General features: G+C 40.2%; 2 protein-coding genes and 1 pseudogene across 3 annotated transcripts in view; 1 reads left to right on the top strand and 2 right to left on the bottom strand.

Annotated features, from left to right (window-relative positions):
* Window positions 1-11,092: 11,092 nt before the first annotated feature.
* PSMA6 (proteasome 20S subunit alpha 6) lies at window positions 11,093-43,276 on the bottom strand. Of its 2 annotated transcripts, none has more exons than XM_032871276.1 (7): window positions 43,194-43,276; window positions 19,226-19,320; window positions 18,637-18,718; window positions 17,705-17,860; window positions 14,454-14,632; window positions 13,172-13,266; window positions 11,093-11,318 (listed from the first exon to the last, which is right to left on the bottom strand). In XM_032871276.1, the coding sequence occupies exons 1-7, from the start codon at window positions 43,210-43,212 to the stop codon at window positions 11,261-11,263; spliced, it is 684 nt and encodes a 227-aa protein (XP_032727167.1). In that variant the 5' UTR covers window positions 43,213-43,276; the 3' UTR covers window positions 11,093-11,260. The 2 variants fall into 2 exon arrangements, with proteins under 2 accessions (XP_032727167.1, XP_032727166.1); XM_032871275.1 differs by lacking the exon at window positions 43,194-43,276 and adding an exon at window positions 30,990-31,157.
* A 5,256-nt stretch (window positions 43,277-48,532) lies between these two features.
* PRORP (protein only RNase P catalytic subunit) overlaps window positions 48,533-72,089 on the bottom strand; it is a 143,968-nt gene continuing 120,411 nt past the window's right edge. The window contains exons 6-8 of the mRNA XM_032871277.1: window positions 53,626-53,774; window positions 50,195-50,390; window positions 48,533-48,858 (exon numbers count right to left, since the gene is read on the bottom strand). Of these exons, the coding sequence (XP_032727168.1) occupies window positions 48,727-48,858; window positions 50,195-50,390; window positions 53,626-53,774 (477 nt within the window). The 3' untranslated portion in view covers window positions 48,533-48,726. The remainder of the gene's footprint in view (window positions 48,859-50,194; window positions 50,391-53,625; window positions 53,775-72,089) is intronic.
* Window positions 71,041-72,089, top strand: part of LOC116875640 — a 2,422-nt pseudogene continuing 1,373 nt past the window's right edge.

Genomic DNA, 72,089 nt, shown 5'->3' on the forward strand with positions numbered 1-72,089 from the left:
CAAGAATTCAGTGAGGATCTCTGTTGGAGAGTTGAGATCCCCAGCACTTCAATCTAACAGAGAGAAGTCCCCTTCCCCCACCCCATTAGTTGGCCCCGGTCACTGCAGGTGTCTCCTTGGGGCCCCGGCCTGAAATGGAGGAAATGCAGTTTGCTCTGTTGCCTGGTGTCGTGTTCCTGTGACCCCCTCCATGGAGAGCACGCCCCCTCTAAGACCATCAGCTCCCCCCAATTTGTGTAAGGGGGGCCTTGTCCTGGGGTTTTTCAGAAATGTGAAATCAGCCGTGAGCACCTGCAGCTCTTCCTGCTTCAGAAGAAAGTGCACAACGCTCTGTTTTACAATGACGTTTGGTTTTTTTAAGAACACAGAGAAAAAGAAAAGAAAAAACCCCAGAAGGGATCTCCACGTAGTTTGTGGTAGGAAAGGAGCGCACTAAGCTTATGACAAATGAGAGTTTTTAGACGCATCTTCTCACCGATCGCAGGCAGGTTGCTGCTGGTCCTGGGGTGGGGGTGGGTGTCTCAACAAAGCCCATCTGGAATGGGGCCCAGAGACTGGCTTGGCACAAATGCCTTCGTGCCCGACCTGCTTCTATGAAGGGGCAAACCCCTACCTACCCTGCTGGATGGAGACAGGATGCAAAGCTGTCACAAATGTCTCAGTGACAGCTGGCTGGAGGAAGCAGCTCTGCAAGAGGGAAGCGAGGGCCCAAAGCCTGAGCCCCTGGAGAGAGTGAGCCCATGTTGCCTTGTTCCTCGCTGTGTCCCCGGGCCAGAAACCTGGGTCTGGCTTGTAGAAAGGTTCAAAAATAGTTGCTGAGAAGTAAGAAGAACCAAGAGAACTTTCCCTACGTTGACAGGAGATGGTGCAATGTCGTGACCCCGGGGCCTCACTGAAGGCCCGGTTCTCAGGGGGCTGCTGGGCACAGAGGCACAGAGAAGCCGGCAGGCCACTCCAAGGCCCTCCACAAGGCTCTACAACCCTTCTAGTAGGATCAATGAGCTAGTTTTTTGGAGGGGGTGATTTTGTTCCATTGCGTCCATCCAAGACTTAAAGCTTGACCACGGTCACTTAAATGCCAGCAGAGCCATCCTTGCAGAAGCTTTCCTGCCTTCCCTCTTGGGGAGAACTTCTATGAGCCCCCAAAACACCGGCCCACCAGGCCCCTGGAGTCAGCCCCAACAGGAAGGCCCCAGGTATGCTTGACCCCCGTCAAACCTAGCTCAGAAGGTGGTTATCAGCTAGAGAGCTGGGACCCACTAATAACCCAGGTTCCGCCTCCATCCCTGGAAAACCCCAGCTTGGCCAGGCACTCTGCGGCTGTTAGCTGGGGCTCCCCCCGATTCATCCCTACTCTGCCCAGGGAAACCAGGTCTTTCCTGTTCTTCTTCTGCTTCTCCTTTTCATCTTAATTCCAGCCCCAAGTGGAGGCTTAATCCCTGTAGCTCTGGGTAAAACTGACACGAGCGGGTTCACGCTGAGGTTTACAGGTCGCCTGGTTGCAGCATGGCCAGATGTGGATTTCTGTGCGACAGCTGCCTGACGCCCAGAATCTTCTTGTGGTGAGTTTTCCCAAGGGGCATCAAGAGCATCGCCAGGGCTCTGGCAGAACCACTGACCTTCCGGGATCAGGCCACATTCCCTTCTCCCACCTGCGGTCTTCCCGTATTCCCTTCCTATCTCTGCGGAACTTGAGCCCTTGCCAGGGGAGCCCCAGGCTATGGAGGCTGCAAGCTGGGCAGAGAGGGCTTCATTATTGTCAGGCATTTGCATTTTTGTCCCCTTGACTGGCCTCAGGGGTCAGAGGTCAGAAGAGGCACACCTGACAGGAACCTAAGGCATAGGGGTCACTTCCTGGACACCCTCTTGACTCCCCAGCACTCTTGTAAGCTGCCCACTGGCCAAACCAGGAGTCGAGGGGAGATGAGCCCCAAATACACTGGCCCGTGATCATGTCGCCTGCAATATATATTCTTGTGCCCCATGAATGTGACAGCCTACAGCTGCTTGCTGACCCGGGGCAGACACCGGGCCTGCTGGGGAGCACCTCCAAATACACGTGTCCAGTGCAGCATCCTGGGGACAGTCATCAGTGGAGTCATCAGGCTTGGCAGCCAGGCTTGCGCTCTTCAAGAAAGTTCCCCCAGTGCTTCTGATGTGAAACCTTGGCTAAGAATAGATATATAGACATTTCAGTTTAACAATGTTCACCGCACCCCCTCAGGAGATGTGGGCATAGAAAAGTGGTAATACAGAGAATTTGAAACCACACTGAGCTCTTGGTAGAGAGGTCAGTGGGCAAATGGTGCTTTTTGTTACCCAGGCAGCTCTTCTGGAGTCAGAAGCAGGTGCCAGCCCCCGGTGCTTCATCTAGGGCTAAGGCGAGGCAAGTTCCCAGGGCCAGAGGTGAGGTCTGATGGGTAACAGGCGAGCCGGGGGAGACTGGGCACCAGGGAGTTTGGCAGGTTCCTTTTCCCCATGTGTGCTGTGTGTAGCAGAGATGACTGCCCAGGAAGTGTGACACTTCATGCATACTCAGAATTTGGGCCACCCGGGGTAGGGCTTGTCTGTGGCCCCAAACTGAGGAAAGCAAGGGCCCCACATAGATTTTGAACAAGGGGTCTTGACCAGCACGTGACTAGCTGAGCAAGGCCCCTCTCTGGGTCATGCTCTATAGGCGATGCAAACACTTCAAAAAGGGGTAAGTCTATCCATGCCTTCACTTTGGATATTTTATTGGGGGAATTTGAGCCAATTTGCTCATTAAAAAAAACTGAAAATTTTGGTTAGGTTTTAAAAATCCATGCTTTCCAGGATAAGTGTTCAGAATCCAGCACTTAATTTTGCCTGGTTCTAGAAGTAATATATAATCCATTAAAAAAATTTTGGAAAATACATTGAAATATAAGAAAGGAGAAAAATTATTCATAACCATTTTGGATTATCTGTTGAAATTATCCCCATGCATTTAAGTAATTAATAACTTTATTTTTTAGAATAGTTTCAGATTTACAGAAAGATTCAGTGATTGTACCAAGAGTTCCCATAAAATCCCCTGTCCAACCACACGCATACTGGTTTTCCCTATTACGAATATCTTGTATTAGCGTGGTACATTTATTACAATTAATGAACCAATAGCGATCATTATTATGAACTTAAGTCCATGGTTTATATAGAGATTCACCCTTTGTGTTGTACCTTTCTACGGGTTTTGACAAATGCATGTCATGCATCTGCCATTACTGTATCAAACAGTAGTCGGACCCACCCTAAACCTGTCACTGATTTACCCTCCTCCACTCTCCCTCACCCCCGCCCCCCGTTCCAAATTCCCAGTAACCACTGATCTTTTTGCTGTCTCAATAGTTTTGTCTTTTCCAGAATGTTTGATAGTTGGAATCACATAGTTATGTAGTTTTTCCGAATTGGCTTCTTTCACTTAAAATATGCATTTAAGTTTCCTGCATGTCTTTTCATCACTTGATAGCTCATTTCTTTTCAGAGCTGAATCATAGTCCATTGTCTGGATGTACCACAGTTTGTTTTTCTATCCACTTATTGAAGGATATCTTGCTTCCTCTTTTGGGCAATTATGAATAAAGCTGCTAAAAACATTTGTGTGTCGGTTTTTGTGTGGGCATAAGCTGGATCTTATAATAAGACGGTGTTTACTTTTATAAGAAACTGCCGAACTGTCTTCCAAAGTCATTCTCACCAGTTCCTGCCGCTCTTTGGTTTAAAAAACCAAATTTTTAAACCATTCTAACAGATGTGTAGTGGTATCACACTGTTGTTTTAATTTGCAACTCCTGATGATATACGGTGTTGGACTTTTCATATGCTTATTTGCCATATGTGTATCTTCCCCTTTCGGTGAGCTGTCTGTTGAGATCTTTTGCCAATTTTTAAACTGGGTGTTTTCTTATTGTGGAGATGTTGTGGGGTTTTTTTAGGGGGGGTAGAGGGGTACACAGCCCAATGCGGGGCTCAATCTCACAACTCTGAGATCATGACCTGAGCTGAAACCGAGTCAGAGGCTAAGCCAACTGAATCACCCAGGCACCCTTCTTACTGTTGAGTTTTAAGAATTCTTTATATATTTTGGATCCTAGTTTTTTTTGTTTGTTTGTTTTGTTTTTTTTTACCATATATAAGCATACAAATATTTTCTCCCAGCCTGTGGCTTTTCATTCTCTTAAGTGTCTTCACAGAGCAGACATTTTCAATTGCAATGAAGTTTAGTTTACCAATTTTTTCTTTCATGGTTTTGGTGTTGTATCCAAAAGCTCACTGCCAAACCCAAGGTCATCTAGATTTTCTCTTATGTTGTTGTCTAAGTTTTATAGTTTGATGTTTTACATCAAGTCTATAATCCATCTGGAATTACTTTTTGTGACAGGTGAAGATCTGTGTCTAGATTCATGTTTTACATGTGAATGTCCAGTTGTACAGCACCGTTTATCAAAGACTATTTCTTTCTACACTGAATTGCTGTTACTCCTTTTTTCAAAGACCAGTTGATTATATGTATGGGGTTCTATTTCTGGGATTTCCGTTCTGTTCTATTAATTGATTTATCTATTCTTTCACCAATACCGTACTGACTACTGTAGGTAGTAAGTCTTAAAGTCAGACAGTATCAGTCCTTTTACTCTGTTCTTCTTCGGTACTGTTGGCTAGTTTGGGTCTTTTGCCTCTCCATATAAGCTTTAGAATCAGTTTGTCAATAACCACAAAATTAACTTGGCTGGAATTCTGGGATTGTGTGGAATTTATAAGTCGGGAAAAACTGATATTTTGACAATACCGACTCTTGCTTTCCATTTATTTAAATCTTTCATCAGAATTTTATGTTATGGATCTAGTACATGTTTTATTAGATTCATGTCTAAGTATCTCATTTTGGGGGGTATTAGTTTAAGTGGTAGTGTTGTGGTATTGTTTTTGTTTTTGTTTTTGTTTTTTAAGGAGGCTCCATGCCCAGTGTGGAGCCCAATCCGGGGCTTGAACTCAAATCCTGAGATTGAGACCTGAGCTGAAATCAAGAGTCAGACACTTCACCAGCTGAGCCACCCAGTCACCCCTTGCGTTGTGGGTTTTTTTTTTAATTTTTTTAAAAAAATTTTATTTATTTGACAGAGAGAGAGAGATCACAAGTAGGCAGAGAGGCAGGCAGAGAGAGAGAGGAGGAAGCAGGCTCCCCGTGGAGCAGAGAGCCCAACTCAGGGCTCGATCCCAGGACCCTGGGATCATGACCTGAGCCGAAGGCAGAGGCTTTAACCCACTGAGCCACCCAGGCGCCCCTTGCGTTGTGTTTTTAGTTTCAAATTCCAGTTGTTCATTGCTGGCGTATAGGAGAGCGGCTGACTTTTGTATACTAACCCAAATCTTCAACCTTCCTATAAACACTTTAGCAGTCCCAGGAGTTTTTTTCTCCACTCATTGTTTATGCTGTCGAGGTCATAGACTTTGTAAACAATCTTATATCCTATTTTTTTTTCTCTCAATTATGTCACGAATGTTTTCCAATGCCATTTAAAATTTTTAAACACTTTTAATGGCACCAAAATATTTTATGAGCTATGATTAGTTAACACGTTAGTTAACAGATCCATCTTTAACTTCTTCATGGATATTCCTTATTAAAAATAGAGATGAGCATAAAGAAAAAAAATGAAATGTGCTCATAACTCTACCATAAATAACCAAATTAATTTCCACCAGAAAAACTACAGTTCACATTCTATTGTTTTCCTTCTACTTTTTTGTTGTTGTTGTTGTTTTGTTTTGTTTTTCCTACCAATAGTTCTCCTTTCTTGGGAAATAGCCTTCTTTGAATATTTGATGAAAGCTCTGGGTCTCTCCCAGGAAATTAAGACATCCACTAAATTTTGCATAGTTTCTAGAGGCTTCTATGGCCCATCCCAGAAAAGCCCCACAAGAGGCTGGGACAGAGCTACGCTTATGGCTGCCCTGGGGGATGAGGTGTTGGGTGATTACATGTACCAAGTGTGCCTCCCCTTCTGGTACCCTGCCCCTACCTACTTTTCTGCCTCCGGTGATACCAGGGTGAGGGCTATCCTCAGGCTTCCTCCTACTCGTCCTTCTCCACTGGGGTGGCCTCTTCATTTCTCCTGAGCTGCTGGCATTTTGACAGCTACTGGCGGATGCAGCTCCTGGATCTCCTGTTGCAGGTGAGCTGGGCCTCATCCCCCCACTTCAGCTCTGCAGTTAACAACAACAACAACAACAAAAAGGCCGGGACCTTTATCAACCAGCATCAGTTGGCATTATTTACACCACACTTCCGTGCTGTGTTAGACTGAGCAGGCTTTCCTGACTCTGCAGAAGGCCTGAGGCTTCAGAGAAGACCCTGAGACAGAGAAATAAGCAACGAGGGGGGATATTGTTGGCAAGAATCATAACAATTTTTGGGCACAGGAAGTGTCTGCTGTAGGGATCACACTGTATATTTTGTGGCCTGTTTCTTAATATTTCATTGTAAATGTTTTCCATATCATTAAATATTCATCAAAACAGGGATATTAATGACTGCTTAATATTCCACAACATTGGATGCAGTGTCATTTATTATTGTGTATAAAATAACTGTAACATAATTCTGCATCTCTAAAAAATGCCCCAAAATAAATTCTTGCAAATAGAATGATTTTTTTTTTAAGATTTTATTTATTTGACAGAGATCACAAGTAGGCAGAGAGGCAGGCAGAGAGAGAGAGGAGGAAGCAGGCTCCCCGCTGAGCAGAGAGCCCAATGTGGGGCTTAATCCCAGGACCCCAGGATCATGACCTGGGCCGAAGGCAGAGGCTTTAACCCACTGAACCACCCAGGCGCCCCTATTTTTTTTTGCTCTTGAGGCATATTCCCAAGGTGCACTCCAGAAAGACTGAATGTTTAACCTTCCACAAGCAGAATGAGTAACTTAACTTTTAATATACTATCACCATTCCTTCATGCAACAAAAAATTTTTGCACACTTGAAATGTACCAAGCACATTATGTATTATAGTTCTAATGTAAACATTTTATTTGATAGAAAATATGGCATATAATTTGCATTTTAAAATTATTGAGATTTACTGTTTTTTCAAGTCTAATGACTAGAACATTTTAATGACCTGTGTTGTTACTACACTTTTATGTTGTTGTTTGTATTTTCTTACTATTTTAACTTTATGGTGGATATTTTGTTGTTAGTAAAACTTTAAACGTGTATGTAGCAAAATATATAGATTTTTTTCCCCCTCATGATTTTATTTATTGTTTCTGCTTAGAAAGTACTTCACCATCTAGAGATCCTTTTTAACCTAAAGTTTACCCTCCTTTTTCCTTTTTTCCCCCTCTCTTTCAAAGATTTTAAAAAATGATCTCTAGACACCTGAGTGGTTCAGTCATAGAGTATGTGACTCTTGATCTTGGGTCATGCATTCAAGCCCCATGTTGGGTGTAGTTTGCTTAAAAAATGTGTGTGTGTGTGTGTGTGTGTGTGTGGTTTGCGCATGCGCCTGTGTGTGTGTGTGATATTTATCTCCCTAAGTCACCTGGATTTTATTCTGATGTAAGATGAGGAACATTATTTTCCAATATAGTCATTCCTCATCTTCACACCCCCAGTTTCCCCATCAACTCGTGGTGCTAACTTTATCATATGTTAAATTCTCATATATGCTAAAGTCTGTTTCTGGGCAAGCTTCAAAAAATTTTCCTCTAGCATTTTGACTCAAATCACTTATTAAAACTTATGCATTACTTTGGAAAAAGAATTGACTTTACAATACTCAGTACTCCTATTCAAAAGCAGAATGTCTCTCAACCAAGTTTTTTAGTTCCATCATATAGGTTCAGTATTTCCAGTTAGAATTATTCCTAGGGACTTTCTTTTGTTGCTGATGTGACTACAACTACCTCTGAGAATGTTATAGTCACAATAGCAGCAGCAACAACAAAATATGAGAATATTCCCTCTGTTGACCTGAATATATTCTATTATATGCATTATGTAATTACTTTATAGAGAGGATATATATATTATATATATGCTTTCTTCTTTTCTCTTTTTGTAGCAGTTATTCTTGGTATAAAATAATAGTTTTTTTTTTTTTTTAGAATTTTCAGTCTAGCTACTTTACTAATGGGTGAGGGGTAAACTTGACAAAAGTGATTGCAGGTTTCGTCTAATGCCCTGACAAAAGATGTCTTGGGGTCAGAGTTGTGGGTCTACTCTACTCTGCATCACTGCTTGTGCGATCCTGGACAAATTAGTCTACTGAGCTTAGTTTTTCACTTGCAGTAGGGGACTACTGGTAGTATAGGTCTATGATCCTTTATCCAGAAGCCTTGGGGCATTCAATTTGGAATTTATTGTTTTAGATTTTATGAAGGCAATATGGTAATATATCACATAACTTCCACTGGAGTCTAGAGCACCTTAAAATTAAACATATTAACATTTCTGCAGAGATAAAATGGTATCAGCAGCGTAAAATGGGCTCACAAGAGTTCAGGCCACATTTTAAGGCTAAAGAATTTTAACAGCTTCCTAAATCCGTGGGCACATGATTAGGAACTTGAACTCAACTTATCCTTAGAACAGTTTAAAGGATATTGTATGGAAGATAGGGCCTGCCTCAACACAAGCTACTTCATTACGCGATTCTCTTGCCTTCTTTTTAGGTTAACAGCCTGAACAGCAGATTATAATTCTATCTCCTTTCTGATAACTTTTAATTCACTTCATTTATTGTTTTACCTGCATTTTCTGAAATGTAAAATAAATTGGAAAAAAGTCGTTCTGGAATCACATCTGATTTCAGTGGAAGTGCCTAACATGAATTCACCATTATATAAGCTGGTAAGACTTTCTTCTTCTATTTTGGAAATGCAGTAGAGGGTCAGAACATATTTAACTCAAGCATTTCTTTAAGGGAGATACTGAATATCCTTAATGTGGTAATTTGGTTGTGGCACAAATCTGAATCTTAAATTCGGGATCTAATGAAGGAGACAAGTACCTGGTTTGTTTCCTTATAGCCTAAATGGTTCAAAGCTGTTTCTTCATTGAAAATGGGTACCAAGAGAAGCTAGATGTCTATCCAGATAGCTTCACATTCATGAGAGTCTCAACATATCCCTTTAAATGTCAAATATTCACTTGTATTCTTTTATTTCTTACTAGGGTTTTCCCAATTGCCTTTTGAGTTTTAACAGGTCTTTTCTTAGCATTTGTGCAAGATTTCTACATTAACTCTTATGTATCCTAGACTATGTTAAACACACAAAGACAGAATTAATGATTTAATGGTCATACTTAACATTCTTTCCATTTCTTTCCCTTTTCCCAGTACTTTTATTTATTTTTTAAGATTTCACTTATTTGGGAGAGCACAAGCAGGCTCGCCAGAGTAGCCAGCCAACATGGGGCTCCAGAATGGTGGGCTCATGATTTGAGCCAAAGGCAGACACCCGACTGACTGCACCCCCCAGGCGCTCCCTTCCAGTACTTTAAAGCATAACTTAACTAATCTAATAAACTTAGAACTCTTTTATATTTTGGGTGCCTGACTGGCTCAGTAATAGCATGTGACTCTTGTTTTCAGGGTTTTGAGTTCAAGCCCAACTTTGGGTGTAGAGAGTACTTAAAAATAAAATCTTTTTTAAAAAACTAATTCATCTACATCTTAATAATGTAGAAACTTGTTTTTCTAACAAATGAAGCAATTTTCACTTTCTATCACTAGAAGGTATTTTCTTGCAGAAAAAACAAGTGATTTGCTAATCTCATTCTTGACTCCACAACGGTGAAGTCAGTCAAGGCTCCGAGGGTATAGTTGTCCATTCACGGCAGTAGGCCTGGAGTCTACACATACCTCACTTACAAAATGGCAGTACCTTTACAGAGCCTAGTGGATATGGATGGGTAATCCAACCAGCAGTCCCTGAACTGGAAGAACCTTGCTTCCCCTTTAGGACACTTTACAACTAATGACTCAGCTCTGAAGAGGATGTGGTAGGTGAAGTTTCCTGCTTTTAGCGGTCAGAAGTTCACATGGCCTTGGTGGCTACAGAAACAGGGGCAACTGACTCCAGGGATTTGTACTGGATCAGCAACCATATTCACCTGTGTGAGGCGCACCTCACACACCTGGGTGAGGTGAGCCCATCTCACCCAGGGCAAATGAGGGCATGAAATGTAAATTCCAAGATTTTTGGATCCTCTAGAACAATTAGTGGTTCAGGTCACCAGGGAATCACAATGGTGATTTGAAAAAGCCTTAACTCAGGGGCACGTGAGAGGCTCAGACGGTTAAGCATCTAACTTTCCGTTTCGGCTCAGGCCATGATCTCATGGGTCTGGAGATCAAGCCCACCTTGGGCTCTGTGCTCAGATGGGGGCCTGCTTGAAGATTCTCTCCCTCTGTACACCGCCCCCCCCATGCACACACTCTTTAAAAAATAACTAAATCTTTAAAAAATATTTAAAAACCTTAATTCTGTTCAGTAATTATTCTAAATATACCTTTTCCCTTAACATTGTTTATAGTGGCATCTCTACTATAGACTAGTTCCTTAAAGTCTGCTTTAAATAATTTTAAGGCAGCAGAGAAAATACACAGATTCTGCTTTTCAAGCCCTACTGTTTCTAAGGCAACTGTGATTTTTGCTCTTAAAGATACTGGACCTTATGGAGTACAGATTAAATGTGTATCTCAAAACCAATGAATAAAACAATGCCAATCTTTTTACTATAATTAAAACCTCCGATGGCACTTAGATCTAGGTTTAGGAATATTACATCTGAATGAACGAAGAATTGCAAAATAGAGGTCTTGCCTTACATGTCCGCTTACAGTCAGAGCCAAGTTTTGAAACCAGTTTTTAGTTTGCCATTAGTTAGGCCATATAGCTACAGTTTAAACTTCCGCCTATTAAGTTCCTGAAACCAAAGAAACCTGGATCTCCGTCAACAAAATGAGTAAAGCTCCTGTGTGGCGATGGTGAACACTCAACAGTCTGCATGCACCAGAGGCTCCACTTAAAACTAGAGGTGAAATTAAGACAGGATGCGATTATTTTCCAAAAGCACTGATTTTATTTATACAGAGTCCTAACCACTTCGGCGGCAGGGCAGGAGTGGGAGAGGTTCCTTTTTCAATCCAGGGGCCTCCATAATGTTGGCCTGTTGTTACCGAACACATAGGCAAGTGGCGTCATGGATTTGGTAAACTAACTACAATGTTTAGTCTCTCTCTGCTAGAGCGACAAGGTGAGCATCAATCTCTGCTTCTGAAAGAATCCTGGAAGGCAAGGGGGGGAAACCCACAACCATTTTACTTTTTGAAAACTTTTTATTATGTAAAATTGCAAACACACATGAAAGTAGAATGAACAGATAGTAATGAATTCCTGTGTACCTAACACCCAACTTTAACAATCAATCATCTATAGCCACTATTTAAAAAATCTGTTAGCGCCCGGCTAGCTCAGTCGGCAGAGCATAAGACTTAAAAAATCTGTTTACCCACCACTCATCCCTTCGGATTATTTTGGAAGACTTCCCAAATATTTTATCAACTTCGTCTATACACAAAAACATTTATTTCTTTGAAGTCAGATAAAAAATTTAGGTCTTCTGAAAATAAGTCCTTTTAGTTGCAGCGATGATAGAAAATAATTAAGTTAAATATATAGCTAACTATACATAATCTATTCTATTTCAGCTCCTATGTCAAGAAGCCTTTACATCTTGTATAACTCAAGTTTCTATGAGCTAAGAGACAAGAAGGCACTTCATGATGAACAGATGGTATTTCCCCAAAGAAATCAAATGCTTGGCAACCTTTAATGTGACCTATTACTGCTGGACTTCTAAAGAGTGCAATTTGTCAATGTGACATTTTTTAGTACAGACTGCAGCAATGTAAGTAGTTTATATAGTAGTTGTTGATGCTTATGTTACATATTATAGTTATTATATAAGCATACTTACTACTACTAAATTTATAAATGATACCAGAGCTTTTTGAAGATAAGGTTCTTTGGCTTCTCACCTATTTAACTAATAGATGAAAATAAAAATGTTAAAAGCTATCAGATGGTCGCAGAATAGAAAAAAGAACTTGCAGGTCCTTTAAGCAGGTCCTTTATAAATTGTTCCTGCTAGAATAGTACTGCCAAAACAAAATAAAACAACTATTTTCTACGGGGCGGGGAGGAGAGGATTCACAATTTTTTAAAAAATTTTATGTATTTTTCTTACTTCACTCATGTTTAAATCACTTACCTGCATGCAACAAAAAGAGTAAATTAGGAGGGAAAAAAAGAGCATAGTAACAAGAAACTCTTCAAGCCCCAGTTAAATTTAATGTACCACCTTTCTACTCCATCCCTAACCATGACCAAGTGTCTATATAACTGTGATCTAAGAGTAGATACAAATAATGCATCTATGCATTTATGCATCTGTGCATTTAACTGAAGTATTTTTCATAAGCATATCCAGGTTCCTGGTAAGTAAACCACTGTGCAGGGTTCTGGGAGGATTAAGTGAGATGGTATATGTTAAGCACCCAGTACAGATCTGACTCATGGAAGCTATAAGGTTGATATGCGGAAGTTAGTCTCTTAATAAGAATAGACAAGCATCCAGCATCTGCAATTCAATTAGCTGTATTCAAAATTTGGGGTTTCCAAAGATCTCCAGATAGGGTCTGATGTAGATCAGTATTTCATATTGCTCTTCAGAGCTCCCCTTAACTAACCACTAAATAATCAAAGCTCCACCTCAAAAAACCAAAAACTACTACACTGGGAGATGAATTTCTATTGGCCTTAGGCTAAAAACAGGAAAACACTTATGTTTACTTTACTCCTAACATAGAGAAGGTTATTTTATGTTACTTCTGATACAGATATAAAATCACTTAGAAATAAGAAGAAAAGCAGTTATGTCTGTCTTAAAGGGACCTCAAGTAAGTTTTAAAACAGATCTCTTAAGTACTGAAAAACTCTAAATGTAGTTCAAAAAAATGCTCCCCCCATTCCCCACCCTGAGTTGTAGGACAAATGGACCCAAACACCTCTACCTTTCTAGGCTGTAATGTATCTCTTGGCAAACGTCTTTAAGCACTTGGCCGACAATATAACTCACCTGAATTTAGGATTTTCAACTGTAACTACTCCAACTTCTATTTCTGAAGGTTTGAAATCAATTGATAGAACAGTAGATAGGCATGTAATTGCAGTCTGAAAAAAGTACCAACATTAAAATTGTATTTTTCAGAGACTCCAAGATATTCTGTTTCCAAGCTTATTCAAATCATGAGTTAACCACAAGCTATTCATTTTTTGCTTCATGTTTCAGTGATACATTTCCAAAGCCACGTGTTACTAGCATATATGAGAAGAAACGTGCTTATATGAATTTTAGTCATAAATGAAAGGGATCCATCAAACAAAACAGGATGATTTACACACAAGAGTCTGTTTGCTTGATGACTGCAACATGCTGGGGACTATGCTAAGCACCTGAGGTGAGAAGGACGACAGGATAAACATGAATAATATAGTCTTCCTTCAAGGAAAATTTACACTAATAACAATTTAGGAATGTATTTAAGGGCTTTGAATCTGATGTGATTAATTACTTATGTAATTATGAATTGTAAGTAAAAAGGACCTTTTAGAAACATTTAAAACAGGGCATAGTACCTCCCAGATGAGAACTAGCTTTATATCTCCTGTTAGTATAAATGAGATAATACTGCCAACCAAACATGAAAGTATTAGACAGCATTTTTCTTTTGTCATTTATCAGAATCATGTTGTTAGTCTTTAGAATGGCTGTATCTCAGCTCCTCCTTTCCAAAATGCACTAAAATTTCTTGGCAGTAAATAAGAGGCTTCTTTAGTCTAAGGTTACTAAATATTTGTATAAGAATTTTAGCTTGTTGTGTCTATTTAAAACGTCCCAATTGTAATGAATAATCCCCTTAAGATTTTGGAGTTAAAGGAGCTCTACTTTTGCATCCCAGATAGAACTTCTTTGCCAAGTCATCCTATGAGCATATATTCTGTCACCCAGACATTTGTTTCCCTGAGAATTTGGTATGTGGCTGTTTTCCCTTTAGGGCCATAAGGGTAACAACTACTAAATTTTTTTCATTTTTGCTACCAAGAAGCTTAAGCCTAATTTGAGTCATAACCATGCAGGTCTTAGGCCTTAGTCTTGACTCTTATTTTTAGTTCCATCTTCCCATTTTATAGGCGTTTTGTTGAAAGCACTCTCAAATACATTACGAAATGAGATAATGAGATAAGGGATTAAGTGAATAAAAGCAATCCTCACTGTTCCCATGTCAGCTGACTGACACCAATTCTACTATGAAGCTGACAAACCTGGTTCATGTGTTACTACATGTGTGCTAACTTACTTCCACTGTCTGCTCAAATGTCCAATCAAATTTCTTCTTCACTTTTTTTTCAAGGAAGCTGGTTGACTCCGTTTGTTTAACTCCTGCTGCAGTGGCTTTAAACCCACAGTAGTAACCTGCAGGATCACACTTGTACACCTGAGGGCCTTGCTCTTCATCTATACCAATTAAAATCATACCTAAAAAGAAAGACCCTCATTAAATATCTTATACCTTTGTACAACACAATTTCTTCTCTCTTAGTATTGTCATAAAGCTGTTGTTGATTAATCTGGCTATCTATTTTAGGATATGTATTTTGTTTTAAAAAACTGATGAAATATAGGTTATTACTAAAGATAAGTTAGGTAACCAAGAAATTTCCATTTCATCAAAGGTTTATCTCAGATGTTTTTAAAATCTGAACTATCACAGGTGTAATTTACAATTTTCTAATCCTTGCTACTACCCAAAACATGTTTCTTTGATCTCCTGAGATATTATCAGTCAATAAACTTGGAAAGCATATTTTTCATATACTTTCTTTTAAAAAAATAATAATAGCATGTTAAATATTCTACTGTAGGTTCACTTACTTTAAACTTCACTAGTTCTTTAATTTAGCTGGCTATGGAAGACTTTTCTTTTTTTTTAAGTTTAAGAGCTTAAGGTTCTTAAGAATTTAGGATTCCAGGGAACTAAAAGTGTATGGACTACACCTTGGGAATGCTGGCACCAAGTGAAATACAGAGGCTACTTCCTTATCTTCACACTGCCCACCTTTGATACTACTGGTGTACATTCCCCTAGTGTCAAGAGAAATCAAATTCTAAATTCTGTACATACAGTTTTGTTATTAAATATCTAATAATGTTTTTTTAAGATTTTATTTATTTATTTGTCAGAGAGAGAGGAGCGAGAGCGAGCACAGGCAGACAGAGTGGCAGGCAGAGGCAGAGGGAGAAGCAGGCTCCCTGCCAAGCAAGGAGCACGATGTGGGACTCGATCCCCGGACGCTGGGATCATGACCTGAGCTGAAGGCAGCTGCTCAACCAACTGAGCCACCCAGGCATCCCTAATCATGTTGTTATGACATAATTAAAACGAATACCACCACCAAACTTCTTTCTACTCAGCAAAGCAGGTAATAAAGTATTTAAAGAATGGCTTAACTCCTGAACCTCTTTTATATATGCCTCATTTCATAGCGTGTTGCACTTCGGGGATACTATGTTGTCTGTTTGTTTGAAAACAAAGGTTTGTAACCACCCTGTGTTGAGCAAGTCCATTTTTCCAGTAGTGTTTGCTCACTTTGTGTCTGTGTCATGTTTTGGTAATTCCTGGAATATTTCAAACTTTTTCATTATTATTATATGTGTTATGGTGATCTATGATCAGTGATTATGACTTGCTGAAAGCTTAGATATACCAACGTCTCTAACAATAAAGTATTTTAAAATTAAGGTATGTACATTACTTTTTAGATATAATGCTATTGCACACTTAATAGATTATACCATAAACTTAACTTTGATATGCACTGGGAAACCAAAAAATTCATTTGACTCACTATATTGTGATATTAGCTTTACCACAGTGGTCTGTACTGAACCTGCCATTATCTCCAAGGTATGCCTGTAGTGCCCTCTCTTTTAAGATTCAGTATTAACCAATTACTTTATTCACTTTTATAGATGCTACAATGAGGAATTTTCAACCTTGTTTAATTGATAAACATTATGACAGTGATCAGGTATCTGTGTTTTATTCAAAGGTTATGTCACTCTGTAATTTTCTTTACATGTTATACTTGCTATACACAAAGTACATGGCAACACAAAAGAAGTACCCACTTACTGCTTGCGGGGAACACACACTTCTCTACTTTGGGTCTTGCAAGATGAACAGGGTTTCACAGGTGGTAAGGACACGAAGGGCCATCAAGGCACAAGGAACAACACATACAAAGGCATCAAGACAAGAAAGGCAATGGTACACCCAGGTGATGACAAAAGACCCACATACTACTGGCACTTCAGGTGAGAAGGAAAGCAGGACATGCAAGAGGCTGCTTGGGAATAAACTCTCAGGGCCTTGTACATCATATTAAAGGAGTTTGGAATTAACACTGTATTCAACGAGGAATGGGTTTTTCTAGTGAGCAACAATAAAAATTTGAGTTAAAAAAGATAACTATGTACCAACATGGAAGACGAGGAAAGAGTGAGGAGGGAGAGAAGAGACAAATAAATTAGGTGGCAAAGGGAAGAGATGAAGAAGGACCAGATATTTGGAGGTGAGGCCAGATGACTGAGGAAGATGACCAGGGAAGGGGGGTGAGCACGGGAAAGAGACACTGAGGATGAAAGCAGGAAAACAGCAACAACTTCAAGTCTGAAGTATCTGCAGGACACAGAGGGAGGGACGGGGCTACTGCCAACGAGGAGTGACTGGCTGTATACAGGTAGTAAACGAAAGCATGAACCCAAGGGTGAGATCACCCAGACAGAGCCAAGACGGAGAGAAGGAACACAGAGAAAATCTGGTGAGCAAAAACATCGGAAGTTAAAGCAGAAGAGGATGAGAGTGAGAAAGAATATCACTGAATAAACTGAGGGAGCATTCTTATCTGAGAGTTAAAAAATAGGGTCAGATGTTAAAGAAAAGCTTTACGCGGATTGCTTTAATTCTCATAAATGACACAACACAGAAACAAATGTGTTGAATTTTTTTAGGCTAATGTATTACATTAAATCTAAAAGCAGCAAATCTCCTCTCTCTCCCAAGAGAATTTTACTTACTTTTAAGAAATGTAATGTATTCTAAAAATATGAATCAGAGGAACATGTGTGTGAGCCTGATTCTTCAGGGTGGTCAAAATAAAAAAAAAAAAGAGGTATACTGTTAAGATGCCAATTTAGGCATTTCCATTGAAAGCATAATCTGGAATTGCAGTAAAACCTCCATTACAACAGTCCAATATAACAGTGACTCAGATCTTCCAAATCACATACCCTTAAAAGAAATATTTTGGTAAAAAATCTAACAGCATCTAAAACTTAAAAGATAATACCTAAAATACTATTGTGAAACCTACCCTTCATTGCTGATTTAGTGTAAGAGTTCCTCAGCTTATATAATTTCCAAACCACATGTTCAGAACCCAAGTGTTACTGCAATAACTTAATTCATGTTCTCTAAAAAAAAAAAAAAAAAAAAAAAAACCACCACGTAATTCATCAATTCTTTGGGAGTCATCTTAGCATACTTACAACAACCAAGAGGCCTCATTTCAGCATTCTGTGTGTAGACCTGAGAAATATCAGCAATCCTTTTGCACAGCATGTCCACAGGAATCTCATAGCCATACTTGTATTTCCAATTAGCTGCCTCATAGCGTGCCCTCTGTACCTGGGATCTGCTGTCAGCTTAGAGCATAAAAAACACAAGTTTATTACTTTAGAGGAAAGAGTGAACCTCAAAATCAGATGATTTTCAATCTTCCAATATATATATGTATATGTATATATATGTATGTATATATTTATATAAATATGTAAAATCTCCACTATGACTTGAAAGAAGCAGAAGTGGTCCACTCTGGTTTTTTCTATCACTACCGAATAGTCAATGACTCAGCAACACGTACATGACAAAAAAGGAAAACATTTTTAAAAGATGGAGTTCTACATATAGCACTGTACTTTCATGCTAAGCCCTTCAACAGCTGTCAAAATAGTTCCTGCAGGTGTCTAATAATCCCCAAAAGAACAAGTTTTAAGGAGAGAGAATAATGTTTCTTCTGATCTTTTCTGTAGGTTTTAATTTTCCCTTGATTTCAGAAAATAGAAACTCAAAGTAATTTCTATAATTCTCATTCTCTTCTAATAGTCTCATTATCACCAGGTTTGAAATATACTTACATCTCCTTAAACTATTAACTACATATGAAATAAATGTCTATGACAGGGGCCTCAGCGCAGTTTCCCTGACAGCAATAGCAACAGAGCTCTAATTCTATAATACTTAAGATTTCAAAACAGGTTATAATACTCTGAATATACTGACATTAGCCTTGGAAGACTGCAAATCTACTCCTACTATCTGCAAATGAGGCACTAAAGGAAGCTTTTTAAAAATTAACACAAAACTCAAAAATAATTTGAATAAAATAACAAATCTAAGTAGAAACTGAGCCAATTACCTGTCATTCCTGTCATCACACAGCCAATGTTTTCAGTTATCTTGAATAAGTGAGTCACTGTGCTGGAATCCAATAATTTGTCCTAATGAACAAAATAAATCAAGGTAACTTTTTAAAAATCAGAGGTCTCTGTGAAGGGATAAAAAATACTACAAAACTATAAAAAATAAAAGAAATACTATAAAATTATAGTGATAAACTACATAATAAATGTTCTCTGTTCAATTTATAGATAAAACCAGTTTTTTAAAAAGGCAGGGAGGAGACTCCGTCTTCCTTTTTTAGATGACAGGTTTCCTGTGGGCAAGAACTATAGCTTACCAAAGCCTGTTCAAGGTCCCTGAAGACAAAAGATCTAGAATTCCCATTGTGCTTATAATCACACCACAAAGTTCAATATATTAACTGTCTACTCAGCTAAACTACTCATAGCTACTCAGTAGATACTTGTTGAATAAACAGAAAAGCAGAGGCAAAGCAGGAATAGTAATGTGAATGTATATAGGTAGTCATATACTTCTGTACAAACTTGTAAAACATCCTTGCAATATATTCCATAACAATTGGCTACCTGGGCAGTATTACTTACAGGTACTTTCTTCTGTGTGACAATTACTGCACAGTCTTTCCCTCTCACAGCTACCGATGTAAGGCCACCCTGGTTAATAGCCTTAAAAGCATATTCTGGAAAACAGAATTGTGTTTTTAAAAGGTGGAATAAATTATTAGATTCATGTAATGGCATAAAAGCGGTCATTAAAAAGAATGAGCTAAAGCTGTATGATCTAACACAGAATGTTGTCCAAGACAAGCAAAGTCAAACTAATAATGATAATAATAAATCATAGTTAAACCAACTCCATTTTGTTCCATTTTAGTTTACTGTAATCATTTTCATCAGGCTAAAGTACCAAATTTCTAACAAAGAATTAATTTATCATGTCCTATCTTTTAATTAATTTATCATGTCCTATCATGTCCTATCAATTACATCTTATCATTTTATTTTCAAGATTTTATTTATTTAACAGAGAGAGAGAGAGATCACAAGTAGGCAGAGAGGCAGGCAGAGAGAGAGGGTGAAGCAGGCTCCCCACTGAGCAGAGAGCCCGATGTGGGGCTCCCTCCCAGGACCCTGAGATCATGACCTGAGGTGAAGGCAGAGGCTTAACCCACTGAGCCACCGAGGTGCCCCACATCTTATCATTTTAAAAGTCTGTTTTGTGGACATTATTTTTACCAAGTCTGGATTTCCTGGGTCAAATTTAGTTGCTCTAAATTTTCAAGATTTACTACTGCTGTTAGTCTGACTATATGCAATTTTAACTGCTGTCAGATTATTCTGCATTGTTTTTTTCTCCCTACCGAGTTAAAATTTTCTGGATCACGGTTTTCTAATCTTCATGATACCTTCAACAAGGATCCTTGAGTTTGTCTATGACAAGTGCAGCTTGTGCACTTCCAGCTGCTGTCAGACCATTCCCCAGGTTAAAACAGATGAATCAAAGTGGTAGCATGCAAACAAACGACTTTGGCACCATGCAGTTTGGCTGACAATGGTTGCCTCTGGAGAGCAGAATTACAGACAAGACTATTCCTTTCTATGCTATGTATTTCTAGAATATTTAAATCTCATTTAAACATCTATTTTGTAATTATAAAGACAGTAGCAGAAATACATGCTCACTGTAGAAAACAGAGGGAATACAGAAGATAATGTAAAAGAAAAAAATTACTCATAACTCCAATCATTATCTGCATTTTGAAATAATAGATATTTTTAAAATTCTGTCAAGTAGTACTCTGGGCACTGGGTCTGAAGCCTGGCCTCATCATCTCTTCAAAAAGCTAACTGGTAATAAGGATCAGGTGAAACAAAGATACTACCTATGCCAAAGAATTTCCTTTAATTGGAGCTATAATAAAAACCACTTATCAATTATTTCTAAGTAGTTATATTTTGAAGACAGAAAAGTAGAGCGAAACGACTCTAATGTAAGGGAAATCCTCAAATTTAGCTTAGATTTAATGAGGTTATAATGGCTTATTTTTACCATCCCATTATACCACAAATAACTTCTAAAATACAATGTTTCAAAATGCTTCTCAGTTTTGCTTCTCATATGGCCAAAAAGCTTCTACTAGATTAAACCTCCATAGCTAAAAATTGTAAACTCTAAACAAAACAACTACTTGAAGGCACCAGAGAGTGGCCAAAAGGAGGCAGATTCTAGAGGGGGAGACGATGGTTGGAGAAGGAAATGGCATGAAGTAAGTTTCCTGTTTTCATGGCTTACAACAGATTGAGTGTAAGCCCTGGTTAGGGCTAAACACCCATAGAAAATCCAGTCTCTTTGTCATGCAGATAGAGAAAACAGTTTGAGGGTAACTATAGCTGCAGGAAAATAAGGGAAAGAAAGGAGAGAGCCAGAGAGGGAGAGCCCCAACCTATGTATGTTACCCAAATCTCTGGGTGATGCCATAACCACACATGCACAAGACAGACTCCAAGCAGCTTAGCTAAGGATAAAAGAAATTAAGATTTGAGTTGCCAGCCAAATTTGCCTGCTAGAACAAATCGATGTTCTTTGGAGGAATATAGCAGAATCCAAGCCAACAACTTCATTAAATATTAAAGGACAAAATACTCTAATTAAAAGCAGAAACTGTCAGAATGGATAACAAAGCAAGACTCAAACATACTGTATCTATCACAGACACAGTTTAACAAACAGTAAGCATCAGGAAGTTGAAGACTATACTAATCAGACAACATACAGACATCAAAGCAATATATCAGAGATAAGGATATTTCAAAAGTAGAAAAATAAATTCATAAGGAAGCTATAACAATCACAAATGTATGTGCACCTTATAAAAGTACTTCAAAATACATAAAAGGAAAACTGACAAAATTAAAAAGAGAAATGGCAAAACCCATCCAGTTAAAGATTTTTAACACCACCACACAAGTGAAATAGACATAGACACACTCACACACAAAGTAAACAAACACTATATGGACCACACTATCAAGTGCCTCAACCTCACTGTATCTGCAGACTACTACCGATGACAACTGAAGAATACACATGCACATGATGTAATATAAATGCGCACAGTACCTCTACTAAGACAGAGCGTATATTAGAGAACATAAAAACAAGTCTCAATAAATTTTAAAGTACTGAAATACCTAAATATTTGAAATTTTTAAAACACTTTTCTAAGTAATCCATGGATCAAAGAAAAAATCATAAGGGAAATTTAAAAATATTTTGAACTGACTGATAATAATATATCAAGATTTGTAGGATGCAGCTAAAAGAAGGAATTTTATGGCAATGATGGACAGACCCTAAGGTGGCCTGCTCTCTACAATCCCTACCTCCTGGTGTTCACACCTTTGTGTAATCCCCTCTTCCTGAGTGTGGACAGGACCTGTAACTTGCTTCTGACAATGAATATGGCAAAGATGATGGGATATCATTATCCTGATTACATTATAGAAGACTGACTTAAAAACAAAAGCAGTACGTTATCTTCCGTACCATGATATTTCTCCTATCATCATCTTTTTCTAACATATTGTTGTTTGTCTTACAAAGGTAATAAATGTCTGTCCCAAATATGAGTAAATATGCAAAAATTTTAAAATAAAAATATTTACCTAAAAGTTTTTGTTTTGAGAAAACATTCCAATTCCCTCATAAATATAAGTGAAATGTAGACAGCGCTGGATCTAAAATATTATCAGAGGTAACAAGTACGGCATTTACAGATATTAAGTGAACTTACAAACTGACTTATCTGTGAAATGAGTCTAATTTCAGTCCTTAACTGTACCCTGTATGTGCCTCATTTATCAATAAAACTACATATATACATAAAAGACTGTCTTGGGACTCCTGGGTGGCTCGGTTGGTTGAGCAACTGCCTTCGGCTCAGGTCACGATCCCAGTGTCCTGGGATCGAGTCCACAAAGGAGTCCTTGCTTGGCAGAGAGCCTGCTTCTCCCTCGGCAGGGAGCCTACTTCTTCCTATGCCTCTGCCTACCACTCTGTCTGCCTGTGCTTGCGTGTGCGCACTCTCTCTAACAAATAAATAAATAAAATCTTAAAAAAAAAAGACTGTCTTGATAGCAGACTAACTCTAGAGATTCCTCTTACTGGATCACTAAGTGGCTGGATGGCAAGGAACCATGAGTCTTCCAGGGAATAGTCAGCCAGCAGCTGGGGCCCTTGGTTCTATACTGAAAGGAAATGAATTCTGCCGAAATCCTCAGTGAGACTGAAAGCAGAGTCTTCTCCAGTTGAGCCTCCAGATGGGAACACAACCTGGACAACACTGTTACAGCCTTAGCATATTCTAAGCAGACTATCCCTGACCCACAGACTGCTGGAGTTAAAAAATGTATGTTATTTTTACCTGCTGTTTGTAGTAATTTTTATGCATCATAGAAAACTAATATGCTCGCCTTTTTACATTAGAAAAGGTCGAAAATCAAGAAGCTAAGCCTCTAAAAAGTTTAGTGAAAGGTAAAACAAACCCAAATTTGAAAAGAGCAATAACAAAGATCAGAAATCAATGAAATAAACAAAAAGAGGAAGTCAGGAAAGTAAAAATTGATTCTTTGAACAAAAACAACAAACTTGAGATGGGGAGATTATCCCAGTGGGCCCCAAATGCAATCATATGTATCCTTATACGAGAGATGGAGAGGAAGATTTTACGCAGAGAAGGTACTGTGAAGAGGGAGCAGAAATTTGAAGATGCTGGTCTTGAAGATCAGAGTCATGCAGTCCCAATCCAAGGAAGCTAGTAGCCTCCAGAAGTGGAGAAGGCAAGGAATGTATTCTCCTAAGGTCCTGCCTAACACCTTGATTTTGGTCCAGGGAAACTGATTTTAGACTCCTGGCCCCCAGAACCACAAGAGAATATATTTCCTTTTTAGCCACCAAATGTGGTAATTTGTTACAACAGCCGCAGGAAACTAATATGCAACCCCCCCGCCCCCGCAGAACTAATCAGGAAAATAAGAGAATACAAATTGCTAGTACCGGGAATAAAAAAAGGGGGCTATCATTATAGACATTATAGAGGTAAGGCAATATTAAGAATAGTCATTTACATACAGATGATTCTTTTATCTAGGTCACTATCCTTGATCTTGTCTAATTTCAGCACCACATTTCCAAATGCCTGCTGTTATTACCCAATTGCTCAGAACATGATTTTGGCCTAAGAAATAATCCATCTATGGCTGTAGAGGGATAACAGTTTGCAACACTTACCAACTCTCCTCTTACATTATATTTTTTGTGAACAGACCTGCTCTTTCCCATACCAACATCTTTTCTTCTTTATGTGCTGCCTGAAGTGCCCTCTCACTCTTAACTTAACCAGAGCTTGCCCTTCCTCCTCAAACCTCTTCCAGCTCTCATGGATTCTGATTATCCCAGATGAGATTCTTCAAACCCTTCTCTGAACTTCTATAGCATTTCCTATTTCCCTGAAGTGTGTATTTTGCCCTTTCACATCTAGACTGGATAGTGAAATAAAACCAAGGAACCAAGGAAATTTAAAATTACATTTGCAACCAATAAATACTAAATCAAAGGTTGGCCATAGGCCCAATTCAGCTTACTAAAGTTGGTTTAAAATGCAGGGTTTTCTAGGAAGGTTTTAAAAATCAGATTAAAAAAAATCTGGACTTAGTTTTCCTCAGGAAAAAAAACTCGGGTAACACCTGATCCTCATTCTTTTTTTTTTTTTTTTTTTAAGATTTGTTTATTTTAGAGAGAGAGACAGAGCGTGCATATGCACGCAAGTGCACACAAGCTGGGACGAAGGGGCAGAGGGAGAGGGAAAAGAAGCCGCCAACTCCCTGCTGAATATGGAGGCTATTCAGGGCTCATCTCATGACCCTGAGATCATGAAGACCTGAGCCAAAACCAAGTCAGATGCTCCTCCGACTGAACCACCCAGGTGCCCGGACCCTCATCCTTACATAGTGAACATCACCTCGGGCTGACACATGCTTTGCAGTTTTTCACAGTTTCCACCATTCCTTGTCATATCTCAGCCTCTTTCACTCAATAGCAACACTTATCTAATCTGCTTAAATAATGCAAAAGATTTTTTAAAAATGCAGAAGATAAAAGTCATAACAGACAGAGCTACCCCCACTACCACATAATAAAATTTTGTCCCACAAAATAAAAAATATTTTACATATAAAAAATACTTCTCAGTAGAGAACACAGCTGTGAATTTGCCAGGATTCAGTGAAGGAGTCCTCTACCTCCCTCTCTATACAGATTAGTGCTGTCAAATAAAATAGTCATCAGTCACATGTAGCTAATGAGCACTTGAAATGTACCTAATGCAACCGAGGAACTGAATTTTTAAAGTTCTTAGTTAAGAATTATCTTTCCTACTGTTCATCTCCCACTTCTCTGAACTTCCCTTCTCAGTCCCCTTCACTGCTTTTACCTCCTCAGCCAAGTCCTTAAATACTGGTATTCCCCAGGATTCTATCATTTCTCCTTATCCCGGGATGATTTTATCCTATATAATCATGACTGTGTCACCATTAGCTATGTACCCACAGTTGCAAATGACTACTTCTCCCACAGGCATTTCTGAAAATTACTCTTCTATAAACCTGCAACTTTAAAGTCTTTATCTCAAATAACAGTTTTACTAACCACTTGAGCTACAAACCTGGGTACCATCCTTGACTCTTTCTCTTCTCCCTCAACAGAAAAATGTTCATTCATACCTAGGATTTGCTTTAAAGTACTCTTAACAGAGAGAGGGTAAACATATGGGAAAGGGAATAAAGAGAAAACAAGAATGACAAAATGTTCACAACTGATGAAGCTGGGTGATGGGTATATGAGGGTCATTATACTATTCTACAAACTGTTGCTTGGAATTTTCCATAATCAAAATTTAAAAAATAAAACTCAAGAGTCTCCTCCACCCTTTCTCAGTATCTTAGTTCACTCATTAGGGCTTATATGGATTATGGAACAAGTCTCTCCTAATTGGACTTCCTGTTATCAGTCCCTTTCTACTAGAATTCTACTCAACTTTCCTGCTATCCTACTTAATAATCTTGTCGTTGTTCTTCCAGCTATGTCCAAAACTCAAGTAGCAAAGTCCAAACTCTACCATGGCACCCACATCTCTTAAAAACTTGCTATAGTCTGCTCTTCCAGTCACTGTCCATGCTTCGACTAACCTGACTGACCTATGCACTGGTATCCCCTAGACCTGTCTAATCAATTCACCTTCTTTGAGGAATCTTTCTTGGCTGTGTCACTTTTTTTTTGTTTTTTGTTTTTTTTTTGAGTAATCTCTATACTCAACATGGGACTCAAACTGATGTCCCTAAGATCAAGAGCCACATGCCCCCATGACTGAGCCAGCCAAGCACCCCATGTGTCACTTTCCACAGTAACCTTCTTGTATTATTTTAGTACTCACCATCTGTGCTGTAATTTTAATAAAATTTTATATAAATAAATCTCTATTATAACATTACCACCATAAAATATTTTTAATAATTTCCAGAAAAATGGAAGCTGCTGGAGTAAAAAATCTTGAGACAACATAATAACGAGAGTATCTTCTAAAGAAACACTGGTAGGGTAAGAATAGGACAGTTTACAACAGAGGTGCGCATGAAGGCCAATTAAGGAAAAAAAAAACCAGAATAGCGTAAGGGGAGCATTTAAAAGGTGTATTTGTTTTTTAAAACCAGAATTCAAATGTGAGAAATATTAAACACTTTATTTCCATCACTAAAGACTGGGGCTTGGGGGGTTTGGGATAAAATTTCAGAAACTTACAAACTAGCAAACACTATTACATTAATCTCTGTAATCTGCTCTTGAATGTCCAAAATTATGCAAGACAATGATAACTGATAGACCATTTCCCATTTTTTAAATGGAGTAAGTCATAATGAATTACACTCAATCCCAAGCCTCCAATTCCTTAAACTGTAACTTAAATACATAGTAAAATACCTATTTGTAAGTATTAGGTTGAAACATGAAACAGCCATTTATATAGATGAAAAAAAGCCAAACATCAGCAGTTTCATATGGTTCAGCCCAATACTAAATCAGTAGGTTAGAATGTTCACTGCCTCCTTGACCACAAACAGAATGGTACATAAATGGTATAGAGACTTTTCTCTCCCAGTAACCTCTTATTCACTTTGTTTATTCACTTTGTCTCTTTCCTTATACTTTTCCCCAATACTTTCCCAACTTTTCCGGGAGTCATTTGTGTAACACTATAAAAAAAAACGGGGGCTCAATATAAAAGGTATTGAGACAAAAATGTTGAGGACAAGCACAATGCCAGACATCGGCTCATAGTACGATCTGCATATCACAGCAGGGATGCACAACCCCTTACAGACACCGGCTTTGCAAGGCCTCTACAGGTTAATTCTGAGGTTCTGCCATTATAAGACTAAGATTTTCCCCACCCATAATTTTGTTTGGAATGCTATACTAAGTTTTGGAAGATAAACGCCCCCCCCTACATAAACTTAAGCTGAAAAATAAAAAGGAATTGAGAGATCTATACATTCTATGAAGTTTGGTTATTAAAAAGAACCAGGGTTGTTCTACTGGGGCAAGGCAGGTATTCTACAGAACATGTCTGTATTTTAATTTCAAAGCTTCATGCTAGAAACTTTTTGTTATTAAGATTTTTGGAAGCTGTTCATTCTTAGGTCTTTCCCTAACCTTGTAACCTAAATGGAAAGTGTATCTCACTTCATAGTGCCATCTAATGTTACCCTCTCTAAAACCATCATCTAGGGGCACCTGGGTGGCTCAGTCGTTAAGTGTCTGACTCTGGGTTTTGGCTCAGGTCATGATCTCACGGTTGCGAGATCAAGTCCCACAACAGGCCCTGTGCTCAGCGCAGAGTCTGCTTGAGATTCTCTATCTCTGCCCTGCCCCCTGCTCATGGGCTCTTAAATCTTAAAATCTTTTAAGATTTTATTTATCATCTTTAAGCAGGTGGGTCATTAGAAATTCTGGCACTGGCATGTGGATGAGGGATGAATATGGGATTTGAAAACAGCAGTGTTTGATTTCATTACTTTTTGTGTGTAGTTATAATACACATGTATTTATGTTTATGCACTTATTTAATTTCAAGTATAATTTCAAATCAAAGAGGGCATGAGAAGTATGGGTTCAGAAATACTTTAAAACTATTTTTTTAAAAGATTTTATTTATTTATCTGACAGACAGAGATCACAAGTAGGCAGAGAGGCAGGCAGAGAGAGAGAGGGAAGCAGGCTCCCTGCTGAGCAGAGCCCGATTCGGGGCTTGATCCCAGGACCCTGAGATCGACCTGAGCTGAAGGCAGAGGCTTTAACCCATGGAGCCACCCAGGTGCCCCTTCAAACTATTTTTTTAATAGCAAAAGATACAAACAGTAGGTACTTCTCAGTCCATTTATTTATAAAACTCTTGATTCCATTTTTATCAGCCACTGAGCCCTTACTATGTGACAGATACTGTTCTAAGCACATCTATTAAGTCATTAAATCCTTACAGGCCTGTCAGCCCTAATATTTTTATTTTACAAATGAAAAGTTCTCATAGTTGGTGTGGAGCAGGACTTGAACCCAGGAATCCTAGCTTCAATACCAATGCCAGATTGGTATTTCTAGATTAGAAAACTGTCCTCTCCAATCTATTTCTACTGGTCCATTTCTTTGCTGTTCCTTATCAGTATGCTCCCTCAGATGCAACTAGGCAAAGCTCAGATCCACCAGACAGGCAAATTCAAGTGCCACTCCTCTCCCCTTCCCTGCCAGACCTATCCAGCAAAGGATCAGCAAGCAGAAGAGAAAAGCCTGAAAGTAATCAGGTTTATTTTGTCCCACTTGGGCCTTAGTTTCCCAACTGATACCTTGGGTAATTTCTGAAGTCAGATTTTAAAGCTAGGTGCTCTATGTATAGCTCTACAGTTTTTTCTACACACATACACAGACACCTCTTGAATACACCAATTAAAAGAAATTTTTCCATAGTTAAAGAGTATAAATGACAATAAAAAATCTTTCTCTTACTCCCTGGGAGCAAACACTGTTTGTTTATAATTATGGTTAGCACTGTAACTTTAAATTTATACTTTTTTGATTTATCAACGTTAGATTACATTTATCTTTTGAGTACCAACTATGGAAGATGAGGGGCATACACTCACCCTCCCATTAATCTTTCCTTCCCTGTTATCTCCTCATTTTTGCTATATTATTTTCCCATTATTAAGTTAACAATTTGCACTCATACTTCCTATATACTTTGTCTTTGGTGGATTCTAAAGTTTATAAACTCATAAACAGCATTTACAGTGTTATCAACGTGTACAAATATTTCACTAGAGAACCAAGCATGGATGGACCATAAAAAAGGAAATACTCCATGTCTACAAAGCTACCAATCTAATAGATCAGGAAAAAACAAAAGGCGCCAAAAAATCAAACAGGCATCTAATAACATTTACCGATCACTCAGTACTGTACTAAGCACTCTACATTTATCGTATTTAATCCACAAAACCACCACATAAAAAGGAATTATTAACCCAACTTTGTAAACAGAAACTAAGGCTAATGTTATTTATCACTTGCCCAAGTTGGCTAGTATGGAGCATGCAGGGATCTGAATCCAGCTATGGCTCCAGGGCCTGAACGCTTCACCACTATACTGCTTGTTCATACTAACTATTCTTTCACTTTCCTTTTCCTAGCAATGTCTAATTAGTGCCCTGATAGCAGAGACAATGTGTTATTCAACAAGGCAGAACTGAAAAGTCATCCTGTCTATATATTAACCTTGTTTGGACCACACGTTTTATTCTAAAATTTAAAAAAATTATTTAACTGACACTATATCCAGTCTTTCTACTCACCAAAATCTGGGAACCATTAAAGACTGCTTTATAGCTGGATTTCACAATATGGTATAGAAAAGCAAAATGCAGGTCTGACTTTTCCTGTTCATACATTAAAAACCACAATACAGAACATTCAAAGCAGTGACCCAACATAGAAAAATTCTTTAAAACTCGGGAAAGTAAAAATGAAACTTTCTTGAGGATACAGTTAGCATCTCTCTTGTTTGATCCTATTTTCCAATTGGGGATGAGTTAAAAGGGTTACTGAATTACCCTTGTTTTTTGCTACATTATATACTGTATGTAGCCATATACTGGGTAAGCTCCATTCTAAGTTATCTTTAACTCTGTTTCTAAAGTTTACAGGTAAAAAGAACCTCACTTATATCCCAACTCTCTCCTTATGATTTCCAAGCACAAATGAAATTACTGTCCTCCCCAAAGCACTGAGGTGCTAAACTCACTCAAAAATCAAAGAATCACGGGGCTAGATATACATCAGATTCTCCAGATGCTACATTCTCTATGGCAAGAGGTTAAAGATCGGGGTTATAATTATAATCTAAACCCTGATACCACTTCGATCCAATACACTACACTGTTACACTGAATGAATGATAGCTACTTTAGAGTTTATTTCCACTAAAGCTGTTCTGCAGGAAACAGCTAGTTCACCGTACCTCACCTACAATTCAGAACCAGCTTTAAATTGCTTAGAAACATTCAGATGTGGGTTAAAAGGAGATGCTAGTTTCTCTAGAATTGACAGTCATTCCTTCTGCCAGTTTTCCAAAGATGTCCTGAACCCTGTAGACACTTGTAATCTGACACATTTTTCTTTTTTTCGTTTGTTTACGTATCTGTCACTCCCTTTCAGCTGTGCGCTTCAGTACAGGAGAGTGTGTGACATCTCTGCATCCCCTAGCACCAGCACAGCGTCTGGCACATAAAAGGTTCTAAATGCCAATGCACAGTTAACTAGGATAAGGAAGTGCATGTTGCAAACAAAGGAAAACGGAGATGAGCGTTTCAATAGCAAGGTTAAGGAGCCAATTATCCTTGAGAGAAGTATGGACGTTGGGCCCACCCAGACCAAACTGTAACAAGTGAAGAGGCGCCAGGAAGCCAGAGTCAGCAACTGTAGTCCTACCTTCCTTAACTCTTTATTGTGTCCAGGAGGTGCGGCCGCTCACCCTGAAGAGGCGAGGCCTTCAGCCATCGGGACCTGGATCCCTCCTCCAGACAGCGGTGGGAACACCACGGGATTGGACCCAGCCTCGGCCTTTCTCCCGTCCCAGCTCTGACCATGCCTCAGCCCGCGGACTACACTCCGGCCACGTCTGCCTGCTCCAGGCCATACAATGACAGAGCAATTCGAGTGGACCAAAGGCAGACTCGGTTCACTCACCTACTTGGTAGAGCCGGCCCTCGGGTGAAAAAATGGTAATGTGGCGGTCAAAACCAGCGCTGGAACCACGAGACATGTTGGCGCACCCACCACTTCAAGCACTGTCTCTGAGCCCCGTAGCTCCCGCACCAGGCGTACAGATCCCCCCGGAACTTGCAACGACTGCTTCCGGGGCACCGGCGGGCTACATCCGCTCTTGCGCGCGAATTCACGACTCTAGCGTCGGTTCAGGCGTGGAGAGAGCTCCGAGGCCCCACCCCTCATTGGGAGTGGGGAGAGCAGGGGTGGCCTTCGGTGTGCGCATGCGCCGGTCCCACGGCTGGGCGAGCTGCACTTACCGGGTGGACTTTCGGTAGTGGTGGTTTGGAGCTTTCATCTGGAAAGTGAATTGGCCGTAGCAAGGACGAAAAAGCTTTCTGAGGGCCTAGAGTAGTGATCCGTGTACCGGTGGGACTTAAATGGATGGTGTATTTAAGTCCGTTGTTAGTTTTGAAACGTGTATATCCAGCCTGTGTCTGGATTGCTGGCGTTGTTCCTAATCTGTACCCACCCACTTTCCTTCCTACTACAGGGAAAAATGGGTTGCAGCCGCTGCGACAGTAACCGTTTACTTTAGGTACAGAAGGGAGCGGGTTCTGGAAAGAGCAGAATTTTCTGGCCAGGCAAGGTCCTTTTGACCAGCAACCGTAAATTTGGCTTAGAGGCGGACCAGGAAATACAGGAGTAATGGAGGAATCATGAGGTTAAGTTGCCTTGATTGAAACTGAAGAACAGAAAGGACAGGGCGTATAGCAGGCTGTTGTTGAATAAACTGATGTAATTCCAAGCGAACTGGGTAGCTCTGGGAGAACAGCAGATGGCCTTAAAACAACAGGTGGCCTTGTAAAATTGTGCCTATTTTGACTTCTTCCCCAAGCACACCCCTATTTAACCAATATAAAATACAAAACATGACGTTAGGCTAGTATTGTTCCGCCCCCCGCCCCCCAAATAATTTGTGCACTAGAAAGTCAGGTTATGCCAAGGTTTCTGGCACTATAAGTGCCTGCTGTAAGTAATACTAAAGTAGGGAGTCCTACCTCCTTAATGTATTTTCCCCTAAACTCACTTTGCATTTAAAGGAAAAAATGTATAAGAACCTCTCAAGGAGATTCTTAAGGAAGCTTCAATTCTCAAGAATGTTCTTTAAAGATAAACTTTTATTAACCTGAAAAAAGTCCAAAACTGAAACATGATTAAGAAAATACTAAATGCAAACAGCATCTCTGGCACACAGGGTACTTTCCAGCTCTGGCTGATTTCCAAGTGCACTGATAAAAGCTGTCCCTTGCTTCTGGTTCAGGTCCCTACTCTCAGGACCAACTCTTCCTGACCTTTTCAGTGCTTTTTTTCCCTTCACACTCTGAGCAATCTTAGTGTACTATAATTCCCAAACTGCCTGAATAGTCGTAAAGAGTTCTCTGTACGGCTGCTAAGGAGGGTGAACTCAAGTCCCACAGGTGCCCTCTATGTTGATGTCTCCCAAACCTAAGTCTCTAGCTGAACCCTTCTCCGGAGTGCAGTTTCTCTCCATCTCTCTTTTTAAGATTTATTTATTGGAGAGAGAGAGAATGTGGGAGGAGGGGCAGGGGGAGAGCGGGAATCCCAAGCAGACACCCTACTGAGGGAGGAGGGGGACTCAGAGCTCCATCCCAGAACCTCAGAAATCTTAGCCAAAATCAAAAGTTGGATGTTCAACCGACCGAGACACCTAGGCGCCCCATGGAGCACAGTCTTACCTAATTACCTGTGGGGTGTTTTTTACACTGAGACACGTAGAACCTTAAAACCCAGTGTGTTTAAAACAGAGCTCATCATCTCATCTCTTCCCCCACCAAAACGGTTCCCGCCCCATGTACCACACTTTACAAGTCCTCAGAGCCAAAACCTTGATGCAGTCTTCAATTCCCCAAAACTAGTTACTCTGTCCTTATATAATCATGATCATTCTTTATTCTGCCTTTTTTTCTGTTCTGTAATTCATAATTTTGTTCACTATTAATCCCACCCTTCCACCTCCACTAAGCTCCATGAGGGCAAAAATCTTTGTGTTGTTCACTAGTATAGCTCCGGCAACTTGAAAAATGATGAGCATAAATATTAGTCAAATGAATGAATTCCTTACAGCATAAGGTAGTTAGAAGTACATTTCTATTTAAACCTGAACTTAAATGCCATTTGTGACACTTACTAGATATGCGATCTAATGCAAAATCCCCAGGTCTGGATTCCCTTATCTATTAATTTTGGATAAGATTGACTTTATGGATGCTGCTGTGAGGATTAAATGAGGGAAGGCAAGTGAAGTACTAACAAAGTACCTAGCGTACAACAAGCACTCATGAAACAGTTGCCGTTACTGTTGCTTTTCTGTCTGGTCAGTTACCAAATCCTATCGATTATTCCTATGGGATAGGATAGATCTGCTTTTCATTCCCACTGCCACTGTCTGAATTTAGACCCTTTTCAGAGTTTGCCTGTTCTGGCACATACAGTCTCTTCTTGTTGATCCACATTCTTGAAATCATTTTTTTCTGGAGCAAACTCTAAGCTCTCATTGAATTGGTTCCCTGCCTAGATTGATCTCTCTCTCCCTCTCTTCCTTTCTTTTCTTTCTTTCTTTCTTTCTTTCTTTCTTTCTTTCTTTCTTTCTTTTTCTTTTTTAAGATTTTATTTATTTGACAGGCAGAGATCACAAGCAGGCAGAGAAACAGGCAGAGAGAGAGAGAGGTGGAAGCAGGCTCCCTGCTGAGCAGGGCTCCATCCCAGGTCCCTGGGATCATGTCCTGAGCTGAACCTGCCTACATTTCTTTGCACTACTGAATAAAATAGTCTTTTGCTTAGAGTTTAGAGTTTTCTACCAGTTGACCTATACCTGTGTTTTCAGCCTTCTGTTTCTACTTCATCAGCCTATTTCTATCGCAGGGATACACACCACAGCACTGCCCTGAGCACCACTGCCTAAACACTCCTCCAGCTCTCCTAGTTTCCCTATACTATTCCTCCTGCAAGGACCACTCATTGCCACCTCCTCTTTGAAGAAGTTCAAATCCACCAATCTATCTCTTCCCCCCTATATGGTCCAGTGCATGTCATTAACTTGAATCTTTTATTAGCCTGAACCAAATGCAATGGCCATTTTTTTTTGTAGGTCAAAATGGTCAAATATTGGTAATTATATGATATAACTTAAAGAGTTGTGTGTGTAGACTTCACCAAAGATTGGCAGAAGAGAGGCTGGATGCTTTTCATCTCTGTGTCTTCTGACACCTCTGACAAGAAGCTTGGCTCATTCAAGTTCAATAAATTACTCTTAAATTGAACTGCAAACAGTAGAAAGAAAGGGACTAACTGAGAAATGTTTTCATAGCTGCAATCCTTTCCTTCCCATGTAGACATGACTGCTATATGGCGTCTCTGAGTATTCCCTGCCATGCAGTGATGGGATATTTAAAATCATACAGACTGTAAGCCATGAGAATTTCACAGGTTCAAAGACATCCTAATCCCTTTTTGAGATTGCAGTTAAGCTGGGCCCTGAAAGAGGCATTGGATTTTGAATGGTATATACATTTTAACACTCTTAAGGATATTTCCTGGAGGAAACCTCATTTTCCACACAAACACAAACTGAAAGCTACAATGAAAACATCCTTGAGGGCAGTGGTCACATCTGTGTTGCTCCCAGTGTATCCTCAATGCCAAACCATGTCTAGCATGCAGCAAGCATTGAGAGAATTCTGTGAATATGCATGCTCACTATTTGTGTTTTCTGTTATGTTTAATTATCTCTCTTTGAAGAGATTTGTGGATGAATGAGAAACCCGAATTCTAAAACCCTAAAACGTCAGTGATTTTATGTTAGAATTTGAGATTTTTCCACTGAGGCAAATTAATTCCTCTGGGAAATCTTTCAGAAAGACAAATCCCTTTGCTGATTCCACTGCTGAGGGAAATCCCCTGGAAGCAGACGAAGTGTGTGCCACTGGGTACCAAGTAGCAGCTAACCTACTCACCCAGGTGGACTTCCCCCAGGGTGGGGACGCTTTCACCAAAGTCATCAGTGCCCTTGCAGCTTTAATACAGGCCAATGGGGGCAGACTTGCTGTGTCTGTGTGGAAAGTTTGATCTTCCTCTCTGTGGGGCCACCAAGTTAGGCTTTTTGAAATGACTTTCTGGTTTTTTGAAAAATTTTAGAGATGACTTAACATCTTGTGAGCCTTGGAAAATCTCCTGGGGCCCTCCGTTTGGCAAGGCCCACAATCTCCCCTGGGGGTGGAGGTAGGTGGAAGGTTGGGGTTACCCACAAGGCAAAGGTAAAAAGTGGCAGCGTATATTCCCAGTGACTGACTGCAGACATGCTGAATCACATGGTGTTTAAAGACAAGATAAGAATTTAGTCCTGAGCTTAAGTTGCTATGCTAGCAGTTCAGTGAGCCAGGGAATGTAAGAATGAAGCTGATCTCTGTTTCCATGCGATATTAGCAGATGCTGAAACACAATGCCCTGTGAGTTGGCCGTAAGCACTGGTAATGGGGGTACTTCAGAAGAGTTAGGGTTTCTTGAGGTTAAGGGGCCCCAAAGATTGATAGCAAGCAGGACAGAGGTAGAGATGTAGCAGCTTGGGTGACCAGCATGAGGGAAGTAGGCCTCTGCCCAGCTCCCTGGCCACACTTTGCAATCAGGTGCTCCTCGGGGGGCCGAGGGCAAGAACTTGGCTGTAATCGTAGCTTTACCTATTTGTATCTCACAGCAGTCTCAGTCCTGTGGTTCTTCCTGCCCTCCGCCAGCCCCCTCCCCCGGTAGCTATGGTCAGCTTCCTGAGAGCTGTCATTCTGGCTGAGTGTCCGAGGAGGAAAAAAATTATTTCTTTATACTTCAGTTCTATAATTTATGGGCAGAAGAGGACAAATGAAGCACCAAACGCGGGGTATAGTGTGCTTCTGTGACTTACATGAGGCACTTTTGAAAGCCCTTCAAATCCTTTACCTGACCAGATGCCAATAAAGCAACACTCCCCTGCCCCCTTGTGCATAACATCTAGTGTGGTGCTCTCATCCTCAGTACCAATGGTGGGTACAGTACGATGTCTGTCAACATAGCAGTCCCACAGCTGTCATTTCCCTCCTGCTCCAGCCTTCCTTACCAGTCAATATCATTCTGTGCCTGGATTCTCTTAGTCATCACCAATAGTGAGAATGCTGTCCTTCTATTTGAAAGGGAATTAACTTGCATCAGCCTAATCTAAAGGACATTTAATTAAAACTACCCAGGAACGTGCCACTTCAATAGAGCAAAATCTTTTTTTTTCTTTTTAGAGCCAAAATCTTTAGTTTTCAGTTCACTCTTGATTTTTAGCTATAAAAACCTCAGTAATATCCTCTTAGAACTTTTGATATTTCTCTTATTTTCCCAGACTCCCCTCAAATGAAGATCAAATGCTCGACTGATCTCGTTTCTGGAAGCCAAAGATTTTGAAAAACACTGAGCATTCTCATGGGTCTCCCCAGAATACTGGAAGAAGCAATGGAAGACCCCAGCCGGCTTGGGCTTAACCGTTGGTGGTTTTAAACATACAACTTCCCCTTAGGCATGTTAACACAGGAAGCCCTTCATAGCTTGAGAAAACAGAAAATGTTCCAGTGAAAAATCAGAAGGGGAAGAGAGGGGTGGGAGTCTTGAACATGGTCAGGCTCTGCTATGAGTGTCAGAAGCACTGAATTACAATCTGAGCCTGGCCACAGACTATCTGACGACTATGACCTCGGTTTCTTCTCTCAAACAGGTAAGCATGCTGTACCCACCTTAAAGGCATAGAGAAAAAAGAAATTAACCACTGCAGTGAAAATAAGCCACCTAATAGATCTGAACTCAACTTAGAGCTCTGTTTATGAAGGGGTGGGAGGGCACTGGTGAATAAGGACTGGACTTTTGGCTGTTGCTTTGATGTCTCCCTAGTACAGCAGGAAACCAAGGACTGCACCAGCCTGCACTGCACTCTGCTATTGTTCAGAAGTGAAAGTCTATTTTTCTTAGCTTGGAAAGCAGCCCTTTCTTTCCCACCCTGTCCCACACACATGCAGCCTCACCCATGGCTGCGGGCGGGGATGGGAACCGTAAGCATCAATCAGTTCGTTGGTAAGATTTTCATGGCTATCATCTTGGGGTCTTTATGAATGTTATTTAACTTTATTTACTCTACTCACCACCTTCACCATTACCCTCATTCCAGCCCCCTGGTCAGGTGAGGAAAGGGAGGTACAGAAGTTGGCCAGGCACCAAGAGAGTGAGTTAGGAACAGAGAGGAAATAAGACTCAATAGCCTTCCCTTTAGACTAGAGACACTTCCTCTTCCTTGAGGTTTCCTAATTGGCTTCCTCTAATTCCTCTTCTCTTACCACAAAACTAAGTCATCTCTGATGCTCAGAAAGAGTCAGGCTCTCTTGGGATAATGGAGGAGAGAACAAATGAATGAGATTTCTGATGTTATAAACAATATTTTCAGTCACTAATTTAGGAACTAGTTCTTGAGAAGATAATTATTGATGGGAAAGCAAGAGAATGCTCCAATCTAATTTTCTCCTTGCTTTGAAATGACATGATGAATCTCAGCTGAGGTCCCCAAACTTCTCCCAGAGTACATTTCATCCACAGGGGTGAAACAAAGACAACTTTCAAAAGTCAACCAGACAACAGATCTAAAACACTTCCAAGATAAAAAATTCTGGAATGACGTCTTACAGGTGTATAGCAAATTTCATTTCAGTTATCCCTGTGCCATATACATAGTTGAAGCCTAATAAATATTCGCTCATTTAAGACATTGGGGGTTTAAATGGTAATAATCAGAGAGAGTGGCATTGAGAAATTCTCATTATTTCCTGAGGATCAGCCAAAGCATCACACACCAGAGACTGTTCTTGAGTCAGTCAGCTCACACACAAATTACTGTGGAGCAAGAGGGGAATTCACTCAAAGGGGAAGTGGGAACTGGAGGTGAAAATCAGGAAGACATTTTCAGACAACTTCCCCAAAGTCATTCAACAAACATGTATTAAGCCCCTTCTATGGGTAAAAAGCTGGGCTGGCTGCTCTGGGACACGCAGAGATGAACCAGCTGGGGGCTGCATCAGTGGGGAAGATGAAACATGAATGAAAGCAACACTAGCAGGAGGCAGTTCATGATACATGAGGTCAAGTCCAACAGAGCACTGTAAACAGGAAATCACCTTGGGCCATAGGGAATGTAAGCTGCCTGGTGGAAGAAGTGTGTCTGAGCTCAGCTTAGGACAACAAGAACTCTAGCAGGGGTGTTAGTTGTTGGGGCAGTGGGAGTGGCAAGAAAAGAAAAGCAGCAGGAGAAAAAAGAGCTTGACTTGGACGCCTGGGTGGCTCAGTTGGTTAGGCGGCTGCCTTCAGCTCAAGTCATGATCCCAGTGTCCTGGGATCGAGTCCCACATCGGGCTCCCTGCTCGGTGGGGAGCCTGCTTCTCCCTCTGCCTCTGCCTGCCACTCTGTCTGCCTGTGCTCACTCTCTCTGACAAATAAATAAATAAAAATATTAAAAAAAAATTTAAAAAAGAGCTTGACTTGGACTCACAAATGTTCTAGATTAGGATACAAATGCAGGGAGGAGGCCTTGATTGCCTAAGCTAAGGAACTTAGAGGCTCTGGTTAGAAGGCAATAGGGAAACATCTAATGCTTTTGAGTTAGGGAAGCAGCAAGATTAGAATTGTGCTCTGGGACTATAAACCTGGTGGCAGTGTATATGATGAACTGTACATGGGGATATCAATCAGGAGGCTATTGCTAATAGTCCAAGTGGAAGTTTCTGAAGTCCTGAACTGGGGTAGTCATCATGAGAATGGAAGGAAAAGAATACTTGCAAGGGATTTTTTAATTACTCTCCACCCATTGCAAAAAGTAATACACTATTCAAAGCAGTGCTATTTGTAATAGGCAAAAACTAGGAGCTATTTAAATGCCCATCAACAGCACTATAATTTGTGGTGCATTCACAGTACAGAACACTGTATAATAACAAAAATGAATGAAATACAATTACATGCAACACTGTGGATGGACCTCACCTACGACTGAAAGGAAGAAGCCAGCCACAGATGAGCACATCCTGAATGATTCCATTTATATAAAGTACAAAATCAGGCAAAACGAATCTCTACTGTTAGAGGATTAGATAGTGGTTACCTTTGTGGGGGCAAGAAATTATGGAAACAGGCATCTAGGTTCTAGTAACAGGCATGATGAACAGACTGTGATAAAACTACAGTGTGATTCTTCCTCTCACACTCTTCTTGCCTCTACTTGAAAACTGGCAGGTCCCATTAGTTCTCTGTTCCTTCAATAATATGCGGTGCTATGGTCACTTTAAGTAACAAATGCAGTCTCAATCCAGAAATGAGAATATCCAGTTCCAAAACCACAAAAATTCCAAACAGCACTACATCATTTCTAATCTATCATCTTAAGTTGATTTCAGATTAAAGCCTCCAGTGGAAAGCATGGTCGGCTTTTCCTCCGTAATCACTCTTGGCTCAAAATCGTCCCTAGCCAAGGTGGAGGGTGGGCAATCTAGGATGGGGAGGGTAGGTAAGAATGGGTGGCTTGATACTTTCTAGGCCTAGCAGATGTTTAAAGCTTGCGTTTCTAGTGAGCCTGGCAGAGAAGATGCTCTTCTCTGGGCCATCTTCTAGGCCCTTCAGTGGTTCTCTGCTGGGCCCATACATATTTATAGGTAGGTGGCCACTTGCAGCTACTTCTTCAACCCTCTGAGCACCCAGAAGTTCCCTTCCAGCCCAAGACAACCCTAATTCCCTCCTACATCTGGCTCCCATCAGACCTCTCAAGGCAGAGCCCTCTCTGGTTCTCTTTCTGATGACCCTTGTCAACCCTTCTGTCCTCTTCAATATTTGCAGGCAGACTCAGGCCCCATCCACAGAAGCTTCAGTGTTCTCAGACACCAGCACTCTGGGTCACCCATACTTGAGGAGAATCTCCCAAGTCGTCCTACTGAGGCATCTTTCTTGGGGTCCTGGGGTCAGAGGACACCCAAGGAACTCAGAGACTGGCAATGACTCTCTCCAAAGAAACCTCTTTATCTTTTTCCTTCCTCTGACTCCTTTACATCTTTGGCCTGGCTAAAGATGTATTTATTTATTCTTTATGTAAAACCTGCCTGTGGGGTGTATGCCTCACACTCACCTGGGAATCTTAGTATCTACCATATTTGTGCCTCAGTGGAGTATGGCACATATGTTGTAACACTTCCAGACTGTGCGGACAATGAAAAGAAGAAAGTAAAAATCATCCACAATTCTAACACCCAGAGATACCTATTAACATTTTGGAATCAACAAGATGTTATTTCTTTAAGATACTTTTATCCAGGTGTTTCTTTCCTCCCATAGGTCAGTCCTTCCTTCCTTCCTGCCTTCCTCCCTCCCTCCCTTTCCCTATTCAAAAAATGGGATCATATTAGACATGTCATTTTGTAGATATTCTTTGATTTAATCCATGCCAACACACAAAGAATCATTTTAACTACTGTAACATTTAAAATTATACCTACTTCTTCATTCCCTTGTTTTGTACATTTAGTTATTTACAGTATTATTATCAATAACACTATTATGAATATCTTCATGTACAAAGCTTTTTAAAAAAAAGAACTTCTTTTGGAAATGTAGTCAAGAGTTGACTGCCCACAACAGACACTTTGAAGGTAAACATCAACACAGTTTGCTAACTGAATAAATATGCAAGTAAGGGGAAAGAATAAGAAAAAATAACAAAGTAAGGCAGGAAGTCGCTCTGTTGGGGTGAAGATGAGTGGTTTCCAAAGTGGCTGAGTTTGAGTGTCTGCAGGCCACCCAGGTAGGAATGCCTAACTGGAAAGAAACCAGGGGGTAGAGATGGTGCCTTCCCTTGAGACACCTGTCTACTAAACTAACCCCAGCAAGGCATGGTTTTATTGGGCCACAAGCCTAAAGGTGTTTGCAGTTAGATGGGAAAAGAGCCAGTGGAAAGGGATTGACTGAAGAGAACAAGGTCTCAAGTCACTAAGAAGGGACAGAATGGAGGCAAGTAGAAAAAGTAACCTAGAGAAGAAAAGGGAGAAAAGGTCAGGATAGGAAAGTTATTGGAAAGGGCAAAAATTGCTGAAGAGACTCATGACAGGTGGCTTGCAGATCCTAGTTAAGTCATTGCTGACAGTGAGAATGGTGAGATGATGATGCGGACTTAAACTCACAAGTGTTGTTGCATTATTATTTTAATGTAAGCTTGAGCTCATTTGCCGCTACTCAAAATACTATTAAAGACATGGTCTGCAGCATTGCATCCCTAGGTACACCAGACCCAAATCAGAATCTGCATTTTCAACAAGATCCCAGATGATTCTATGCCCATTAAAGATTGAGAAGTACTGCTATAGTCCATCTTCCCCACTGAACAGAAAAGGAAATGGAAGTTCCAAGAGATAAACTATTTTTCAAGTTAAGATTGCAAAAGCTAAGAGAGCTCCTTCAGGAAATGAATGGGAATTCAATGAAAGATGAAAACCAGAATCTTCAAATGGGAGTGAAGTTCCAGCCGTTTAATTACATGACTTTTCTAGCAATACTGGTGTGTGGGAATGAAGTGGAGTGGTTTGGGGCTATCCAAAATGATGTTTCTCAAACGCAGTGCAGGAGGCGAAAGGAATGAAAGAATCCATGGTGTTACTGAAACCATCTCTAAGATAAATGCTTTAAGAGTGGGATGGGGGTGGGCAGTGCCTGAGTGGCTCAGTCCGTGAAGCATCTGACTCTTGATTTCAGCTCAGCCCATGATCTCAGGGTTGTGAGATTGAGTCCCTCATCGGGCTCCATGCTCGGTGCAGAGTCTGCGTGAGGTCTTCTCCCTCTGCCCCTCCCCCTGCTTTCTCTCTCTCTCTCTCTAAAATAAGTAAATTAAAAAAAAAAAAACTTAAAAAAAAAAGAGAGCGAGCGAGGGTGGTATGGGGAAGAAGGCAAGCAAACCCAGATGGGGAATGACAATTGAGGCCTTTAAAATAGGAAAGGATGGACCTCAGAACACACCAATGAGCTGGTTGTTGGGATGAAGGAGTGGGGGAGGGTAACAAGTTGTGGTCCAAATGAAGAACTTGAAAGTTTGAAATTCTGAAGCTGGAACACTTTTAAGTAATTTAAAAGGCTCAAGTTGGCCATCTCACAGGGGGCCAAAATGACCTAAAGGTTAAGAAACGAGACCAAAACATGGGTGGTGTTGGAATATCTGGGCATAACAGCAGTGGGTGGGAATAAAAAAATCTACTGACACTTACAAAGCACAAACTGTTCGACTCTGATTTCCTCACATAAACTTCCCTTGGTGTGTCAGTACAAAAAGAGCCATGTGATTTGCTTTAAAAGATAAAAATCTCTGTGTAAAGCAGTGATCCTTCATGAGACTCTCTTCAAAAACTTGGTATGACTCGAGTTTATTTCTTTAGTACTTAGACATTAGAGGGCCTAACTTGGAAAAGACCTATTTCTTCAAAGATCTGACCATGCCTGCGAGAACCAGACTAAATGCCAAAGGACATGACCCTTCATTTGAGCCAATAGATATCATCAGAGTGACAGCTTCCTGGAACACGAATTTCCTCCTGAACACAAGGAAGCCTTGAGGACTTTGAGTATACACCTCTGCAAGTAGTATTTTATGGTAGACAACAAGGCCCTAGCTTAATTCGGCCACCCCTCTTTAGGAATTCACATTATTATGATTAGAGTTCATGAGGAAGAAGTGGTAGAAGACTATACAAACAAAGAAGTTTTCATTTTCTCTCAGGTGAAAAAAAAGTTACAAGAGTTTATAGAGAATGATCCTTTAAAAATTATATATATGTAATAGGCATATATATATATATATGTATATGTGTGTAAAAACTTAGTAGCAATAGATAGCTCAGCTTTGGAGCAGAGAATAGAAAAAAATGCAGCTTTGGCTTCTAAGACAAGGTCACTAAAAAAAGGAAGAAACTATAAGAATATTTTATTTTTAAAGACAGTGATAGGGGCATCTGGCTGGCTCAGTTGGTAGAGCACGCGTCTTGATCTCGGGGTTAAAAAAAAACAACTTAGTAATATAGTACATCTTACCTTTGGGAAGACCCGCCATAACCACTTTCAAAGGAACCTATTTCATGGAGGTGTGGAGGCCCATTCTCTTCTCCCAGGCTGGGACACTGCCCTGCCTGAGACAGCCAAATGAACAGAAGAATTGTCAGGGAATTCCATTGGCACTTGTTAGGGCACTGGCATTCTCTGTTCTAATGTAGTCATAGAAAGCAAAAGAAATCTGTTTTAATAATTGATTTTAAGTATTTTGATGTGAACTAAACTTGATACCAAGTAATGTTCTGGTCCAGCTGAGAGTGAAAGGGCAATGTGACCTGGTCTCTTTAAAAATGAACTTCTGTCTCTACCATTAGAAATGACAGTGTCTAGCAGTGATTTCTCAAGTATTTGGGCTTGTGGGCTGGATTTTCATTAACACCAAAGAGAAGACGGGTAGTTTTATTTATTTATTTATTTATTTATTTATTTATTTATTTATTTTACAGATTTTATTTATTTGACAGAGAAAGAGAGAGCGAGCACAAGCAGAGCAGCAGGCAGAGGCAGAGGGTGAAGTAGGCTCCCCACCAAGCAGGGAGTCCGATACAGAGGCTCAATCCCAGGACTGACCTGAGCTGAAGGCAGATGTTTAACCAACTGAGCCACCCAGGTACCCAAGGGATAATTATTTTAATGTGGTTGAAATTTATGTCACATTTCTTGTCAGAAACTACCAAAACCCTTCATATGACAGCTGCTATTTACAACACATCATGGTTACCTTAATAACTTAATCCATTTGATAAGAATGTACTGTGAGCAATCTAGTGGCAACACTATTTTTAGCTGCTATCAGTGACTAGATAATTGTCTTCCTGTTTATTTTAATTCCCAGTTGAATGCAAGTGGTGTATGTGGGGTATGTGGAAGCACTGAGTGGAATACTGCCAACAAAAAACAAACCTCAGAACAGAGAGCTTTAGGGAATTTTGAAACACCATGAAATAGACATGCTAAGAGAAAATTAAAGATTATTTCTCAAGATTTATGGCACTTACTCATTGGTATTCTCTTATTTTATTTTTTTTAAGTGTGGGACATAGAATTTTATTTTATTTTTTGTGTTTTTTTTTGTTTTTAATTATTTTTATTAACATATAATGTATTATTAGCCCCAGGGGTACAGGTCTGTGAATCGTCAGGTTTACACATTTCACAGTACTCACCACAGCACATACTCTTCCCAATGTCCATAACCCAACCCCCCTCTCCCTATCCCCCTCCCTGCACCAACCCTGTTTGTTTTGTGAGATTAAGAGTCTCTTATGGTTTGCCTCCCTGCAGATCCCATCTTGTTTCACTTTTTCCTTCCCTACCCCCAAATCCCCCGCCCTGCCTCTGAAATTCCTCATATCAGGGAGATCATATGATACTTGTCTTTCTCTGATTGACTTATTTCACTCAGCATAATACCCTCTAGTTCCATCCACGTCATCGCAAATGGCAAGATTTCATTTTTGATGACTGCATAGTATTCCATTATATATATCTCTCACATCTTCTTTATCCATTCATCTGTTGATGGACATCTAGGTTCTTTCCATAGTTTGGCTATTGTGGATATTGCTGCCATAAACATTTGGGTGCACGTGCCCCTTCAGATCCCTACATTTGTATCTCTAGGGTAAGTACCCAGTAGTGCAATTGCTGGGTCATAGGGTAGCTCTATTTTCAACTTTTTGAGGAACCTACATGCTGCCTTCCAGAGTGGCTGCACCAGCTTTCTCTTGTATTTTTTCATCTCACTGTTTTCTATGGCTTTCTCTAGGCAGATCTCTAAATGGAAGTCCCTTTGCTTATACTGAGAGTTTGATCTGCTTATGTCCCAGCCTCAAAGAATACCTAAATCTAAATATCACCATTTCCCCTCAGTGGTCTATATTCCTATATTCCCAGTCATTCCCACAAGGGTGCCTTTAGATGTTTTTCACTCTAGGAATTCCAGATTACTGAACGATGGCTGAAATACCAGATCTGAACTTCATTTACCTTTGCCCTCAATTACTCTGATCATATTAATTTTTAGCCAATGAATGTAAGACTCACCATGACGGACCAGAATTCAGGTGCCCATATAACACACTCTTCCTTTCCATTCCTGCTTTAGAATGAAAGTATTAGCAAAAAAAGAAATCTAACATGAACATATATGATGCATTTCATGGTGCATCAGGGCCATTTTTAAAAAAGTGACAAACCTGTTAAAGGACCAAAGAGCAAGTCATTCTACTGAAGTGCAAACCTGAAGACAAAAATTAATTTGACATGAAGAACAAGACACCAGAGGTGAGGTAGTGCCAACGTAAGTCCTGAGAGAATCATTAACTCAGGCTTCCCATTTGAGATCTTCTCGTTTTGGGGTCTAGAGAATAGTAGTAAGGAAAAGAGACTGTAAATTCAGGAGCATGTCAGAGGGAAGCACAAAGCACTCAGAAGCAGTTTTCAGTGGCAGAGTCAATGCCCTTTCAAAGCCTTCATTTGTTCATAGCTGACTTAAATGATATCAATCCAGAGCACAATTTTCTTCTTCTTCTTCTCCTTTTTTTTTTTTTTTTTTTGAGAGCACAACTTTCAAAAGAATTCCTCTTCCCATTGTCTCGGACCTTGCTTGACATGTAGCTTTTTCTTTTCCACTCAGGTGATCAGAACACAAAAGGGCAGCCTAAGTGTTTAGTACCAGCTGCCTTCCTTCCTTCAGATCTCTGCATTCGCCAGGGTCCTGTGTCAGTGTGATTTACCCTGAACAGTCCTAGAATTGCCCTACTCCTGGACAAAGAACAGATGTACCTCAATTCCGGTCAACAAGAAATTAGGACTTTATTTTTTTAAAATCTTTATTCTTTAGTTATCTCTACACCTAATGTGGGGCTTGAATTCACGACCCCGAGATCAAGAGTCACATCTTTTGACTGAGCCAGCCAGAAGCCCCAGGGTTTGTTTGTTTGTGTGTATGTATGTATTTAAGATTTATGTATTTGAGAGAGAGAGAGAGATCGAGCACAAGGGGGAAGGGCAGAGGAAGAGGGAAAGAGATCTCAAGCAGCCCCTTGTTGAACAGGGCTCCATCTCAGGATCTCAGGATCACGATCTGAGCCGAAACCAAGTAAGAGGCTTAACCAACTGTGCTTCCCAGAGTTTTATTGAACAGTATTAAAACGTTAAAAAATAATGTGATTTCCTTACCCAATTTTCTACACTGATGAGCCATTTTACAGATGTGGACCCTTTAAAGAGGTACTCCCTTGTTTCTTTGCTCTCAATCTGCCCCCTTTCTTTTATGCGGCTAACAGAGTTCCTGAATCTAAATACTAGGTACTCTACCATTCAGTCTGTCTGAGTTTTTATGAACTACTCTAGACTAAATCAGTGTGACGAAGAATGAGTATTTGGGTGGGAATCAGAGAAGGTGGGTTATGGTTGAAACCTAACTAGCTGTGGGTCCCCTCCCCTAACTAGCCCTTCCATCTTTCTGGGTCTGTCTTTCTTCTTTAAAATGCTACCGATGGATTTTATGGTCTTCGAGGACCACTCCTACTTTTAACATTCCAGGATTCCTTTTGTATCCTCCCCCATTCTCCACGTGCTCCTTATGAGGGCTTTGCATTAGTCTTCTAGAGAAGCTTAGTTAACAAATGCTTTCTTCTTTTAAAAAATTTTCCTAAAACTAGGATAGTTCCTTTAGAAAAAGTTTAATTCTCTGAAAGCACAGCTTTCTAAGTATGCAGTTTGTGAAATGCAGAAGATAACCAGATTGGATTAAGAGAACTTTCTGACCCTTAGCATCTTCAGTATTATCAATTTATTAAGCACTTCCCTGGAGAGCTATTTTGTCTAGGTGTGCAGCAGTGTAGGATCCAGTAAATGGATAAGGAGATGAAACATCCCCTCCTGGGTTTTTCCTAGATAGTCTCTCTCTGCATACTATATGCCCTACTTAACAATTGTGTATATGGCTTTATGTAAATGAGGTAATTTACTTGTTTATTTCATGTAAATAATTCTTTTTAAAAAAGATTCATCTATTAGGGCACCTAGGTGACTCAGTTGGTTAACTGTCTGTCTGCCTTCGGCTCAGGTCATTGTTCCCAGGGTCCTGGGATCGAGCCCCACATCAGACTCCCTGCTCAAGGAGGAGTCTTCTCCCTCTCCCTCTGCTGCTTTCCCTGCTTCTGCTCTGTCACACTCTCTCTTTCTCTCAAATAAAATCTTAAGAAAAAATTTATTTATAGAGCTCTAAAGAGACAGAGTATGTGCAAGCAAGTAGGGAGGAGAGGCAGAATCTTCAAGCAGACTCCCTGATGAGTGAGGAGTCAGACACAGGGCTCAATCCCATGACCCAGGAGATCATGACCTGAACCCAAACCAAGAGCCAGAAGCTCAACTGACTGAGCCACCCAGGCATCCCTAGATAATTATCTTTTTAATGTTAACATTTTTTGACATATTGATGTAAATGCATCCACTTTAAGTATTTAGTGTGATAAATTTTGACTAATATACACATACATCTAAGTTAGCATCATCCAGATCAATATATAGAACTTTCTATCACCCTCCAGAAAGTTCTCTCATGCCCTTGCCTCAGAAAACTACTATTGTGGTGATTTTTATCACCACAGATTGGTTTGGCCTATTCCTGAATATTAAACCATACAGTAAGTATGTATGACTGAGTAAAGAACATAAAGTATTGGGACATGAATATTTCCAGTTAAAATCAAGGTTCAGTGAGGTGTAAGCTGGCGGGCAAGTAGGTAAAACAGAGGCAAATATGAAAAGTTATGACTTGTTAAACTAAGTCAAACTTGATTAAATGAAAAAAAAATCTGCATCCTTTAAAAAGCTCTCATATGCTGAGCAATGGAGTTAATAGTGTTCACAAAACAATGAACTAATCTGAAAAAGGCATTATAGAATGAAGAGCAAATGACCAGAGGCTAAAGAAAATGAACTGCTCCTTTTCCTCCAACCCAAATCATTGGATGGTAAGTAAAAGTTGCCAATAAGCTTCTGATATCTTGGCCAGTTTATCACAGAGGACATTAAGTGAGCCAGTGTGAGTAGGAGAAAATCTGTACAGGATGAGATAATATCAGAAATGGGAGAAGGGGTTTAGAAACAATATGAGCAGCCTAGGCCTCGATGCATCGATTCTGCTGTTGGGGGACCTGGAAGGTGAGGTCAGGAGTAGCAAAATGGATATGGGAAGCACTTGTTGCCCAGGTTAAGTGGGGTAGCTGGCCCACCAGGAGAAATGTACGCTTCATTCTGCCTTGAGTTCCCCAAGTATGGATTAAGTCTCCAAAAACAAATGCAACTGGTTATGAAAAGATATTATGTTTTATTTAATCCAAAAAAAGTCAATTTGTTGACATGCAAACCAATGGGACCAAACAGGACAAAGTGGCTCATGCCACTTTGCGTGCAGGAGCACTGCTCTGAACAAGCATCGACCGAAGAGCTCTGATGCCAACCAGAGGGCACCCACACACTAGTTCAGCATGGGGTAGAGTCTTTATGTCTTACGGTGAAGGCAAAGCCATTTGGTTGGCACTTCATAGGAGTATCTTTCCACCGTGTCTTCATCATATGGTATGTGCCATGAGTCTCCAGTTGTTTGTACCACTGTGTTATAACTGGGGATATGCTGTTGAATTTAAAAGGGAACCAAACATTGAGAACAACACTGAGGGGTTACCTGGCATTTCCCTTTCTTTTCTGACAACTTCTCGTTTGCTTCAGGATTATTCTCTCTTACTTAACAATGGATTTTCAAAGAGCAACTAGCTCTATGAAGATGAACCCTAGTATTAGGGGTTCCTTTTTTGGGGGTGGGTTCATTTTTGAGGTTAAAGATTCTCTGTAGGAGTATTATTACATTTATAGGTGATAGTATCCCTTTACTTGCCTTTATCAGTTTTCCATGTGAGAGAAAAATTTCATATACTCAAACGTAGAGAAATGGTATGATGGACTCCCAGGTACCACCCAGCTTCAACCATTATCAACACATGGCTAAATTTATTTCATCCATACCACCCCCGAAGATTACTGTGAAGCAAATCTCAGATATTGTATCACTTCTTCTGTAATAGTCAATATGTACCTTTAAAAGATAAGATCCATTTTATAAATATAAGTGCAATACTATTATTACACTTAAGAGTTAATTCTTTTTCATCAGATATCTACTAGTCACATTTCCCCAATTATTACATGTGCATACATATATTTTACAGTTGATTTTTTTGAACAGTTGAAATTAGGTTATTACATTGCAACTGAATTATCTCTTAATTTTAAATAGAGCTTTACTTTTCATCTCTATTCTTGTAATTTTTTGTTGTTGAGAAAACCAAGCCAGTCATCCTGTATCATTTCCTAATGATATTTTGTATTGATTATTTGTATAGATCTTTTGTTTTGTATTTTTTTTTGTTTTGTTTTGTTTTGTATGTTTTTTGACCACTGGACCACATTTATCATTCACTAGTGTATTTTTCTATAATAACTCGCCTTTGGATTTTCTCCCTTCACTTTCACCCAGAGACATTCCTTAAATTTGTAGGAATCTAAACTAGAATCAAAGGAGAACTCAAATGAGACCATGCTGCAGAAGTGGATTAACAGGAAAAAGGAGTTGCTTAGCAGAAATATGATGAAGCATAAAGGATAAGGAAGGTTCAGCTACTGCAAATATCAGGAAAATAAAAAACATGTATGAAAATAAAAAACAAGTTATCATCAGAGACATAATTGAAGTCACAACTGATGGCACTGCAGATGTTTTCACTATGTCAGTTAATGTGGGGCTGGTCTATGAAAACTTTTGCCCTGGCCAACTTTCTGTTTCCAGGAACTGGCTAATTCCAAATTCCAACCTACAGCTGAGAAAAATCAAGAAATTAAAACCTCCAATGAGTCACAACATTCTTTGACTATACCACCCTCTGTTGACATTATATGGAGAACAGATAACATACCTGAAAGGTTATTTTTGATCTTGTAAGCCTATTAATAATTGCTAGCTGATGTCCCTGCTGCCACTTGAAGAAGAGGCGCTGGGTCTTGGCATCACGCAGACAGGCCTTGTGGTCCCGCATCAGATCTTTTGTGATGAACTTGCAGTGGTTCCCCGAGTGCAGTGTGGCATACAGAAGGAACGGATCATCCTCTGAGCTGAGCCAGGCAGGAGAAAGAAGACAATCAAGCACAGCCCCAGGGAGGCAGAGGATACCATTCTTAACCATGATTCTTACTTCTTATTCTGCTTTCCTCAGAGGTGCTCTGCATTTTTTTTTTTAAAGATCTTATTTAGTTATTTATATGAGAGACAGAGAGTGAGTGCACAAGCTGGATGGGGGCAGAGGGAGAGGGACAAGCAAACTCCCGGATGAGCAGGAAACACCCCTTACCCCCTGCAAAGGAGGAGCCCAGGACCCTGGGATCATGATCTGAGCTGAAGGCAGATGCTTAACCCACTGAGCCACCCAAGTATCCCGGTGCTCTTATTCTTAAGTGACATGATCCCAGTGATGCTTATAAACCAACCACCTCCAAGTCTTTTGTTAGTAGAAAGCACTATTTAGAACAAAAAATGGAAAGCTAAGGGGAAGGGAATGCAAATGCTCAACTTGGCTCAATTGGGCTCTTCCACTAATATGGGAAATTCTAACAATAATTCTCTCTTCACATTCAAAACTTTGTTCTCAGGGTGCCCTGGGTGTTGTGCCCATTTGCCTTAGCCACCACAGAGCACGCCCTTACTTCCTTTCCCTTTCCTCACTCAAATGCGAAAAATGTTCATAATATTAATAGGGCAGGATGACACTTCCCTGCAGCAAAGCTACCAAAAATAATGGGCTGCCTTAAAGCTAAAACTGGTATCTCAAAGCAGCTTCTGGGAAGTCACCCAGATCTACACCCGAAGGAGATGCCTTGAGACAGTGACTCAGAGTCTCCAACAGGACCCTTAAGCTCAGCACTTAGCACTGGAGGAGGTGCGCTGTGAGAACAGCAGGGGCTGCCTTGGCTCAGGAGACTCGGACTGCGGCATGGGCTAGGTCTTACGCCTTCATCCAAATGACCCAAAGTGGGACCATTTGATGTTTATTTTATAACAAACTATTTCAAATTAAACGATAAATGACTGGAATCTATCTGCCTTAAAAATCTCTAGGAAAAAGAGAGAGGAAGAGAAAAAAAATGCAGGGGGTTTTATGGGACGAGATGAGAAAAATGATGGTAATCGTTGGAGCTGGGTGACAGTTACATGGGGATTCACTATACTGTTCTCTGGAGTATATGTCTGAAAAGACTTCTTTGGTACGTTAATGGAAAACAGAATTAAGGTTAAAAACTTAAATATTCAAATCCAAACCACAGAAAGTCACTTGAAAGGACACAATAAATGCAAGTCCCAAGCCAGGCATGAGACCAATTTCCATCAAGCTGCTTGGTTTTACCACCGCATTTACCCAATTCCTCCATCTAAGAAAAAGAACAGTGATGATAACAGCACTACAAATATGATTCATGTAATTGGTGCCCTGCCACAGTTTTATATGTATCATTTACAGGTATTCTCTTATTTAATCTTCACGATAATCCTGTAGGGGTTACATATGGGGAAGACCCAGAGATGGGAAACACGTTCCCGGATGGGAGGTGGCAGGGCCACGCTCTGAAACTGGGCAGACCAATTAAAGCCTGTGCTCCTCGTGTCTGCCCACTGTTGCCTAAAGCGAGGGTGTGAAGGGCGTTATTGTTGTCTTCTGCTCTTGGGAGACAGAGAAGCAACCCTTTCCATGAATATGGAAAAGGACTTAGCTAAAGATAAAAGGGACTGGGGGCGCCTGGGTGGCTCAGTGGGTTAAGCCTCTGCCTTCAGCTCAGGTCATAATCTCAGGGTTCTGGGATCAAGTCCTGTATCGGGCTCTCTGCTAGGAAGGGAGCTTGCTTCCTCCTCTCTCTCTCTCTCTCTCTCTGCTTGCCTCTCTGCCTACTTGTGATCTCTCTCTGTCAAAAAAATAAAATCTCAAAAAAAAAAAAAAAGATAAAAGGGATTGGTTTGGGATCTGAATGAGGGCTTAGCCTCCTGCTCCATGTACTGGGAGCCATTTTACCCTTTTAGGAGCATAGAATTTGGGGAATACTGACAAATCCTGAAGCTATCACATTCAGCATAATGAAACCTAGATCAGCTGAGGGACACACATTATCCATGCAAGGTTAGAAATAAACTTTTGTCACCACATAAATCAGATGTAAAACTATGTGCATTTTATTTTTTTTTTTAGAGATTTTATTTATTTATTTGACAGAGAGAGATCGTAAGTAGGCAGAGGGGCAGGCAGAGAGAGAGGAGGAAGCAGGCTCCCGGCTGAGCAGAGAGCCCGATGCAGGGCTCGATCCCAGGACCCTGGGATCATGACCTGAGCCGAAGGCAGAGGCTTTAACCCACTGAGCCACCCACGCGCCCCAAAACTATGTGCATTTTGAAACTTTACATGTACTGTTGAGGATCTGTGCCCCTCCGGAGTTGATGCTTTCTTCTTTATGGACACTGTACCATTTTGTCACTGACCTTATTTAACATGTTCCTTTGGCTTCCTGAGACACTGTCGCTCATGGCAGCATTCCCTTTATAGTTAGAATAAAATCCACGTTCTCTGCTTGCCTACCAGAGCCCACAAGGTCTTCTGTACTGTGGTCCCTGCCTTTTCCCTGACCTTGAACCTACCACTTTTCTTCCCGCTGCTACAGCTCATCTGCACTGGTCTGTTTGCTGTCTTCCAACATGCCAAACACACTCCTGGCTCCCTGGCTTTTTGAACACCTGCCGTTCCCTCTGCTTGGTATGTTCTTCCATCCACTCTCCTATTTTCTCAAATGACTCCCTCTCTTTGTATCTGTCCTCTCCCAAAGGCTATTCCTGACCACCCCATCCACTACCCTCTGACCCACCCCCTACCTCATCCTTTCTTACCTATTTACTCTGCTATACTGTCTTCTTAGCATTGATCACTGCCTGGAATTACAATACCTTTTTATTTGTTTACCTGTTTATGTTAAGTCCCAAGAAGGGGCAGGGACTTTGTGAACAATTGCTGTTTTCCAAGAACACTGAAGGTGCTCATTTATATAAAATATCTGTTGAATGATCTATGTAGGACCTTATAGCATGCATTCTGTGTACTCGTCTTATTTCTGACTCTGTCTTCCTCCTAGTTCTCCTTTATCCTGATTTCCTCATCTATTTAAATTTATCCTGCTGTAGGAAGTGTATTTTTGTAAGCTGCCTCAAATCTTTTTTTGGATTCATACGCATGTACTTTAAAAATGGCGAAAACAGGTAACTACCAAGCAGATGACTTGGGCCTAGGGTAATTCAACTAGTACTTTCAGTACTTACATGTTGTCGGCAAAGAAGCAGCTGGCTTGCTGCTGCACCTTCTTCATCTCATCCTTTCTCCACCTGGAGTGCTGTGTTAGCATGTGCTTTCGGCCCAGGACCAGCAGCTGCAGATTCTGCTTGGCTAGTTGGGAGACCACATCCAAGAGCTAGAAAACACAAAGCCAGTCAAGGGAAGACTCTCAAAGTGGAGTAGATCCCCCAGCTGCTAGTCTCAATGGTAAAACACTCTTTTCTGGTAAGGGGTGAAAAAAATGTTCCTTAAAATAATTTTCCATCTTTGTAAGCCTGAAAAAAAGGTTTCCTTATTACAAATAAATGTCTACCACCTGCCTACTAGTCAGGCTACATTTCACTGGGTCTAGGGGGCATTTCTAAGCAGAGACAGGATGAGTTGTTTTTCAAGTGTGTTCCAGAGAGTCCACTGGGATAGACAGAGGGAGGTTCAAGGAGGATGCATTTTAGTCTCCACCCTGTTTCAACCAAAACATCTCAGCTTTTGTATATTTATATATCATATTCTGCATAATTTCCACTTGAATAAAGGGTTCTCTCTCTCTCTCTCTCTCTCTTTTTTTTTTTTTTTACAGTTTGTATATGCCTGGACTAGATTGTGTCTTTTCAGCCAACTTTTCTATGTCACGATTCTGGTGAGACTGCTACCTTTCACTGAAATCCTTTTTTTCCACTCAAAGATCAGTCAATTTCTATTCTCTAGCTCCTTTTCAGTGAATTTACTCCCATTTTCTCTACTTCCCACCCATCTTGTGTGCACATGACTGCCTCTCAAAAGTCTGGATTTTTAGCAAATCTAGTAACTTGGTAAGCTTGTTTACATTCAATCTTTCATAAGAAGTCCATAGATTACTTTTATTTACAACTTACTAAACTAAGCTATAAATGGATATTACTAAGTAAAATAAAAGTTAATGAAAAAGTAAGTTATTAATATTGTATCAGAAATACAGAAGTTCTTTATAACAGTTTCTGAGCCTATGAAAATCAGGAATTGAAAGTCACTGAAGAAATCATTAATATTCTTGAGTCTTGATTGGAAAAGGCACTGATTTTATTATTATTATTATTTGTAAAGGATTTTATTTATTTATTTGACAGAGAGATCTGTCTCTCTGTCAAGCAGGAGTAGCGGCAAAGGGAAAGGGAGAAGCAGGCTCCCCACTCAGAAGGGAGCCTGATGTGGGGCTCTATCCTCAAACTCAGGGAACATGACCTGAGCTGAAGGCAGACGATTAACCGACTAAGCCACCCAGGCATCCGTAAAAAGCACTGATTTTAATCCAGCTTCCTGTAACTCTTAACTTCTTCTCAAGCTTTTTAGGATATTATTTAAAATTCTTTAATCAATAAAACTTCATTTATCTGGTCAGTTGTCAAATATTGCTTTAGCACAAATTATATATAATATCTGTGTAGACTCTCTAACAGTTTAAGAATGAATTTAGTTAGGGTCAAATTTTTAATATTACTGTTTGATGCTTTGGATTTGTATCACCTATCCTACTCCATTACTAATCTTATTATTTTAGGAAACTGCAGTTGGTTTTATTATCCCTAATTATTAGTTCTAGAATTAAGACAGAGTGGACACAACTTGCCCAACGAATGTGTGCTAATACTTAAGCAGAAAAGTATATCAAGACCAGTGTAAGACCTCTAAAGCCAAAGCTTTATAACCAGTAATACAGAATTCCTTCCTTCAAAGGTAGGAATAGTGGCTTCTATGTTCATTCAACAGTTGTTTCCCAGGTCTCTCTATGTATAAGGCACATGGTAGGTATCTCAGCCTACAAAATTTTGAAAGACCTGGTCCCTGGGGCACCTGGGTGGCTCAGTTGGGTAAGAGTCTGCCTTCAGTTCAGGTCATGATCCCGGGGGTCCTAGGATAGAGCCCTACATCAGGCTCCCTGCTCAGTGGGAAATCTGGTCCCCCCCCCCCCCGTCTCTGCTCACCAGTCCCCTTGCTCTCTCTTTCACATAAATAAAATCTAAAAAAAAAAAAAAAAAAAAAAAAGAGACCTGGTCCCTCTCTTTAGCGAGCCTATTAAGGCTAGGAAAATATATATGCTGAATCTACATTTGTTAGATGGTTAATAAATATTTTCTGCTTAGCTGATGAATATACTCAACATCTATTTTTATCTATCATAAAAGTTGCTCATTATCAAAACTTGAAAAATACAGACCAGAAGAAAGACAAAGAAGCAACCACTCATACTCTACCACCTGAAGACTGTTAACATGTATCTACCAGTGGAATAACCATACATTTTCATATAATCTTTAAGCCATCATCTAAAAAGTTAGGCTAGGGCGCCTGGGTGGCTGCCTTCAGCTCGGGTCATGATCCCGGGGTCCTGGGTTTGAGCCCCACATCGGGGCTCCCTGCTCGGCAGGAACCCTGCTTCTCCCTCTCCCACTCCCACTGCTTGTCTGCTTGTGTTCCTTCTCTCGCTGTGTCTCTCTCTGTCAAATAAATAAACAATATTAAAAAATAAAAAGTTAGGTTAGTAATCAAAAGCAAACATCTATACTGTAAGGAAGTTTGGCTCTCTGATTCAAATACCTCAAAAGACATTGAGAGAGGTGCATCTCCTTCAGAATGCACATATAACATTCTTTCTTTCTTTCTTTCTTTCTTTTTTTAAAGATTTTATTTATTTGAGAGAGAGAGAGCATGAGGAGGGGGAGGGAGAGAGGCAAAGAGTGAGAGAACATGGGAGGGACAAGCAGACTCCTGCTGAGTGCAGAGGTAGATGCAGGGCTCCATCCTATATCCTAGAACCCTGAGATCATGACCTAAAAGGAAGTCAGATGCTTAACTGCTTAGCTGAGTGAGCCACCCAGGCACCCCTATAATATTCCTTTCCTTTAGGATTATTTTCAGTGAGCCCAATTACAAAATGGCAACTTGATTCACTAAGAGGAATGACAATTACTTTTAAAATTTTCCATATGAATTCTCACCAAATTAAAGATAGGAAAAAAAAATTCAAACAATAACTTTTTTTTAACTGATTGCTTAAATTTTCATGCAACCGAGAAGACGTGGCTTAAAGAAAAACACAGTTGGGTCTTCAGAGCCATATGCTGGTTTAGATAAACAGCCTTGAGTTTACTAATATTAAGTTAAAAATAGGGCCCAGAGAAGAACAGAAAATGATTAGCTTGAACTGCTCTGGGGCACCATCTTGTGGTTTAGAGGTCTCTACCAGCTCTCTATCTGAAACAATGCAAACAAAGGAGTGTAAGTGAAAGACACAGGAAAGAAAGATGTGTATACAGAATAGAGGTACTGGCCTGAAACTCCGTAAGAGTCTAGCTATGAGCAGACTTCTTCTGGGGTAAATTCCAAGGCTGGATCTAGTGGGCTGGGTCAGAGTCAGAGGTATACTCAGAACAGTAAAGAAAAAGAAAATTTACCTTAATTCTACAATAGATCAAAAATAAAACTGGGAGGGAGTTCCACTTCTAGGAAGATGGGAGAAGATTTACTTTTTCCTACCTCTGCCACTAATTACAACAAAACCCCCTAGCCATTATACAAAACATACACAGAAAAACTTTGAAAGTTTGATGTTCCCCAAAATCAAAATGTTTCCAAACACATTTAAGATATAAAATACAGCGCAGGGGCGCCTGGCTGGCTCAGTCGGTGGAGCAGGCAACTCTTGATCTTGGGGTTGTCAATTTTTAGCTCCACGTTGGCTGTGAAGATTGCTTAAAAATAAAATTTTAAAAAATTACAGTATAAAATGAGATTTATGCCTATTTTCCCCATAAAGAAAAAAAAATTTTTTTGAGAAATTAAAAAAAAAGAAGACTGTGAAAGGTAGAGAGAAAAAAGCAGACTGGCTAGGGACCTACGGGCATGATGAATGACATGGCAGTATGTTCCCTGCATTTTCTTTTTGCCTCATATATCTTAGACTTGGAGCTAAAGAAGCCGGAAATCCAGAAATGTCCATGGGTACAGACAAAAAGAGCCCAACAAAGGCCTGTTTTTCTAGCCAAAGGACCAGGAAAGAGGCCATCTGGCAAGACGGAAAACTTGTTACAATGATGACACCAGCAGACTGATAGAGTGTGTGTGTGTGTGTGTGTGTGTGTGTACATACATACATATAGTATCTGGAGCAGCCATGAAAAATGCTATACAAAGAGACACACTAAAAAAATACTATAAATTAAAAAATAAAATAAAAAACCCACTATAAGTACATCAAAGTGGAATTCTATAAAAAGTTCACATAGCCCATAGGAAGGCAAGAAAAATAAAACAAAAAATAAAATGGCAGGTATAAATTTTAACATTTCAATACTAACATGAAATATATTTTTTTAAGATTTTATTTATTTACTTGAGAGACAGAGAGAGCACAAGCAAGGGAAGAGGCAGAGGGAAAGGGAGAACCAAGCTCCCTGCTGAGCTGGGAGCCTGATGTGGGGCTCAATCCCAGGATCATGACCTGAGCCAAAGGCAGAGACACTCACTCAACCACCCAACCCACCCAGGTGCTCCAAAATATAAGGGTTCTAATATACCAATTAAAAGAGGCTGGTAGAGGTGCCTGGGTGGCTCAGTGGGTTAAGTCTCTGCCTTTGGCTCAGGTCATGATCCCAGGGTCCTGGGATCGAGCAACACATTGGGCTCTCTGCTCGGTGCGGGGCCTGCTTTCCCCATTCTCTCTGCCTGCTGTTCTACCTACTTGTGATCCCTCTCTCTCTGTCAAATAAATAAATAAAATCTTTAAAAAAAAAAAAAAAAGGAGGCTGGTAGAGTGGGGTAAAAAACATGACCCAGCTAATATTATCTAAAAGAAACTCATTTCACATATACAAATATAGGCTGGTGGGAAGTTAAAAGATGGAATAAGTTAAATCTTATGCAAACTATTGCAAACTATTCATCAAAGCAAAGCCAGAGTGGTTACATTAATATTAACAGAGCTGCAAAAATGTGAAAAGAAAGCTGATAGAATGTAAAGGTGAAATAGACAAATCCACAATTACAGCTGGAGACTTCAATACTCCTCTTTCAACAACTGGCAAATGACCTAGTCAGAAAATCAGCAAGCACATGGAAGAACAGAACAATACCAGCCATGTTCATGGATTGGAAGACTCTAGACAGTAAAAATGTCAATTCTCTCCAAATTGATATGTGGATGTTGAAAGCAATTCCTATCAAAATCCCAACAAGATTTTTTTGGTAGATATATAGACAGGATTATTATAAACTTATATGGTAAGGCAAAGGAAGAAGAATAGCTAAACCAATTTTGAAAAAAAATAATAAAGGGGGAAGAATCAGTCTACTTCATCTTAAGCCCTATTATAGAGCTCATGTAATCTAAATTCTGAGACATTGGTAGAGGGATGGGCACATAGATCAACAGAACAGAAGAGATGACCCAGAAATAGACCCACACAAATATGCCAAGGAAAGATAAACTTTTTAACAAATTGTGCTGAAGCAATTGGACATCCATGAGTAAATAATAAACCTCTATTTAAATCTAATACCTTATATAAAAAATTCAATCAAAATGGACCATGGACTCAAATATTAAACAGCTGTAAAGTTTTAAGGAAAAAACCTAGGAGAAAAATCGTCACGACAGGCTACACAGACAGAGTTCTTAGACTTGGTATCTAGACATTGTCTATAAAAGGAAAAATTGATAAATTGGACTTTATCAAAATTAAAACTGCTTTATGAAAGGCCCTGTTAAAAAGATGAAAAAGACAAGTTACAGACTGGGAGATAATACTTGCAAACCACATACTCAACAAAGCAGTTTCTAGAACACATAAAGAACTCTCAAAACTCAACAGCTAAAAAAAAGCAAACTATCCAAATAAAACATGAACAAAGTCCTTTTGGGGCACCTGGCTGGCTCAGTTGGCAGAGAATGTGAATCTTGATCTTGGGATCATGAATTCTAGCTCCACAATGGGGGTGGAGATTACTTAAAAACAAAACAAAACAAACAAAACAAAACAGAGTGTGTGTGTGTGCTTGCACTAAAGAAGACATACATGATATACAAGCATATCAAAAAATATCCAACATTATTAGCCATCAGGGAAATGCAAACTATAACCCAATGAGGTATCACCACACATCTATCAGAATGGCTAAAAAAATAGTAATAACACCAAATGCTGAGATACTGAATCATTCGTATATCACTGGTGGGAATTTAAAATGGTACAGCCACTCCAGAAAACAGTTTGGCAGTTTCTTGTAAAACTAAAAATGCAACTACCACACGATTGAGTTATTGTATTTCTGAGCATTTATCCCAGAGAAATGAAGACTATGTTCACATAAAAACTTGTGCTCAAATGTTTAACTAGTTATGTTTATTCATAATAGCCAAAATCTGGAAACAATCCAGATGGCCTTCAATAGATGAAGAGTTAAACAAACCGGTACATCCAGATCACAGAATACTAAACAACGATAAAAAGGAACAAATTATTGATACCACAACAACCTGGATTGATGAGGTCAGGCAAGAAGTAGGTATGGCTGTAACAAGGAAACAGGAGGGATGTTGTGGTGATGGACATCGCTCTATCTTGACTGCATCAAGGTCAATATTCTGGTTGTGATAATACAGTTTGCCAAGATGCTATCATTGGAGGAAAGTAGGTAAAAGATACATGGAATCTCCGTGCACCATTTCTTACATCTGCAAATGAATCTATGATTATCTCAAAATAAAAAGTAAACAACAACAAAACAAAACAAAACCTCTAAAACCAAAACTGGGATTTCTGGGGCACCGGGGTGTCTCAGTTGTTAAACGGCTGCCTTTGACTCGGGTCATTATCCCAGGGTCCTGGATCGAGCCCTGCATCAGGCTCCCTGCTCAGCAGGAGCTGAGCTCCCTCTCCCACTCCCCCTGTTTGTGTTCCCTCTCTTGCTGTGTCTCTCTCTGTCCAATAAATAAATAAAATATTTAAAAAAGAAAAAATAAATTAAAAATAATAATTAAAAAAAAAAAACAAAACAACAACCCTGGGGCTTCTAAGGACAAAGAGGTATGTGACAAATATCCAATGTGTACTGGATAGACAAAAGAAGATATAAAACGCGATCCTCTCCTGAAACTATAAGCAGGAAATATATTTAGATGAGAACGATAAGGAAGAATTTTCTTGAGCTCGGGGCAGTCCTGACCACAGAAGCTGCAATCCACTCTGGATTGTTCTAACATGGGAAACCGTGAGATGGGAGGGATAGTTTTGGGCTTGTCTAAGGAGTTTAGAATCTGAGCCAAATAGTAGAACAAACTAAATAGTATGGCTCCTTCTAGAGAATATCTAAAATTCCACATTGACTCCAGAACTTTCTGTGGGTACCTTAAGGCTAACCTGAGATTAGATCTCACATCTCTTCTCCGTGCCATTGCTCCTTAGGATGTCTAAAGGATAATTTTCCAAAAACCAGAAGAGTAAGAACAAATTTCAGACTAATATTTGATGCAAACATTTTCTGGTTTAGGCTTTCATTCTAACTTGGTTTATCTCCTGCAGGAACAAATAAAAGTTTTGTTTTGTTTTGTTTTACTTGTAAGTGACACACTTATTTTTGGCATAAAATTGCTGAAATGTAGTTCCTGAGCTTAGGGTAAAAATACATTGGCAGGGCCATAGGTGTTAGAAATAACTGTAGGGATACTCAGGAAGTAGAAAAGCTGTCTGAGAGGTGGTAGAGGCCAATGAGGGCAAGAGCTTTTCTGAGCAATCCTAGACAACAAGTGTAACTTCCTTTCCCTATTCTTAACTTTTTACCCCACCGCCTGCAGTCTCTGGCACTTCCTGGGTTGTGTGGACTGTAGATCTTCAAAAACTCTTAAGCCTTAATATCTGATGTCCACAGAAATTAGTTTTAGCCAGTTCTTCAGCAAGGTAACTATAACTAATATACCTTATATTAAGAATTCTCATTACCAGGGGTGCCTGGGTGGCTCAGTCATTAAGCATCTGCCTTCAGCTCAGTTCCCGATCCCAGAGTCCCCCCAACTGGGCTCCCTGCTAGGTGGGAGGCCTGCTTCTCCCTCTCCCGCTCCCCCTGCTTGTGTTCCCTCTCTAGCTGTCTCTCTCTGTCAAATAAATAAATAAATAAATAAAATCTTAAAAAAAAAAAAAAAAAGGAATTCTCATAATCATATACTTTCTGGAAAAATTTTGGAAATAACCCAAATGCCCAGCAACAGATGGATAAACAAAATGTGTAAATGCATACAACAGAGTATTATTCAGCATTAAAAAGGAAAAAAAAATTCTGATACGTGCTACAACATGGATAAACCTAGAAGACATTATGTTAACATTATGTTAAGACATTAAGCCAGACATGACAGATATTGTACAATTCCAGTTATATGATGTACCTAGAGTAGTCAAATTCATAGAGACAGAAAATGTAATGGTTGCAAGGGGTAGGGGTCGGGGGATGAGATTATTTAATGGGTACAGAGTAACTGGAACTTAAGCAAAAACTAAAAAACACAAAAAAACTGGTTAACATAAATTTTGCACTATGTACATTTTTTTTTCATTTTTTTAAATTTATTTTCAGTGTAACAGTATTCATTGTTTTTGCACCACACCCAGTGCTCCATGCAATCCGTGCCCTCTCTAATAACCACCACCTGGTTCCCCCAACCTCCCACCCCCCGCCCCTTCAAACCCCTCAGATTGTTTTTCAGAGTCCATAGTCTGCCACAATAGAAGTTTTACTACTGAAATCTAAAAATACAAACAAAAGTAGGTAAAATAGTATAATGAACTGCTGGGGGGTCTGTCACCAGCTTTGATAACTATCAGCTGCAGGCCAGTCCAATTTCATCGGTCTCCCCACTCAGATTATTCTCCCTTTCAGATTATTTTGAAACAAATCCCAGACATCATATCATTTCATCTATAAATATGTCAGAACGTACATCTAAACATAAGGATCCTTAGAAAAAAATAAGCACAATGTCATTATCATCCTAAAAAATTAACAATAATTCCTTAATATCAAATACACAGTGTGCATCTGAGTCATTTTTTTTAGTTTTCAAAAAATATGAGGATCTAAAAAGGCTCCATATATTGCAATTGCTTGATTGTAGTAAAGAAATGTGGCTGTTTGTCCTAACAGAATTTCCCACACTTAGATTTTGCTGACTTCATCCCTATGTTATCATGTAACATGTTCTCCGGTCCTCTGTTTTTCTTATAAATTGGTAGTCGGATCTAGAGACTCAATCAGATTCAGGGATTTTTTTGGGTGTGCACTTACGTGTGTGTGTGTGCGCGCGCGTGTGTGTGCGTGTATGTGCGCATGCTTAAATCTGTGGCCTGATACAGTGAAAACTCCAGTTAATTCATTAACTATTAAAGAGCACTTCTCTGCCAATAGCAGGGGGTACTGGAGATACAGACAGAAACACACTGTTATCCCTAACCTCCAGGAGTTCTCGGTCGAATGACTGTAATATAATTTAACAAGTGCTAAGAGGGAGGACAAAGGATGAGCACTTAAATCACACTGGGGGTGGGGAGGGCGGTCTAGGAAGTCTCCACAGAGGAAGCAACAGCTGAGGTTTCAGATGAATTATCTGGGCAAGGAATTGGGAGTTTCCCAGGACAGGGAGTAGCATGTTGAAGGTGGAAGGTCTTTATAAGTACACTGAATTCGAGGAACTGCAAGCTGTCAGATGCAATTCACACAGAAGTGTGGGATGATAGTGAGAAATGCCAGAAAGAAGGCCGGAAATGAATATAGAGGTCAGATCACAAAGGTCCTTGTAAGCTGTGATAAGGCATCTTTTCCCGCCTAAAGGCAATGGGGGTAAAGCAAAGGATTGAAAACAGGAGCATGAATGACTCCCAATTTAGAGAGATCAAAACTGTACACTGCAAGAAGGCTGGGCAAGGAGATCAAGTAGGGGGCTTCTGCGGTAATTGAAGAGATGAGAACGGAGGCTGGGGCAGTGAAGACAGAAAGAAGAGAGCCCTCTGAGAGTTAGTAGAGCAGAGCTGATCAGACTTAGTCATTGATTTCATGTGGGAAATGAGGAGGGAGAAAAACCAAGGAAGACTGGGACGACGGGACAAACGACAGTAGCAAGACAGGACCTATGAGAAGAAAATCTCACGATATGCCCAGGTTGGAGATATCCAGTGGGCAGCCAGTGACAGGACTCTACTATTTAGCAGAGGGCTCTGGGGTGGAGATAAAGATGTGGAGCCATTAGGAGTAGATGAGGTACCACAGGAAGGATACAGACTTACAAGGGAATAAAGCTGAGGATGAAACATGAGGAATATTCTTTTCTGAAGAGTAGAGTGAAGAAAAAAGAATTTAATGTAAACTGAGGAATAGCAAGAGATGAAAGGAAAACCAGGAGACGGAAGTCTCTCAGAAAGACTATAAAGGAGAGGATAAGTATCATTGCTTACAGAGACACCAAAGCTCGGCCTGCAGCCTGGAGGAATCATTTTGATGACACCACGGGGGCAGGAGTGAGATTTCAATTGGTTCCCTAAACTACATACGCTTATAGTTTGCTTTGTCCAGAGAGACTCTGTCTTACAAGCATGGCTCTATTTTGCTTACCAAAAATAACAATCAATTCTGCTTTTTCATTTCAGAAACTGTGTCGTATGTCCTCTTTGAAATTTCCAACTTCCAGAAGTTTCACTGTGAAGGGAGGAGGTGTTTGATATATTTTTTTGTTTTGTTTTGTTTTGTTTTTAAAGAGGGAAGAGACTTGACAATATTTATACTCTGATCAGAAAAAGTCAGCGGCAAGCTAGAAGCTGAAGATACAGGCGTAGAGGGGATGATTGTTGGAACCAGTTTCCTGAGAAAACATGCAGAAAATCTAGAGAACAGGTGAGAGAGAGAACACCTCTAGCACGGAGATGGATTTGAGCAGAGATAAACTGATTTGACTGTGCGGGGTGCGGGTGTGTGCGCGTGGCTGTGTGTGTGTGTGTGTGTGTGTGTGTGGAAACATGAGCTCGCTCCTCTTGACAGCTTCTGTTTTCTGTGTGTTGCAGGAGGTGAGTCATTGGCAGAGGGACGATGGTGGGGGGAGAGAGGGAGGCTTGAGGGCAGAGGCATAGAGGAGATACAGCTGGTGTGAGGATAGAAGTGGGAGCCCAGACGCCCAGAGCAAGCCAGTCAGCATAAAAAACCAGGAGAGGCCGGAAGCCAGAAGTGCCTAGAGGCAGCAGGAGTGGGGACAGGTGGGAGGTTTTCAGCACTCAGCATCCTGGCTGAGGGAGAGGCCGGGTGAGTAAATATTGTCCCCTGCTCCACATTCACGTTTGGTCAAAGGGCACTTTCAAGTGGAATCATAATCGAACCTGCAGTCATCTAATATCAGTCTCCTGATTTGCTACAGAAGATACCATTCCAAATTTACATGATAGAATAGTATAGGATCTGTGGGTGGGGGGTCCAGGCCCGAGTCAGGAATTTCAAATTCCTGTTTCATTTATTTGTTCAGATTGCTTTATTTTTTAAATGTGAAATCAGGTGCCCTCTCACCCTCTCCACTCTACCACTATCCTTAACGGTATTATGAACGTTTCTCTCTCAAGTCATTCTCAACAAAAACATAAAATGTCATCAAAGCCGCATACAATTCCTATATGAAAAGCTCATTGGAGAAAGGATCTCAAAACCATGTGGCTTTCAGGGCACTCCATCTCTGGCAATGTCTCTTCCTTCTAATGACTTGGAAACAACCAGGGGCCAGTTTGATAAGATGGCCCCGGGGAGACTGCATGTTAGTGCTGAAGTATCTTTCCTTTCTTACCTACCTCTCGACCTTCAGCCCAGCCTCTCTCCTCTCAGTGGTGGGGGAATGGTGAGGAGAAGCTGTATTTACTTCTCTTAGCCTGACTGAAGGGCAGCCCCTCGCCCAATTCTATTCAGCCAGTTAGAGCCCGCTACCCAGTGGATAAGGCACCCAGTGTCATTCCCGGGCACCTTCTGATGCTGGCTGGTATTCGATGCATGAAATGGGAAGTTAAAAGATTCCTGCATTCAGCTGTGGAAAGTTTTCTTTAAAGATCTGAGGTAGAAGGGGAGCTTGATTAAAGTAGAAATTGTTCCCACTGAAAATGGTCACCGGCTGTTACAGTGCAAACTGTGAACAGGTCGGGTATTTGAGGAGGAAGGCATCATGGCACTTGGCCGGTCTAAGTTTGGAGGCCTCATTTTTCTCAGATAAAACCATATAAAGTGCTCACACCAAGAAAAATGTGAAGTGATTTTGTCTTTTGACTTGTCTCCTCTTTATACGTACACACAGCTATAATGCAGCACCTGAGCTGTAAAAGGAAGCAGATCAATTTTAAATAGAATGTTGAGGGGTGCCTGTGTGGCTCAGTTGGTTAAGCATCTGCCTTTGGCTTAGGGATTGAGCCCAGCATCAGTCTCTCTGCTCAGCAGGGGGTCTGCCTCTCCCTCTGCCCCTCCCTGCCCAAGTGCATATGAACTCACCCTTTCTCTCTCTCTTTCAAAAAAATAATTAAAATCTTTTAAAAAAATAGAATGTTGATGTTAAAGAGATTATTTTCCATTATCTGTATGTAGAGAGACTTAAAATTCCATAAAAAAAAAACAAAACCAGAAAGAAATTCTTAGAATAACCATGAACAGCCTGCATATAGCTCCAGCATAGAAGAATACCAATTTCTAATACCAGTTACATAGTTTTCTGGACACCAAGGCCAGGAAATACACATTTACTTTTTATGCTATTGCTTCACTAAAGACAACCTCATGGTAACTTGGGGGTTGAACTGGGATGGATGGGGGGTAGAGGGTTCCTATTTGAATCTGGCTGGGTTTTAGGAGATGATAGATTTAAGTCAAAAGCAGACAAGAGAAAGCAAGAAAAGTAAACAAAGGTTCTTTGGATCCTTTTCTTTTATGTGCATTAATTTTGACAATTATCCCCCATAAAATTAATTAATTTTGACAATTTTGAGAATATAAAATCACTTTAGAGATGCACTGATGAAACTCTATAGGAGCAATGTTCTCACAGACTCAGAAGACTAAACACAATGCTTATAAATTGACACACTGTGCTCTCCACAAAGTTTGCAGCAGAAAAAACAATGCAAGTCATAACTTACACTACAACAATGGAGTTTTCTACTTGTTTCTGTGTTCCTAACATCTGCAGGTAAGCTCATAACCAGTTTCACTTCTCTTCTTTGTCTTTGTAACACTGTTCTCTTGAGCTAAGTTTCAGGAAAAGAATTCCTGCCCTAGAGATAGTCCTCAGGTGACTGTTATTCGACATTTTTCTATGTACCTCTGAAAATGCCACCATGGAAGAGTGCAGAAAACCCACCAAAGTTGTGGCTCAAGGCTTCTTGTCACATTTTCATTTGCCAACTACTTACTGGTGTGGTCTCGGCCTCAGTTCTACCTATGACAGCTGCTGCTGCTGCTTACAGAGAGAGAGACAGAGGGAGAAATCATTCTTTACTTAAAGAAGATTAATGATATTTCATTGCTGGAACTGTTCAAGAGCTATATACCAGGTAAGGTCTAGATTAACACTTGATGAAAATAGGTGACTTAGAAGAAGATGAAAAAAGGAAATGTTTTAGAGAAGCAGCAGAAGCTGGGGTGAGGTGAGGGAAGGAAACTTCTCTGGGTGGTATTCCAGAAGTGGAAGCTTCAAAAGCCTTGTGGCGGAGTTTCAGAGAGGAGAGGCTGGGACTGAACCAGAGTCCTGCTCCCATCTCTGGGACCATGTACTCTGAACGCAGAAGATTTAAAACTTTAGTGACTGATTGACTCCATAAAGTTCTTCAAATCTCTTGGAAGGAAGTATGTACACAAAATACTATCACTTTATTATGACGTCATAAACGATCCCACTATATCAAATTAGACTCACCATGTCCTATATCCTGCTTTCGTCAGTCTCTGGTATTTTGGGGAGATTTCAATGATCTCATGTTGTCTTTAGTCAATGAAACAATTCTACTGAGGAAGAGAAATGCCCTTCCTGACTTGGGAACATCCTGTCAAGTGTGGGATGTGTTTCCTGCGTACCGTGTCTCTCTGATGCCATTAGCACCCACACAGTTGTCCAGCCTTTTAGAGAATGATTAAATTGGCCAAGATGGATTTCCCCATCTAGCTGAGAGTCAGCGCTGTCTAGAAGACAGAAGATTTCACTCCTGACTCATAGAATGACTTTTCTCCAAACATTTACACACATTCTTTGGTCATTTTAGTTTCTCTGTAAGATATTTGTGTTTCTTTTATCACAGTGAGGCAGAAAAGGACAGTATTTTGAAGACCGAAAACTAATTTCAGGAAGATTAAATTAACTTACTCTGACGCATTTTAATTTTCTTTCTAATTTAATTTACTTTCAAAATTTATTAAAAATTTCCGCCAGGGTTCCAGATCCAGTTCATGAATGGGGGGTAATCTGCTCACAGTGGTAAAGAATGGAAATACTTTCAGGCCCACAGGTACCATTTAATGACTAGAGGAGAGAGCATAAGATGAGGGGGGACTGTGGAGGCTTGGAAATTTGTGTAGTCTTTCCTTGGCTGCACTGATTCACATAACTTCTGTTTTAGCACAGAGCCACATACAACAGTGCATTGTGACTATTGACTTTGTTTTCTGGAACAATCCTGTCAGTTCAAAATAGACAAAAGACCTAGGAATATAAAAAGACACCTTGGGTATCCCCAGTTAATGTTTCAAGTCATCTCTATAGCTCTGCAGTGGAAGGGCTTGTACAGTAAATGAAATAAAAAAGAGACATAAAAGAGACTTTTCCAATTTATAGCCAGTATTTAATAGTATAGTAATTAAGAGCAACAAGCTTTGATGTCAGGCTGCCTAGGTTCGAATTTTGGTTCCACTATATCAGAACTGTGTGACCTTAGGAAATGTACATTTCCTCTTTGGGCTTCTGTTTCATCATTGGTAGAATGGAGATACAAATTGGGTTATTATGAGGACTAATGTAGATGTATTTAGCTACAAAGCACATGGAAAAGTACTCAGTAAGAACTAGCTATTATGAGAAAGTACAGCATGGATTAGTACATTTAGACCTCTCAAACCTCACCGTATCCACCCCTCTCTACCCTCCCCAAAAAGGAAAGAGAATCAAAATGGAAGAAAAAGAAAGAGAGATTCTCACAGACTTCGCTGATTTTTGAGTTAATCTCTCTGTCAACACTTGTTAATAGTGAGGAGAACATAAGCTTTGAGGTTAAGAAGATACACACAATCTAATATTAATCCCACTTGAAATCCTAGTAAAACTGTAATACAGAGCCTTGTAAAATGACAAACCCACAAGAACTTGGAGAACAAGAGGGGAGATAGCAGCAACAAAATCTGGAAGCTGGAAAGGAGATGGACAGGTGGCCACTAACCTTGCAGATACAACAAAGTCAGATTTGAAGAGGGGTAAGCTAAGAACCAAATTAATTTCTCAAAACAATCCAGAACTAAAATGGAGGCATACTAAATGGAAGTCTATTTCCTACCTCTGGAGAACTGGGTAAAAGCTATTAAAGCAGTATCAGAGTCCTAAATTTGCCCTCCAACCCCACATCCATATTGATTCTGCTGGGGCAGGGGTGAGAAGTCTAAAGGCTCATTACCTGGATGTGGTGAATCAAAGGATCTCTAGATTACAGTACCAAGCTCATTTGACAGTGTGTGTACAATACTGAAAATAGGGATTATGTGAATATATGCGTATTGAAATTAGAATGTAGAAAAAGTCAGACTTGTCTCCTTCCTTGGCTCTCAGAAACATTGGCACTGGTGAGGCCTTTACCCTGCAGGCAAGAGACTGGGAACTCGCCTTTGGGGAATCTGACCAGGCAAAGGAAAAAACCCTAGAGATACTAATTGGGAATTCCCCAACAAATGGCCCACCCAGATCACCCTACTGTGAAGTCAACAGTCAATAACCCCACCTACACAGAGCTTCTAATCAGGGGTTATGTTTAGATTATGTTTAATCATAAGGAGATAGCAAAGATTCATCACAGGGTGGAGAGCCTGTAAAATGGAAGAGTCTAAAACAAATTAGGAAAATAAATAAGCAAAAGCCTATATACAAAGGGAGAAGGCCCAAACCCCATAAAAACCTATCATTAAAATTCTATGAGATAATGGGGGGCCTGAGTGGCTCAGTTGCTTGAGCCTCTGACTCTTGATCTCAGGATCATGAGCTTGAGCCCCTAGTGGGGCTCCCCATTAATCAGGGATTCTGCTTGAGATTCTTTCCCTCTGCCTCTCACCCTGCATGTGTGTGTGTGCATGCATTCTCTAAAAATAAATCTTTAAAAAAATCCTATGAGACCATGCATTCATTAAGCTTTTTTTTTTTTTTTTTAAAGGAAGAAAATAAAGGGCTCTTAGGAATTAAAACATGGCCGCTACCAGGAATTTAAAAAAAAAAAAAAATCAACAGAAGGGTAGGAAAAGAATATGGAAAGGACTTCTCTTGGGGTGCCTGGGTGGCTCAGTGGGCTAAAGCCTCTGCCTTCAGCTCAGGTCATGATCCCAGAATTCTGGGATCAGGTCCTTTCGGACATTCTGCTCTGCTCAGCAGGGAGCCTGCTTTCCCCACCCCCCCTCCCCCGCCTGCCTCTCTGCCTACTTGTAATCTCTGTCAAATAAATAAATAAAATCTTAAAAAAAAAAAAAAAAGAAAGAAAGAAAGAAAGAAAAGAAAAGACTTCCCAGAAAAGGAGCAAAGAGATAAAAAATAAGAAATTTAGAGGACCAGCCTAGATCTAACATCTGATTAAGAGAGAGTAAGGAAGGGAAGGAGGAAGGGAGGGAGGGAACAAACAGGGAAAACAGAGGATTCATCAATGAAATAGTCAAAGAACACTTCCTAAAACAGTAAGATAGTGAGTTTTTAGAATGAAATAGTCCATGGGATTCCTGGGTGGCTCCGTGAGTTAAGTGTCTGCCTTCGGCTCAGGTCATGATCCCAGGGTTCTGGGATTGAGCCCCGTATCATCAGGCTCCCTTCCCTGTTCAAGTGGGGAATCTGCTTCTCCCTTTCCTCTGCCCTTCCCCCCTGCTTGTGTGCTCTCTCACTCTCTCTCTTTCTCTCAAAAAAATAAGATATTTTCTTTTTTTTTTAAAGAACTAAATAGTACATTGTATACTCAACTCAATGAATGGCAAATGACCATATCAAGTCATGCTACTGTAAAAGCTTAGAACACTGGAGACAAAAAGACAATTCCAAAAGGTTCTGGAAAGAAAAAAGCAGACCATATAGAAAAGATCAGGCATCAAAATGTCTTCAGATTTCTGTCCTTTCCATAAGCAGCCTGAGGTGATCTCTGAAAATGGTTCACTACTCATTTGACCCAGAAAGCCCTACAAAATCATGCAAACCAAAAGGTTCAAATCTTCGTGTTCACTTTAAGATTGCCCAAGCCATCAAGGGTATGTGTATCTAAAAAGCCACCAAGTATCTGAAAGATGTCACTTTGCAGAAGCAATGCATACCATTCCATCACTACAGTGGTGGAGTTGGTAGGTGTGCCCAGGCCAAAGTTTGGGGCTGGATGAAGCGTGGGTAGCCCAAAGAGTGCTGAAATTTTTACTGCACATGCTTAAAAATGCAGAGTCACACTGAACTTAAGGGTTTAGATGTAGATTCTCTGGTCACTGAGCACAGCCAGGTGAACAAAGCCCCCAAGATGCAGCGTAGAACTTACAGGGCTCATTGTCAGATTAACCCAACAGGAGTTCTCCTGCCACAATGAGATGCTCCTTACTGAGAAAGAGCAGACCGTCCCTAAGCCAGAAGAAGAGGCTGCACAGAAGACAAAGATATCCCAGAAGAAACAAAAAATTATGGCCCGGGAGTCAATTCTGCATAAAATAAATGCAAATAACAGTAAGAAAAAAAAAGTTTTCAGATTTCTGACACTGCAAACAAAGCACTGTCTTCAAAATTCTGAAAGAATGTTTCTAACCTAGAGATCTATTTTCAGCCACTCTTGCATATATAAGAATAATACAAAGACACTTTCAGACATGGATGCCTTCCAAAATTTTACCTCCCACGCACCTTCCTTAGGAAGCTCCTGAAGAATGTTTTCCACCAGACACTAAACCATGAAAGAGGAAGGCAGGAAATAGGAGAGAGAGAATGGGAAATGCATGAAGGATGGTGAGGAGAGATTCCAGGATAAGGGCTGTGTATAAGAATCAGAGGGCAATTGATCAGGATTAGAAAGTGCCTTGAGAGATGCCCACACTAGGGACAGTCATCACCATGATCCCCACTGCCATGACATTAGCATTTTCACTGGAGAATCAAGTGCCTGTGTGAGCTCGTACTTGGCTGTCTTAAGCAAAGTCTGGAGTTACTATACTCCCACTCCTT

This window comes from Lontra canadensis, unplaced genomic scaffold, assembly GCF_010015895.1.
Source record: "Lontra canadensis isolate GAN:19392208 unplaced genomic scaffold, GSC_riverotter_1.0 scaffold42, whole genome shotgun sequence".
Classification (NCBI taxonomy): Eukaryota; Metazoa; Chordata; class Mammalia; order Carnivora; family Mustelidae; genus Lontra; species Lontra canadensis.

Bases quoted from the DNA above. Each gene is read 5' to 3' on its own strand.
- PSMA6 (XM_032871275.1), bottom strand. From the start codon at position 31,065: ATGTCTCGTGGTTCCAGCGCTGGTTTTGACCGCCACATTACCATTTTT. The intron at 19,321-30,989 runs GTGAGTGAACCG...TCTGTTTTCCAG, and splicing joins GGGCCGGCTCTACCAAGTAG to AATATGCTTTTAAGGCTATT. The intron at 17,861-18,636 runs GTAATTGGCTCA...TTATGCTCTAAG, and splicing joins TGTGATGACAGGAATGACAG to CTGACAGCAGATCCCAGGTA.